This window comes from Myxocyprinus asiaticus, chromosome 24, assembly GCF_019703515.2.
Source record: "Myxocyprinus asiaticus isolate MX2 ecotype Aquarium Trade chromosome 24, UBuf_Myxa_2, whole genome shotgun sequence".
Classification (NCBI taxonomy): Eukaryota; Metazoa; Chordata; class Actinopteri; order Cypriniformes; family Catostomidae; genus Myxocyprinus; species Myxocyprinus asiaticus.
In genome coordinates, this window is record NC_059367.1 from 34,850,798 (window position 1) to 34,922,886 (window position 72,089).

Below are 72,089 nucleotides of genomic sequence, written 5' to 3' on the forward strand. Positions count from 1 at the left end.
TGCTGTCCCCAAACCTGTCAGAACAGACCTCCAATCCATTTTTGGGTCACGATATGCGGCACAACGGTCAAAGACATCTGTCTAAGGCATGTTTACATAGGAAAAAACAATGGAAAGGCAGCGCAGAAGGATGCAAAAATGTGCTTGATATGAACTGCAATTTACTCTTTCTTCATTACTTAGAGCAATTACTCCACATTAAATTCCAGACATGCATGTTTACATTTACTTGCATTGAATGTGTAGGAAGCTGTGTTAGTCTCAAGCATTACAGTACTCACTACCAAGAACCTGACTATGCTGCAGATAAGTTTGACCTGTAAGGAGAAAGTGTGGGAGGTGAATATTGTCACCGTCTGCTGGCTTTACCCTCTCATTAGTTGAGTGGGTGTGTTGTCGGTACAGAGGTGATCTGTTGTAATAACACTGCCAGTGATTTGACTACTGCCTTGCTCCTAAACAACAACTCGCCAGTACTTCCACTCACTGGTTGTTGAGTGAGATATTAGATGAAAATGCTCCAATGTTACAGTCATATGTGCTGCAGGATAAATGTCTTAATTGTTAATAAAAGAACTAACACAATCAGTCAGTCTCTAATTTTGAAAAGATTTCCTCTTATAAAGCGATCATACCCCTTGATTTAATACAACCCCAATTCCGAAAAAGTTGGGACAGTATGAAAAATGCTAATAAAAACAAAAATGAGTGATTTGTAAATTATATTCACCCTTTGCTATATTGAAAGCACTACAACTACACATTATATTATGTTTCACCTCTTTTTTTCAATTTTTAATTTTTTTATGTACAGTAATTTCAAATCACATGTTTGCAACACGCTACAAAAAGGTTGAGACAGTCGAGTGTTTACCACTGTGAAACATCACCATTTCTTCTAATAACACTTATTAAGCATTTAGGCACTGAAGACACAAATTTGTTAAGTTTAGAAAGTGGAATTTTCACCCATTCATCCATTACTTAGGTCTTCAGGTGCACAATTGTACGGGGTCTTCATTTCCATATAATGCACCACACATTCTCAATTGGAGTCAGGTCAGGACTGCAGGCAGGCCAATCTAGCACCTGCACTCTCTGCTCACACAGCCATGCACTTGTAATCCGGGCAGTATGTGGTTTGAAGTTGTCCTGCTGGAAAATGCAGGGAAGTCCCTGGAAAAGACGTGCTGGATGGCAGTATATGCTGCTCCAATATTTGTACATATCTGTCTGCATTCATGGTGTTCTCACAGATGTGCAAGTTACCCATGCCATGGGCACTGACACACACCTGGCCCATACAGACACTGGCTTTTGGACCTGATGCTGATAACAGCTTGGATGTCCCTTTTCCTCTTTGGCCCGGATAACACGATGGCTGTGTTTTTCAAAAACTTTTCCTTAAATGTGTACTACTTTCCATCTAAGATGAGACCGAGCCGAGAGAAGTTGGCAGAGCTTCTGGACAGTGTTGATGTAGGGCTTCTGCTTTGCACAGTAAAGTCTTATCTTGCATCTGTGGATGCAGCGGCGAGTGATAAAGGTTACTAATAAAGGTTTACTAAAGTTATCCCAAGCCCATGTTCATGATATCCATTACAAATGAATGATGTTTAAGACCGTGATGTCTGAGGGATCAGAGATCATGCGCATTCAGAAATGGTTTTCGTTTTGCCCTTTATGCACCGAGATTTGACCAGATTCCTTGACTCTTTTAACTATATTGTGCACTGTAGAGGGTGAAATGCCCAAAATCCTTCCAATTTGTCTTTGGGGAACATTGTTCTTAATGTGCTGGATTATTTGCTGAAGCATCTGTTGGCAAATTGACAAGTCTTGAACGATCCTTGCTCTTGAAGGTCTAGGCTGTTTTTGGATGCTCCTTATATACTATGACACGATTGCCTCACCTGTTTAACATCTCCAGTTTCACATCGCCTTATTTCAACTCGTCAGATTGTTATTAGTCTTAAATTTCCCATCTCAACTGTTGTGTTGCAATCATCTAATTTGAAATTACTGTACATTTTCAAAAAAAAAAAAAAAAAATGAAATTCACAAGGTAAAACATAATATAATGTGTAGTTGTAGTGCTTTCAATATAGCAAAAGGTGAATATAATTTACAAATCACTCATTTTTGTTTTTATTAGCATTTTTCATACTGTCCCAACTTTTTCGGAATTGGGGTTGTAAGTATTATTAATCATTTTCATCTACTGACACACAAATCATGGCTAGTAACAGTGATTGAATCGGCACGCACTTCACTTCTACTGGTCGACATCGATTACATTTTTTTTAATTCATTTATTGAAACATGAAAATATTAAACAAAAATGTTTTTAAATTCAAATTTCAACTTCAAACAAAACGAAAATATGATCAAAGTAAGAAAGTGGTAAAAAAAAAATAAAAAAATCATACCAAATCCAAACATTTTACTCTCCTTCCAACGGCCCCTTTTGCAGTGATATAAACATAGCAATAAAAATAATAAAAAAAATAATTGAAAAAATAAACCATGACCTGTAAATGTAACACAAATCTCATATTTTTTTGCTTCAATAAATGGCTTCAACAGCGATCGTCAAGGACAATATTTGATGTTATTTACGTCCAGAATTTGGACATGAACTTTATTACCACCTGCTGGTGAAATCTTTAAACTGCAAATGCAGGAACTGAATTTGGACTTTGTGCTGAGTTAAGACGTGTTATTGAAACATCTTAGCACAATGACTAAATTCTTAGGAAAATAGCAAATTGCACTTTGCGCCACTTCATTTACATACAACACACCCATAGTTTGCGCGCCTACACCCACAGTAGCGCAAACACTCCCACCCATGCCCATTTGAGCTTTGTGCTGGCACGAATATTGCGCTTAGAATTAGCACTCTCATGAAAACTGGATAAGACATGGTCATAGTGCAAAATAAAACCCAAGGTCTTAGGGGTTTAGATCGACATGAGGGCGAGTAAGCGATGACAGAATTCTCATTTGATGGTGAACTATCCCTATAACTCTTCACATGTGTGTCCTTTTAGTTTTTTGCTTTCCCTCAAAGAAGCATCAATGTTTTACCACTGTTGCGCTGTTATTGACCGCAATGTAAATAAATAGAAGGATAATAATACCAGAATTTAGTGATATAAGTTTATAAACTATCACAAAACCACAGGATGTACAGCAGAATGATGGCCTAGTGTCGGATCATATTCTAACTTCAGCATTTATATTAAAAGAGTAAGTAAATCACTCACTTGTTGCTGTGTGTTGTATTGAAGAGACGATGATAAAATCTGCTTCTTATTTTACAGAGATCGTGATGATGCAGTGTTTCTTGTCTCCATTTAAACCTCCATTTATATGTACCTGCATAACCGCCAATGATGCCTTTATTTACACTACCGTTCAAAAGTTTAGGGTCACTTACTCATTCTTTATTTTTATTATAATTATTATTATAATTATTTTTTTTTTTTTCACATTTTAGAATAATAGTAAAGTCATCACAACTATGGAATAATAGAAATGGAAATATGGGAATTATGTTGTGATTAAAAAAATCCAAAATAAATCAAAACTGTGTTATATTTTAGCATCTTCAATGTGGCCACCCTTTGCCTAGATTTTGCAGACATGTACTCTTGACATTTTCTCAACTTCTTGAGGTATCACCCTGGGATGCTTTTTAAACAGTATTGAAGGAGTTCCCATCTATATGCTGGGCACTTAGTGGCTGCTTTTTTTCAAAATTTCAAAAACCTTTTTCTTTCTTTTTTTTTTTTAAATAAATTTTAGTTTTATAATGAAATAAAGTAATATGGTGGCACAATTATATTTTTGTCTACAAAACTAATTTCAAACATTTAAGAATATGCCTTCAGATCAAAAGATTTTTAAAATCATGAGAAACATTTCAGGCAAGTGACACCAAACTGTTGAACAATAGTGTATTTCCAAAGGCGATGTTTCATAAGCCATACTGAATGCGAGATCTGCGTGTTTGTTTACTATACAGCGCTAAGAAAGAGAGGATGCTCTTTGACAAGAACGGAGGGTAAAATGCGTTCATTATTTATTATAAAGATGAAACAAGATTTGGTTCAAAGAAAGTTAAAGCAGCATTTGCCCAGCGGCTTTCTGCTCTATGCTGGTTGTGTAAAGTTTGTGGAGGCATGTCAGACAGCTGTTAGTGTCTGATACCAGTAGTGGTACACATTCAAGGTTGATAATTGCGGTGCCCTAGTTTCGCTAGATTACATTTCCTAGCGCCATCTAGTGCTCTGCGCATGCGTCAAGCTTGAAATCATGATCGTGCCTAGCAGTGGTGTAGTCAGGGCCATACTATGGAGATAGAATTGTTGCATATTAACATACAAATGGAAAGAGATTCACAATTAGAAAGTTGGTTCACAAATAAATTGAATGAGATCCACAAATAAATGTAAGGAGTTTCACAAAAATTAAATGAATTCAAAAATAAAAAGAATGAGATTTATAAATATATGTTAGGAGTTTCACAAAAATAAAGTGAATTCACAAATAAATAAAATGAGATTTGCAAATAAAAAAATTAATTACAAATATATTTTTTAACTCAAAAACACAACTCTGTCCAGAATTTATTTGTGGATCGCTTCCTGTACATTTGCGGATCGTTATATGCATTTGTCGATTTTGAAACAAATCTAGCATCAAGACGTGCACACAAATCTACAACGGGTGGACTCCATCCATCGTCTACTCAAGCCAATCAGAGAACCGCCACATTACTCAGACCAATCGTAGCACGTTCTATCTTTAACCAGTCACACTTCGTTTTACTATCAGGGCGGGACCAGAGTCACAGCTCTCATGAGCATGGAATCAAGCACTTACAGATGAGTTCCAAGGCCGCAAACTTTTAAAGAAATGGACGCCATCAGAGGAATACTGTGACTTAAGGTTTGTATAATTTTCTCTCAGTTACAAATATGTGTAGTGTCTTGTTAAATGTCGACAGCTGAAAATTGCCCATTTGTAGAGTGTCCTGATCATTAGCTTTATAGCTAACCTGGATGACTGTATGAGTCTGCTATTTTAATTTTAACCAAGTTTCTTGACTGAAACTCCTAGCTGCATGATGGAAATGTATGTACGTGTCATCAAAACCTTTACTCTTAATGTTACATGGCAGATCCAAACAGACACACTACTAGACACTACAAAAGATCAGTAGTACAGATAGTGCCTTTATAAAACATGAATCATATTAGATGATCTTAGGAGCACAAACCATAAATTAATACCATATATTACACAGTGTACAAAATCTGCTATGCCAATAATTTGGTTTCACATTATGTTAATGTATTCATTGATAAATTTCATTGAAGTAATATTTCAAAGGATTTATCTTTATAGCACTTAGTGTTATGGCAGACCAGTCTAAACTGGAAATCGAGCGAGCTCACAGAGTCCCGGCTCGCAGATCTGCTGAGGAAGACAGGCCCCGATCAATTCTGGCCAAATTTCTGAGATCATCTGATAAAGATCTCATGTTGCGCCAGGCGATGAGCAAAGGAAAGCTTTCTTGGAAGAATCACAATATTTTCTTGTTTTCGGACTTTGCGAATTCGACAAAGAAACACTTACATCAACGGAAGATCGCTTTTGCACTGATGTTTCCGGCCAGACTGAGAATAGAAACGAAGGATGGTCATAGGGCATTTATGTGTCCCAAGCAAGCACTGTCTTTTATAAAAACAATGGGTGAGTAAGCCATTTGGGGTTTTTCATGTAGCTCCAGAGTGGATTAACTCGCTGTACTTACTCTGGCTGTCTGAGGAAGCTGGGCTCCATTTTTGTTTCTTTTTGCATTGGCTCCGCCTAGCGGCTGGAGTGTATTTTGTGGAATGACTCCTTCAAGAAACTTTTGCATGGATGGATGATCGCTTTTACACTGAAGTTCCCAGCCAGATTGAGAATGGATACTAAGAATGACTGCAAAATATCTTCATGCCTACACAAAGGATGTCTTTTATAAAGTTGATGGACTGAGTAAGTCATGGTGTGTTTTTTTTAATGCAGCCTCCAAGTGAATTTGACTCGCTCAATACACACGACCATTCGAGAAACCGGGATGCCTGTTTTGTTTCTTTTTGTGTTGGTTCCGCCTAGCGGCTGGAGCTTGTTTTGTGGAAAAACACTGCTTTGGGACAGTTGTGGATGAATCTGTTCATTCTTCGTGCTTATGCTTCCTGTTAGCTGGAGTTTGTTTTTGTGGAGTATTTTTAAGGGACATTAGAATGATTACGTCATCTGCTGAACTCATAACAGCTGGCTCACTGAACATTTTTGACACTTGTTTGTCTGTCCGAGGAAACTGAACGGCTTAATATCAGCTGGAATTTGTTTTTGTGGAGGAACAGACCTTCGAGACAGTTCTGTGAATGAATCTACATGTTCTTTGTGTTTATCCTGCCTATTGCCTGAGGTCTGTTTTACAAAGTATTTTCTATTATGTAATTTTGCCTTACAAAATTTGTGCAGAGGCACTGGACTTGAATTATCCAAAGGCAAAGTTGTCTCGGGGGTTCTCGTAGGTGTTAATATGAGTGGATTGTCTCTCTCCACATGTAATGTTAATGGGTTGGGGCACCCCATAAAAAGGAGGAAAGTTATTTCTTTTCTTAAGCGTAAGCAATATGATATAGTGTTTCTTCAAGAAACGCATCTTTCCCAGCAGGAAGCTGAGAAATTTGGGAGGATATGGGGTGGACATGTTTTCTTTAGTGCTGGCTCAAGTAAGAGCAGGGGAGTCATTACACTGATAAGTAAACATCTACAATTCAAATGTCTCAAACAGATTAAAGATAAATTAGGAAGAGTCGTTATTGTTTTAGCAGAAATTCAGGGGCAAAGTCTGATTTTGGCTAATATTTACGCACCTAACGCTGATGATCAGGGCTTTTTTATAGATCTTGAAGGGATGTTGCAAACCGCTGGCACACCTCATGATATAATATTGGGAGGAGACTTTAATTTATTGATGGACTCAGTCCTTGATCATTGTGAAGCAAAAGTGTGCAAGCCCCCTTGAGCAACACTGACGCTTTACAGGATGTGTAAAAATCTTGGTCTTGCAGATATTTGGCGACTTTTGAACCCATCTGGTAGAGACTATACATTTTTTTCATCAGTCCATAAGATTTATTCTAGAATAGATTTTTTAAATTTTTTATATCTAAGTCCCTCATTTCATCTGTTGTGGATTGCTCAATTGGAAACATCTTAGTCTCAGATCACGCCCTGGTGAGTTTAGAGGTGCTGCCACATTCTGAGAATAAGAGATCATATAGTTGGTGCTTTAATGTATTCCTTTTGCAAAATCCTGATTTCCAACAAATGTTACTGAAATCAATGTTTATATGGAGACCAACTGGTCCTCAGTTTCCTATTTGCAGATTTGTGTGCACGTCTTGACGCTAGATTTGTTTCAAAATCGATAAATGCGTGTAACGATTCGCAAATGCACAGGAAGCGATCCACAAATAAATGCGCATGATTCACAAATGAATGCTGGACAGAGTTGTGTTTGTGAGTTAAAAAATATATTTGTAAATAATTTATTTATTTGCAAATCTCATTTTATTTATACATTACATTTATTTTTGTGAAACTCCTAACGTATATTTGTAAATCTCATTCTTTTATTTGTGAATTAATTAAATTTTCATGAAACTCCTTACATTTATTTGTGAACCATCTTTCTATTTGTGAATCTCTTTCCATTTGAATGTTAATATGCAACAATTCTATCTACATACCATACGCACACATATGCTGTATGCTTACTTTTTTCCCAGGGCTGTTTGTATATCAGTCACCCTCACACTGAGGCAGTATCAGGTAAAATTAACAAAATATGACAAATGTCCTGTAGCTAAAATAAGGAATCTTCCCGTAATTAAGGGAAAAAATTGCATTCTGAATTATATCTATAAGTGATGCCATTTGTCCCTTATTTTAGTGTCACACACCCAAACTGCTGAGAATGTTTCACAATTGGAGAGAAATGGACCTGAAACACACACACCTTTCGCGTGAGTTGTGTGAGATATCAGCTGTTGCTTTACACGGACGCTACACTTGACAGAAACGGCTGGGGGGAAAGATCAGTGACAATCAGTGGACGTCTTCTGTCCTGTTTTCTGTCAAAAGCAAGATAATTTTGTCAAAATCATGCAGCATTCGAGTGCGTGTTAATTGTTTCCCACCATTGGGATGTTAAAACAACAGTAAATGCACCTATTCATGAGAGAGGGGTAAGAAAAACTGGATTACTGCATTAATTCAAAATAAAAGTACAGTAGTACAGGTTTTGATAAACATTATTTACTGGCAAAACAGCAACACTAATCCAAGGAGAAATACACTATTTTCATGTTAAACTTTTCCTTTCTCTCCTCTTCCTGGTCGTTGTATTAAAGCGTTTTTCATTTTAAGTTTATTAGGGGACTTTCACACTGAACACATTTTTGTGTCCGTCCGAGCTGTTTTTCAATGTAAAGCACAGGGAACGCCTGTAAATTTGGGTCATTCCTACAATTCTGTGTCATTTAAGTCCCCATTACAAGTGCGTGTGGTATTTATATTGTTTAATTTCACCTGATTACAATTGTGATAGGCTTGTTAAAAAGAATAAAAACTTTTTATAATGTTACACACTTCTGTGGGCTTAAAAGTTACATTTTAAATAACTGAAATCCTTTCCTATTGCACTGTGTCATTTTCTCATGTCCCAAAAACTGCACGTCAAACATATTTGACAAAAATAAATGCTAAATCATTGGATTTCTACTTTCCCCCAACATACAGTTAAGAGTTAAGTGTTACATTCTCTCACTAACATGTATTCATTTGTGGTAAATGTGTAATTTTAACACTAATAGCACCCTGTTATGTCATGATACCATGACCTTTCATTGAAGATGACATCACACACTGGAGGTGGACATCAGCCATTCTGCAAAATTACTTTGAGTTATTTGAAGTTTATAACTCTATTGCTTAATTATGTTTTTCTTTATTTTGTGGTGTTAGTCATATGTGGTCAAGCATACATGTTCACCCTGTTATGGGAAGGTATACGGGAAATTATTATAATTTTAAAATTTCAATATACAGTATTTATGTTAACAGAAATAAAATCTTAAATATTAGTTTACAAATATGTTTCCTAGATAGCAATCACAGTCCATGTAGTGGCTCATTTATCCACTGAATGTCCACCCTGTTATTGTCCACCCTGATGCTGCCCATTTAACTGGATGGACATCTGAATTTTTTTAGTAATTTAGCTTGCCCAGTATGATCCAATCTTTAATCTCTAATACAATCTTTAATATGTCCCTGTAATGATGAAACATGAAGAAACTTGTAAAAGTATGTTTTATTTTTTTTTAAGTTTCAAAGCCGGAATGTCACCGAATTGTAGGAATGACCCATTTACGATATGTACAGAGTTGCAGTTCCGCAGCTCTCTATACGCAGATTACGCAGTCTACAATAACAGTAAAGCACAGTCTACAGTGACAGACAACACCCAATATTTAAATTTTTGGGTGAACTATCCCTTTAATAGACAAATTGAATGATACTTAAAATAAATACTTAAAATACTTCTATCTCAGCTTAGTATGCAGAGACATCTATAAGAAAGCCATTAGTTGTTGTCATGCTGGAACAGAAAAGGGCCCTCCCCAAACTCCCTTCCAGCTTTTACCTGCTACCTAAGGAGAATTCTCTAGCTAGTAACAGCCGATCATGATTTTAGGCTTGATTACACTTCATAGAGCTTGATGCATGCACAGAGCGCTAGATGGTGCTATAAGAAGTGTAATTGAGCTTGAAATCATGATCGCCAAAGAGACTGCTGATGTCAAGATTTATAGTGCAAAAGGAGTTACTCTTTGGTTTGTTCTCACCCAAAACCGATAGAATCGCTTTAGAAGACATGGATTTAACCTCTGGAGTTTTATTGAATACTTTTATGCTGCCTTTATGTGCTTTTTGGAACTTCAACGTTTTGGTCACCATTCACTTACATAGTATGGATCTACAGAGCTGAAATATTCTTCTAAAAATCTTTGTTTGTGTTCTGCAGAAGAAAGTCATACACATCTGGTTTGACATGAGGGTGAGTAAATGATGAGAGCATTTTCATTTTTTGGTGAACTATCCCTTCAAGTTCTGGTGTATCTTAAAGAGGACATTCTCTGTTTTTCTACAGTATATGGTACCAACTGTTTGTAAGGTATGGCCAATACACTTTACACATAAAATTTTAGCAAGCGATTTTATCACACCAAAATCATGTTAACGCGCATACTGTTTACGTCTTGTGGATATACCTTCGAAACAAATAGTTTTCTAACGTTTACGGATTGGCCACTTTAGTTTGGGGACAAGTTTGAACCCAGAATTGAGCTAAATTGGACAAAACCTCACTTTGGGAACATTCCTCATTTGTAAAAACGATTCATACATAAATTTGATAAATTAGCTTTCTGTTAGGGTGTATATAAAAACAATAAATGTCTATCTATGGCATGTCCCCATTAAATAGCTGAGTAAACGTGTGTGTTTGTAGCCTACACATATGCTATCACACATGAGGGTATACCCTTTGCCTGATTGCTTAACTGACTGACACACGGAAACTTTCGCGCCTCATCACTGTACAGTCGCTCACTCACTGTACATGTACAGGGCGGAGCTTCACATGTCGTGAACAAAACATTGGCAGCGCAACAAGTTTGGTTCAGTTCAAACTCAAAGGCTACTCATGCTTTGACGCTGGGTTAATACATCTTAGAAACCCATTCCAATTACTATGGAGACCGGAGGAGAAATCTCTCAGTCACCAGCGCTGACAAACTGAAGAAAAATAGCTGAATGTGAATGTTTCCTCGTGAACAGGGAGTCTGACAGTATGAACAGAGATGCGCGCGACGCACTTGTGGGATCTGTCTTCAGCGCGAGATAGACTTTTCTAATCTAATCTTTAAGCCGTTTGTTATTCCTCCACCAAAAGGCTGCGACTGGGATTTTCTTGGTCAGATTAGACTTTTCTCGGACTATCCTTTGCAGCTCGGTTCTTATCATGGAGACGTACACGGACGTCTTGCTAGTCACTGCAAACGTTGGATCACTGTTTGACAATGTAAGTAGCCACTATGTTTAAATTCCTTATTACTTTCACAGTGCAGCTGAAACTATGCGCATCATAAATTAGTAAAACAGCGAATTGTTTTGTGTTTCATCATTTCAAAACGGGCACTTTTGCAATTTCACGCAGCTGAAAAGTCGCCCGCCGCTGAGCGCTACCTGTGTTTGAGGTTATCTTAAAAATAATCGTAGTATTAATATGTAGGCCAAAAACTCCGAAATCAATTTCGACCCATAAATTTCCCATACTATAACCGATGTTTACTGTAACCATTTAATGGAACATTAAGCGAATGGAACGTCACATGAAACGGTGCCGCTCTCTAATTTGAAACACGAACATGCACGCGCGGCTGTTCCTCCGTATGGAACGTCCTACAGCGAACACACTTCAGGTTTGCTTCGCTCCACTGGGCCTTTTAAGTACTAGAGTCCCCAGTCTAGAGTAATATCCTCTCCCATTCACAGTGAGCTGTCTGACTGCACCTCCCCACAGGTCTGACGACCTATCGCCACCGAGCAACCGGCCTGTGTATGTATTCAAATAAAACAGGAAACTGTCAGCGAGTTGTGAGATATTTAAAAGCGCTGCCGCGAATCTGAGGGGTTGAACTGCGACACGTATTACACAGCAATAACTGTACTTACTACACACTCTGTTTTGTAGTTATAGACGCAAAGAATGAGATATTAGAATAATCATTTATATTAAAGGAGTAGTTCACCCAAAAATGAAAATTCTCTCATCATCAGTGTTGCGTGAGTTACTCTAAAAAAAAGTAATTAATTACTAACTACTAATTACATCTTCTACAGTGTAATTCGATTACTGTACTAATTACTATGTCTGAAAAGTAATTGCATTACATATTACTAATTACTTTGTAAAACCCTTATCAATCTCGACCAGGTGAAAAATACAAGGATAGACATGAAACTGTACTTTTAATTCTTTAAAATAAATCATATAAAATTAAATAAATTATTCATGAACTGGTCAAAGAATTTAAGGGGGCAGCGTTTAATTCGAAAACATATATTTTAACATTAGATGTTAAATCTCGATTTTAAATTCACTATTGTTTTATATAGAATTGGTCTATAGTCTATACAGTATTTACCGCAGTTGCATCAGAAGTAATTGTAATTAAATTACTAAAAATTAAGACTAATCCCCTACTTTTTCAAATGTAATTTAATTACAATAATTAATTACTTAGTAATGCATTACACCCAACACTGATCATCATTTACTCACCCTCATGCCATTCCAGATGTGTATGACTTTTCTAAAGATTTTTAGAAGAATATCTCAGCTCTGTAGGTCCATACAATTCAAGAGAAAACTTTGAAGCTACAAAAAGCACATAAAGGCAGCATAAGAGCAATGATAAGACTGCAGTGGTTTAATCCATGTCTTCTGAAGCAATCCAATTGGTTTTGGGCAAGAAAAGACCCAAAATATAACTCCTTTTTCACTATAAATCTTGACATCTGCTGTCTTCTTGGCGATCCTGATTTCAAGCTCGATTACAGAGCTGAGGCATTCTTCTAAAAATCTTTGTTTGTGTTCTGCTGAAGAAAGAAAGTCATACACATCTGGGATGGTATGAGGGTGAGTAAATTATTAGAGAATTTCATTTTTGGGTGAACTATTCCTTTAAGGAGAAAAACAAATATGGTCTGTTGTAATACAATCTGCTTATTATTATTATGCAGGAAACACAGAAAATGTCCTCAAATTATTTATTAATTATTTTGTTGTATGTAGTAATACAAGTTCATCTGATAATGAAAAGTCTGTCATCATTTACTCCCCCTCATGTTGTTCCAAATCTGGATGACTTTCTTCCGCAGAACCCAAAAAGCTGAAAGCCTCAGTCACTATTCACTTTCACTGCATCTTTTTTCCATACTATAAAAGTAAATTGGAATCGAGACTGAACACTCTCTTAACATCAGTCCTAGCATCTCCTTTTGTATTCCACGGAAGAAAGAAAGTCAAATGGGTTTTGCAACAACATGAGCGTGAGTAAATTATGATAGAAAGACATCTTTGGGTGATCACTTTAAAACCTAAATCACCAACTTCTAAATGTTTTTATTTTGGTTATGTTTTTTAATAGAATGTCTTGAAACATTGAAACATTTTCACAGTTGTTATCTGCCTAGACCAGTGTGTTAGCTCAATTTCTCCCTCAGGTGGATTATTCAAAAACATTTCTTTACATTTGTGGTCACAACAGTCTTGGTAATGTAAATCTTGTAAAGCTATAGAATTGTATTTTTTCCATTTGTGTTCAGTCCAGACTCTCCGGAGTTGCGTTCTAGTTGTATTTGTTGGCGCGTTAGTTTCATTGTGCATGTGGAGGACTGAAACTAAGTACACACAAGTGGAAATTTGGCCTCGTACCCAGTTTCCTCAGGCCATTTTTGGCAGAGAAAGAGAGAGAGCACATGTCACAGCTCATTGTGACTATAAACAGATGAGTATCTTTTCCCAAAGGACTTCAACCTCTCTTGGAATCTTTTTTTGAATAGGTCAATACAAATGTTTCAGCGAACTTCCAAAAATGGTGAAATTTTGCTTGTCCACAAGAAGGGTTTACCAGACCTGTCAAGTTCAGCAACAATGAGTTCAGTGTGTTATCTGCATTTTATCATATTTACTGGGGTGAAAAAGGTTCAAGGGTAAATATCACAATGAAATGTACATATATATATATATATATATTTATTTTGCAATACAAAAATTATGATTATTTAAAAACGTTTTTTTGACATTATTATACCATTGTGTCATTATTGTAACATTAAATTGACAATTCAGCACATTTCCCATTCCAGATTTGCAATACTGTAACGCTAAAATGTAAATTACATTCAGTACAACAAATACTTCCATAATGTTTACTAAAAAGTTTATTTTAAACATTCAAATGCTTTACAACTTTCAGATGTAAAGCATAGACTATATATTTAAGCAAAAAGGCAAATGAGGCAGTGCTATATTGTAGGGCTGCACGATTATAGCAAAAATCATAATTGTCGATTATTGCCCTTGATATTGTAATTGCGATTATTAATGTCGATTAAAATATTAAATTACCGTGACATCACAAATTAAGCAACTGTATGGTTCTTCAGAGCAGCAGATTTCAATGGTGGATATGAACTGCGCTCCAGTTTCTTTTAAGCATCTTTTAAGCATTATATTGTATTGTATTTTATATTGTAATAATGTTTGTTAAGGTAAGGCAAATAACATTTATTTTAAATTGATATTTATAGTATAGAATAAATTAAATTATTGCTAAATTACTGCTTAAATTATTAGTCCATGTACAGTAAATAATATGACATATTCAGTTTTCAAACTTATTAACAGCCGATTTAAATTGACCAAGTTACTGTGTTCAGTAGCCCTTTGGTTGCGAGACAGGGGATCATTCATCCCGTTAGATCTTCAGTGGTGATCTTGTTCATGTAAGATCATCGTTAGATCATTTTTGGCCTCAGTGGTGCACTTTGGAAATTAAAAACAGTCATTTGCGATTGGAGTTTGTGCAGTTCGTGAAAATGTTAAATCTACTAATACCAGCTGCGTGGCAAATGGGTGATTCCTGAAAAATGCTATTCATGCCATATTCTTTATGTTGGTTACACCTCCAAAACAAACTTTTAAAACAGTTCAGCTGAATTACTTTATTGCTATTTTGTACAAATTAAATTCACATTGGCCTACTTACTAACATGACAAAACAAAACTGTTATTACATTTTTAATAAATTGTACACAGAAATCAAGCAACGTGACAAACTCTCCCATTACAGTGATTGCTGTCACTCACTGCAGGTTTACACTGTTTGAGACCTGCATTTGGACGCGAGCTCAATGACGCTCCACACAATGTTCTGCACTCTCACGAATGCTCTCATTAAAAACAAAGCTCTCTAATCAGCATAATAAATCAAGTATTTATACCACGTCTGTGCCTTGATTAAAACGGGAGTGTTTTAGTTTTGTCGTGTTGCTTTTTTGCAGTGTATTTAACATCTACGTCCAAAATAATTCCAAAGTGCTTTTCGCTCTTGTTCTACAGCTTCTTTTTGAGTGTCAGGTAATGTTTCTTCAGTATTAATTTTCGTGTGCCACCACGAACAGAGCTGGAACATAAAGCAAGCATCTGGGCATTCAGAAGGTTTAAAACTTAGGGTCAGTTGTCATTACTGATAGGACGGAGGACTAATCTAAGTGGCTCTGATTAGCCATTGCCGTTTCATTGCTCAACGGACATGTTAGCGATTGGTTAGAATACTCAACCGCTGCAAAAACACGTTGTAAATAGAAACCATTGATGCACCAGGAGCAGACTTATATTGAATGCTGTAATCGTCAATTTTCACGATTACATAATCGTGGCAGCCGTAATCGTAATCACGATTAGTTTTTCGATTAATTGTGCAGCCGTACTATATTGTGAATATAGTCACGGCTGAAGGCCGTTATTTGGCAGGGCCCAAAGTGGAGGAACCCTTCAGCCGTGACTATATTCACAATATAGCACTGCCTCATTTGCCGTATTGCTTTTATAAAATGGTCACCACATAATAAAAATATTAAGGACACAATTGTTCATTAAAATGTTATGTTTTGTAATTAAAATCATTAAATTCCATCCTTTCGACAGAAAATACAGTCCCTGGCAATAAATAGTAAACAGAACGTTGCTAGGCAACAAAGATAATTATAACCCATGGGTGCTGCGGAGTGATACAAATAGAAGTTCCATGAAGAGGTCAGAGCTGTGATTTATCATGAAGAAAGCACAGCTGTCAAACAATCAGGATTTATTTTTATTTTTTTTTACAGTTTTTTTTTACATTTCTTGAACCCAAAATGCCAGTTTTGTTGTTTGAAGGGACAACCTTTTTTATGATTGGCTGAATAGAAGTGAAGGCTCGTGCGTCAACACCCTTTTGTTACGCAGGCTTTAGCAAGATTTTTTGTTTATTTAAAGACTGTTTCTAATGCATTGTAGAATTTAGTGCATGTTTTGACATGCCACATGCATTCCAGGTCAGATCATACAGTCATGCAGTCTGTGATGGAAAAACTAAATGCTGAAATATGATCATATCTGATTAACCCTTTACTAACACTTCATCAGAACTGGTTAAATTTTTTAAATACATTTTTTTTCTCAGATACCTCTTGAAAACCCGTGCAATGTTTACCTACCATCTAAAACCGATTTAAAAGTATTAAAATCAATAAACTTAGTTCGTCTGTGTTATTTTAGGTTGAATGTTACCACTTTGGACTGTAGCCAGGCTACAGGAAATGATGCATTGCAAATTTGGTAAATCCTCTTGAGAGAGGAGATAAAGGAAGTCTCCAATGGCCTCCCCACCCTTCAAATTTCAAGAAAACGAAGTTAGAATGTTAACGGAAGTCCAAAAAAGGTCTTTAAAAGATTAAAGTAAAATGCATCTATATTTAACTGATAATATTCGTAGTATTGTCAAAACATTATGCTCAAGAATAGATTATGGTCATGCAAGTCCGCAGCGCACCACCCTCTTTGGAGGCCCATTCTTGTCTTAATTTGGGTAGAAATAATTAGGAATTACATTGCAAATATGAGAAATGAGTATATAATTGCAAGATATAAAGTTACAACGTAACAATTACCAGAAAGAGCACACCATGTACATTAAACATTGTAAAAGAGACAACAATGTACCACAGCTTGTACACTGTACAACATAAAAAATGTTCAGAGACATCAAATTCAGTGCAAATTAGTGCAGGCTAATGCATCAGTTTATCCGTCCACCCATTGCCTTACCTGCAGCCAAATTCTCTTGACCTTGTATCACTGCATGCTTGACAGGTTATGGCAGGGAGTGGACAGGGTGCTTTCGTGTTTGGCACACAGTTGCACATTTCATTGGTCACTACATGAAAGAAATAGCAAACCATTAGTAACTGTGCAATAAAAATAAACATAGTTTTCAAGCAAGCCTACCATACATTTCACTCAACCTTCAGACAAATCAGTAGTGATCTAGCCTCAACCACAGTTCCCTTGTGCACTTTGGAATGCCATGTCCTTTGCATTCTATGTTGCTTCGAGTTTTCTTGAGTTTAGAGAAGTGAAATTAATGTAACGCTTGTGGTTACGTATAGTACAGCAGACCACAGGGGCAATTGTCTTTGACACTGATTAAACTGGTCTTTTTTGTTTTGTAGCACCCAGCATTATTAGGAAGTAAATATAGATATCTGTGGAATATATTGCTAAAAATTAGCCATTCTGTGGCTGGTGTGTTGTTGTGTTTTTATTCTCCATTTTTGCTCAATTACCTGTTTATTTTACTAAATGACTGAGGCTAACGCCTGTTTCACATCGCAAGCTTGAGCAAGACGTGAGCAGAGCGTCATAGTAACTACAGCTGCAGACTCACGAGGGCTTTCACACTGGAAGTGTTTTTACAGCATCACAGAAGCATCTCTTTGCAGAAAAATAAAGTAATTTCTGTGTTACTATGTTAAATATTTCCTTTATTAATGATCATAACTTATAAAATGGTTATCAGGAGTGGGAGATTGATAAGTCTTACAAAGTTGATCGTCATAAAATCGTATTTACATGATGCTGATGTAACCTAATAAAGTCTTGAAGAATTATTTCATTTAGTTGGAAGGGAACACAATAAGCTGTGATCCTTACAAACATAATTCAGTGGAGAAGCTAGTTTTGTACATGAGGGGAAAGGGACGAGCCTTTTAATGTTTGTACAACACAGGACACGATCACTCATTTGGATCGATCACTCACTGTTGAATAATTTCTTCATAAGAATAAGGTAAGTTCTGAATTTACCGACCACACGTGGCATCCCATTCATTGTTTACGTTTGGCAGCAGTTTTATTTTGTTTGTTTAAGCCTATAACTTGTAGTAAACTGTAGTTTTAAATGACAAAACCATACTTCTGCCTAAGCTATTTAATTAAAATAATTTAAGTTGTCATTTTACATCTAGCAAGTGTTTCTCTTTTTTTTTCTATGTGCTTTAATTCATATAAAACACACACTAGACTACAAATATATGCTTATTCTGTGCAATTTGTACTTTTTTGTGCCAAATTACATTCATGTTGTCCATCAACAGTGCGCTGTCACTTTAATTGAGCTTGAACAGCGCTACAAAAATAGACTTGGAGCCGAAACCCCTGCTGCACTGCAGCTCACGCAACGCTCACGTTACGCTCTGACATGTTGCTGACATTTCCGATGGGAATGCTGTAACCTGTTATAACATGGGTGCTGAAAAAAATATGCTCTGCTCACACGCTGCTCACGCTTGCGATGTGAAACAGCCATAACATTCTACCTTACATCTCCTTTTGTGTTCTGTGGAAGAAAGTAATATGGGATTCGAATAACATGAGGGTGATTAAATGATGACAGAATTTTCATTTTTAGTTGAAATATCCCTTTAAGGATTAGGTTCTCCACAGAATCAGAAAACAATTCTACACATTTCCCGCCTCTTGCGTGTTTGCTTGTTACATGTTTTGACTAGATTGATAATGCTTTTAGCTACCAATAAGAATGTAGTAATGTCAGCTCTGTTCAACATATTTTGCATTGTTTAAATCCATTCCGCAGATTCCCCCTCAAAAAAAATAAATAAAAAAAAATCAATGCAAAAAATGCAAAATAGAAAAAACACCTACAGGTTTCTGGTCCTGCTTATGACCTATGGATGTAAAATTCCAAAAGTTATCACAAGTCTTAAAGATATCACATATTCTTATTCTCATTCAGTCATTATTCATTCCACTACAATGTTTTAGTGCTACATGGTTACTGGGTTTGTCTAGTCATTGTTAATTCCTTTGCTCCCTTTCTCAAGGATTGCGATTGAAACAGTACTATATGCGTGAGAAAGATGCAGCATGTCCTTGAGAAAAAGAGTGAATGATGCAGGTTCAGTTTCAAACATTTTCTCATCTCATGGAAGCGGTTCTTACAGCCCTGAGAAATGCTGGTCTCTTTATTATTGAACTGTCAGACATAAAATGAATACACAAATTGATGAATAAAAATATAGATACTCGGACCTAATGTGTCGATGCAGTATTGTAAGAAGAAAAATCATAATATTTAGATATTTGATGGAAATAACCCACAAAAAGGGACTAGAATGTAAAGTGACCAACCAGGATATCTGGTTTACTCGCTACTAAATGTCACAAACAGAACTATCAAAAACTCTTTGAAAGAATCAGTTACGAACCTCACAAACCCCATGATTACTTTTTCATGTTTTTTATCATGGCTAACATTAGACGACTGAAAAGAGTAACGTATAGAAATTTTCAGCATTCATACTTTTTTTTTTTTTGCTATAATAACTTTAATTTGAACAGTATTCAAATAACAAGGTTTGAACTCCCAGTCCTACTTAGAATTTTGAAAGGATATACAATGGGCAGAACAGAAAATTAATTTGAAATCTAGTAAAAGCTTTAACTGTTGTGTATGAACTGAGGGGCCATGGCGGTCCTAGTGATTAGCTTGTGCTGAATGTGCCTAGGGGCCCTGGTGTTCAGCTTTCTTTGGTAGTCTACGTGGCTTTAAGCTTTGGAGGCCCCTGGCTGTCAGAGGCCCCGCGGCACTGGCCCAGTCCATGCAGCAGCCTGGAAACTTGCAAACACAACTTTGTTTCCAGTTGGGAAATTGGAAATTGTGTTGAAGATTTTTGTGTGCAATATGCATCAAAGCGTGAACAGTTTGTGGGCATATTTTTACGGTAAAAGCTGCACTATGTAAGATTTCTTTGGTTAATATTAACAAAAGTACATTATTGAGTGAGTACATTAAAAATCCATGTTCAAAACTGTCTTTGCCTTTCCCTTATTCACTACGGTAAGCCTACAATAAAGATTTTTCAGGTTGAATTTAGAGTGAAATAGCCGTCTTACATCATTCACCCTTGCATGTTTACATCATGTCTGTAAGTTCAGAAAAGAAGAACCGGCTGTGTCGCGTATTTGTTGGCTGGGGAAGCTATGACGGTTCAGTCAGTTGCTGTTCAGGACAGCAGCGGCAGGACATCAGTCTCCAGATGGATTTTTAATTGTTAACTGTTTGGCAAAGTTGTTTACTTGCTATAATGCTTTGATGTTTACTTGTAGGTTTGTTGAAGCTTCTTTTGGTTTTCATGCTTTAATGAATCAAACATTACTCATGTGTTTAACGATTGAGATAATAGGCTACTTTAATAGGCTACTTCTTCCGGTGAAGTTACTGTAACATGTTTACTAATATTCATGACTTCTGAGTACTTTATAACATTGAGCCAGTTTACATGCACATCAATACGCTGATAACTCCTAAAAATCAGCTTATTAAAAAATCAGCCAAAGCAAAAAAATAAATAAAATAAAAATAAAAATAAATTGTTTACATGAAATTTGAAATAAATGAAAGCCATTTAATTAGGGATGTGCTGAACGACTAATTTCACTGACGTTTAAACTGAAATTTTAAAGTCGACTAGTCTTAAAAATCTGTTTATGCGACCCATTTAAAATACTTAATCTATTTCAAATCCAAAGCTAAATTCCACTGAAAAGGGGCATTTATCTGCGACGTGCTCTCCTGCGTTATCATCATTGTACATTAAATATAGAACATGACACGCATTCACTGAATCAACGTTAGCGAATATTTAACAGACATATTTATTGAAAACAATTGAATTAATAGCATCAATGGAGCAACCTAGCCTACTCTAAACGGAATTCGCCATGTAAAAGTTACTTAATAAAACAGTCAGGACATTGTTGAAAATAATTAACAGGTAGACTAAGCCAAATCTACGAGAGAGAAAAAAAATGCGCTGAAAAGTTGGACGTATTTCACGACGTGCAGTCGTGCATTAGCTCTTGATCTAATATGACAGCTGTTCATTAAAGAACATTAACCAATAACAGTTCCGATGTAAAAAAAAAAAGTAGCTATAGGATAGAAAAAATAGGCCTGTGATGTAGCCTACAATAAACCTAATGTATTCTAAACATGACGTGCACACAGAATAAAAGAGAGTTTAACCTGTTGAAAATAAACAGTCATTTTCTAGGCTACTTACTCAAAAGCATACATGTTTTGATGAGCAAAATTAACACGTCGACATGGTCCGGTGAAAGACGGGAACGACCTGAGGTGGCTATCCTGCGCTTGAAAAAGCCTGCACAGCAGAAAAATAACGTACAAGCATGCACAGATTTAAAGAAGACTCAAATGTGAAAACATCCTTAGGGACTTTCAAACGTTTGGAAATCCGATTCCTGCACCACCACTGAAGTGATTTCATAACTTTGCTGAGTTTGCTTGTCTAGCGAGAGGACGTTTTTCTGCTGCGCCGCGAGTGAGAGAGGGAAGAAGCACACGCAGCCTGAGGTGAAATTAAACTCTGTATCTGCTCCAGATATCCTCTTTTTAAATAATATATGTATTATGAATTCTATTTAAAATATGTAACATTAATATGACAGTAAAGTGCAGCCTCTGCAAAAAATATAAAGCCAAACGTAAATGTGTAAAAATTGATGATCAGTTTAATGAGGGGAAATATTAACCGACTAGTAATTCTAGTGTCGACTAGCAGCATCAGAACCGTTTAGTCTACTAGTCTCGCACATCCCTACATTTAATGCGTTTACATGATCACAAAAACGTTGTTGGCTTATTAAGCATAATCGGTGTAAGAATATGCATGTAAATGCCTTCATTGCTGCAGTTTCGAGATTCCTTAAGTGTGTGTATACTGCTGTTTTTTTATTTCTTTTACCCCAGTCAAGTTGCTGTATCACTTTCCATTGCCCTCTTAGCGGATAGTGTGTTTAAACAGAGTGGACAATTTAAAATGAAATCTAAAAGCCACTTTAGGTACAAGATATTATCCTATGAATGTATGCTCATCTCAAGTTGTTGATAATGTACCGATTTTATGGCACAGGAATGTACATATTAATTTGTTTAGCATGTAACCATCTCTTTATTATAACTTTACTTCAAAAGAAATGACTTAGGAAACTGTTTATTATTGTAATTGTTATAATGCAAATTTCTGCATATTATTTTCATGTTTAATAAAGTGTATTTCATCCCCATCATTATTGAATACTGTTTTTGTTTTTAAATTACAGACTTATTGATGGCAGTGCATTGAACGACTATTGTAGTATTACAGTTCACTTGCATTGTCCACTGAGGACATAATGTGTAATATTACAAGATATGTAAACGAATAACATAATATCAACATGCAAATTGCACGAGATGACTCCATGCAGAACAGCAGTGCCGAAAACACAACTCGCATAAAATGTTCCTCTGCAAGTTGCTTGCAGTTTTAGGTTTCAACAACAGATGTCGCTAGAGAGCCCAAAGTTTAATAACATGGGTTGCGGTTTTAGCTAAACTTCTTCAGGTGGTAGCAGCTCTTTTATGCTGACCAGTAAACAGCTTATCATACCTAAATAATAACAATCATCATGACAATAGAATGTTAGTATTGTTAATGAAATTATTATATCTCTGGCATCTCCTTACTTTTTAAATAAAAAATTTGAAATGCAGTCATTAATAAAAAAAAATTATAATAAAAAGGAAAAAAGTGTTTTAAAACAGTCTAATGTTACAGAAAAATCGGTGACAGGAGGTTGAATGTTTTGTCTGAAAAAATTGGTCTGTGCTTTACGAATTTCGGACCTGCCCCTCAATGGCCGAAGCTGGAACTACAATTGTCCGCAGTACTGTGCAAGCACAAGGCATGAGCAAATGTTATACAAATTAAACATTTAAAACTTCATGTGACATGAAGGTACAGTGAGTCTGATGGGGGCGTAGCCCCTTATCTCTTCCAAACCTAGCAACACCCCTGATTCGCCGTATGGTGGCACTTGTCCGGAATTGTGCATGTTGGATCTGACATTAGGTGGACGAACATTCAGAACTTGCATGGTGATTTCCTGTTTGATCATTAGGCCTGTCGCGATTATTAAATACTTGTCTGATCGCTGTTATTTAAGGTAACTGTGGTTCGTTGAGATAACTTGCGATTATTGTGCACTTCAAATTCCAATCACATTTTACCGTCCAAATAAGGGAATTTTAAACCAATATATTAATTCCTTGACGGCACGTATGTGTGTCTTATTCAATTGAACCCTGACCGTCTCACTGAGCCGCACCGCGGACCACACTTGGAGCAGCTCCTGAAGGGCACATGAAGATGAACCGCTTCTGAAGCGCTGTGATACACGCGCCGTCTGTGGAGGTTCGAGCCAAACTCCTGCGAATATACTACGATTTTGATAATAAATACAAAACGCTTCAGTTTCACTTTATGTTAACGGTCGTGTAATGTCAAATGTTCTTTTGTCATTGGGGTTCATACACTCACAGGACACAGGAGGAGACGCCTATTTCTGTGGAGATGACAGAATGAAGAAAAGACACTTAAGTCCTTTGCACACCAAAGGCAATGCGATTATGAGAGGTGAATCACAGACTAATGGCCCTCTCCCATAGAAAGCGATGCGAATGTTCGGCATTAGCGCATTCACGCCGTTAGCACATTTACAACAGGTGGCGCTAATCAACAAGCAATCTTAACCCAGTTCGGTAGGTGGCTCAACACACCATTCACCTGGTCCACCCTTCGGCCATCACGGTGAGAAGAACTAACCACATGACATTTTTGCAAAACAAACAAGACAAGCAAGCAAGTTTTCTAGCGAGTAGCTCGGAAAAATTAAATGGATTTTTCTACAAGTCGCAGCAGCGATGACGACACTTACAAGTGTGGTACAAGCTTAGTTATTACATGTTGAGGTACATGCCTAGTTATTGGCTTGTATGCAAGCCTGCAGCATCTTTATTTGTGGTATTGTTTCAAAATGTTTATTCTATTTTTAGATATTTTTCTTAAGGTTTATTGTTACCTTGTCTACACATAGCTTAATATCGAAGATATCAGACATGACCATGAGTGAGTGTTGCTGCTCAAAGCCAGTACCACAGATAAATGTTGCACAAGGTTTGACAAACATTTCGTCACCATTTGATGAGACTCCAATTACAACCAGTCCACACCAGTATGCACAAACACACACTCTTTTAAAAGGCTTTTATTTCTTCAGTTCTTCACATACTGTATTACTCATGATGTTTGGAATTTTTAAAATGGTTGATGATTTTCTGTGTTCAGAATCTTTTTATTTGTTTTAAATGTGTTTAATATTTCATCCAGCATTGTGTCTAATTCACAGTAGCTTAATTATTTGAGTTTGGGGGTCTTATGGATGGTATCATTAGACATCTGTTGAACAGCATATGTTGACTGCACATCCAATTATTGTGGTAATATAGTGTACAATAAGACAGGATATGTTTCCTTTTTTTTTGGTAGTAGTGTAAGGGCAACATTTGTCTGATAACTTAAAGCTATCATGTGAAAGAGGAGTAAGGGATGTATTTTCACACCATGGGTGAATGGCTTACTGTACAGTATATCAGACTGTTTAGGAAATATAGCATCATGATAGAACAGCTAGTTGTTATTGGAAATTACAGTAACAGTGACCTAATGCCTCTAAATGGTTTGAAAAGTAATGGGACAATGGAAGGCCCATAATTTTTTCAATTATTGCATGCAGTAAATTGACCCTAATGAAATCCATTAGTAGTCAGTAAATCTAAGAGGCCAAATTGCAATTGAAAACTCTTTGTTAAAACAAAGCAGAGATTTAATCTCGCAATTTTAGTTCTATATTTATATAGAAGTGGCCTAACAAGGAAATCTGGTTTTTATCCTCAGGTGGGTGAGATTGAAAGAGACTGGCTGCGAGAGCTCTTCACGGTAAATTGTCTTTCATGCTTCACAAACACACACACACAGATTAACTGCCTTTAAAGATGGTGCTTAATGTAGGCTGGATGAATAACTAAACAACAGGAGCTTTATTAAGATGGTCTTTATTGTTGTAATAGTCAGACACAGTCATATCTCTGCCAGAGCTGTCCATCTGTTCTGCTGTAAACACACTCATATATTTGCCAACACCTGTAGAGAGTGAACTTTATACTGTTAAACGGCCTCTGTAAACCTAAAGGTGTTCAAAGGGTTTGTCACTTTTATATGACCTATCTTTTGTTCACCTTAAAATCATGTTTTATGCTTATCATGTTACCTGATTTTGAGTAAACGGAAGTTGAATCAAAGATTTGATGATTTTCCTGCTAATAGCATGTCCATCAATCTGTACATTTAAATTTGAAGTGTGTCATTTTTTAATGTTCTCCTATCCCAGCTTAATAATATTCTATTCTATTCTGTTCTATTCTAGGCAAGTGTTTGTATATAGCATATTTCATACACAATGATAAATCAAAGTGCTTTGCATTGGCTTAGTAAAGAAAAAAAATCACATAATTTCTTAAGTTTAAAATCATAAAACAAATTAAAGAATAGATAAAAATGAATAAGTAAGTAAGTAAGTAAGTGGTAATAAAGCACATAAACTATAGTAAAATAATACAGTGCAATCATTAGTCTATTCTATTCTGTTATGGGCAAGTTCATTTATATAGCACATTTCATACACAATGGTTATTCAAAGTGCTTTACATAGGCCTAATAAAGAAAATAAATGAAAGCATTAAAGTTACGTTTAAAATCATTTAAGAGCATGTAAATGAAAAAGGAAAGAAACAGAAAAAAAAAAAAAAAAGAACAACCCCAAATGCAAAAAAGTTGGGACAGTAAAATGCCAATAAAAAAAAGAAAAAAATAAGAGTGATTTGTAAATGTACTTTGACATGTATTCAAACCAAAACAGTATAAAGACAAGATACTTCATGTTTTACCTAATCAGCTGCATTGCATTTTCGAAGATCTGTGTTTTTTCTGAAATTGATGCCTGCAACACACTGCAAAAATTTGAGATGGGCAATTTAGGACTAATAACAATCTGACGAGTTGAAATAACAAGGCGATGTTAAACAGGTGGAGGTCCTCCAAAAAAAACTAGTCCCTTTAAGAGCAACGATGGGTTGATGTGTCACCAATTAATCCGGCACTTTGAGAACAATGTTCCCCAAAGACAAATTGGAAGGATTTTGGGCATTTCACCCTCTACAGTGCACAATATAGTTAAAAGATTCAAGGTTCGTAAAGAGCAAGGCCGAAAACCACTTCTGAATGCGCATGATCTCTGATCCCTCATACGTCACTGTCTTAAAAAACATAATTAATCTGTAATGGATATCATGAACATGGGCTTGGGATTACTTTGGTAAACCTTTGTCAGTCAACACCATTCGCCACTGCATCCACAGATACAAGTTAAGGCTTTAGTATGCAAAGCAGAAACTAAACATTAACACTGTCTACGTTTACATGTACACCAATACTCTGAAAATAGTAAAATAAGATTAAGGTGTTTACATGATTTGGGCCAACCACTTAAATTCTATTTACATGCTACTTGCCATTACTCTAATTATTTGCTGAGAAATGTGATGTTTTAATGCTTTTTTATAAATGAATATTTATTACAAAAAACATCTTGTTGCAAATATGTGTCTTTAAATGCTGCTTGGCTTAAGGAAAATTAGTCAGTTTGTGAGTCTTTTTGAACGATTTATTAAAAGAACCACTTTATACGAGTAATTTTCGACTACACTGGATGTCTGTTTTGATTCACTAAAAAGAATCGGTTCATAAGAGTCATTTGTTTGTCGGACTACACTGGTTGCTCTGACTATTTTGATTCAATAAAAAGAATCGGTTCATGAGAGTCATTTGTCTGTGAATCGGAATGCACGCGATGGATGTTATTGTGTTTCGCCCGCGAGCACAAACTCATTTCAAAGATGTGTTTCCTTCCCATTATTTTGCGGCATATGGTCTTTTTATCTCCCCAATATTCAATTCAGACTGCAAACGGACATTCACAACTCTGGAAAATATGTTTTCTTTTGCCGTGGGGTTGTTCATGGGGGAGCACCACCGCTGGAAAACAGTGCATGGAACTACCGTTTACATGAAGCTGAAAAGTAAGTGCAGCTTTTTCTTTTTTGTGATGTTTTTGAACCTGTGTTTAAGTCGAACATGATCCGTCTGCTGCATGGTGCAGGCGCACTTTGGTCAGAGTTTTAAAGTGATTAAAGCATTTATATGCTTGTATAAAGCTATTAAAATAGGAGTAATCCACATATCTTACTGTGATTATCATTACTCTGAGTATAAGCATAACGTCATGGTTACTTTCGTAACCTCTGTTCCCTGATGGAGGGAACGAGAAGTTGTGTCGATGTAGTGACACTAGGGGTCACTCTTGGGAGCCCCAAACACCTCTGCTTTTTTTAAAAAAGGCCAATGGGAATTTGCATACCACTCCCCCAGACATACGGGTATAAAAGGAGCTGGTATGCAACCACTCATTCAGGTTTTGTGCTGAGGAGCCGAGACCAGGTCCTGGCCATTTCAGCGGGTAGGTCAGCGTTGTGGCAAGGGGACACAACGTCTCGTTCCCTCCATCAGGGAACGGAGGCTATGAAAGTAGCCACTTCGCTCGATAACTCATCGTCTTCCCGGGCTCCGAACAAGAGGTCAAACTCGCCCTGAGACGAGCCGGCGGTCTCGTCCGAGCGCCCGACCGGGGCGAAAGCAAGCCACGACCACAACTCATTGCGAGAACATGACCCATCCACGAACGATGTCTCCGCGTGGGCAGCGCCGAGACATGTAAGACAGCGATCGTGGCCGTCAGAAGTGGAGAGATAACGACCGCAACACACACAGGATTAACACACAAACGGAAAGGCATCTTTAAAAAGACGTTCCATGTGTGCCACTCTTTTTGTGAATGAAAATATACTCTTTTAGAATATACTCTCTTTTTTCACTCTGCTGAAGCGCCCAGGGGCGTTCTCTGCACTCCACAGGTGCGGAGGGGGAGAAGCCGCTGAAATGCGCCGTAAATCCAGCAGTTTTGGGGTGTGTCTTTGGAGGGAATTGAATTCAGTGCACTGAATACAACCACTCGGCTCCGAAGAGAAAATCTGAATGAGTGGTTGCAGACCAGCTCCTTTTATACATCTTTTATACATCCAAGATTGACCCCTAGTGTCACTACATCGACACAACGTCGAGTGAGTGACAGATAGGGAATCACAGTATTCTGTTTACATGAGCTACAGTTTAATCGCAGTATTGCCTTAATCTCATTATAATCGCATTATGAGGGTGTAAATGTAGCCACAGTTCAGAAGTGTCGACTTCTCTGGGCTCGGTCTCATCTGAGATAGAAAGTAGAAAAGTGTTTTGTGATCAGACGAGTCTACATTACAAATAGTCTTTGGAAAAAACAGCCGTTGTGTTTTCCGGGACAAAGAAAAAAAGGACCATCCAAACTGTAATCAGCTTTAGATACAAAAGCCAGTGTCTGTCATGGTATAGGTTTGTTTCAGTGCCCATTGAATGGGTAACTTGAACAAATGTGAGAACACCAATATTGCAGAAAGATGTACAAATTTTGGAGCAACAGATGCTGCCATCCAGACACCCTCTTTTCCAGGAGCGTCTGGTTCTCTATCTGTCACTCACTTGAAGTTGTGTCAATGTAGTGACACTAGGGGTCACTCTTGGGAGCCCCAAACACCTCTGATTTTTAAAAAAAGGCCAGTGGGAACTGGCGAGTGGAATTTGCATGCCACTCCTCCGGACATATAGGTATAAAAGGAGCTGGCTCGCAACCACTCATTCAGATTTTCTCTTCGAAGCCGAGTGGTTGTGTTCAGCGAGCTGAATTACTCTGCCGATCCATTCACCTCGAAAAGCTGTTGGATTTACGATGTATTACAGCGGCTTCTCCCCCTCTTGCACTGGTGAAGTGCAGAGAACGCCCCTGGGCGCTTCAGCAGCTAAAAGAGTATATTCTTCCTACTGAAAGAGTATATTTTTTTTGTGGACGGGTCATGTTCTCACTGCGAGAGCGTGACCATGGCAATGTTGCGGTCGTGGTTTTTCCTTCGTTAGAGGGAAAGACCACCCCAGCGGCTCCCCGCCTCGGTCCTTCTACCTACAGGTTTGAGGCCGCATCGGTTAGCACTGGGGGCGATTTGGGGACCCCAATGGGAGCCACTCCGCCGGGTAACTCCCCACGGACCTCCCATTCCCCAGTACGCTCGTTTGCCCCGCTGGGATGAGACCGCCGACTCATCTCAGGGCGAGTTCACGATCTCATTTCGGCACTCGTGAAGTGGATGAGCTCTCGATTGCAGCATCGGAGAGCGGGCTGTCCAGTCTGACGCTGAGGACTCGACTGGGCTCCCACCTTCGGGTGTGGTCGCCCAGTCGCAGCCTGACGTGCAGCTGGCAGCCATGCTTACCCGGGCGGCTGCGTGTGTCGGGCTGGATTGGAACCCTCCACCACCCTGAACCCTCGCAGCCTGACGATTTGTTCCTGGGCCCAGAGCGCCGCTCACGGCCGCGCCCCGCCCTGGTCCCTATCTTCCCGGAGGTGCATGAGGAGCCCACGAGGTTGTGGCGGGCTCCTTTCACTGCCCAGACCCGGTCTCTGAGGTCCTCCGCTCTCGCTCGGAAAAGGAGCACTGCCTCCAAACAGAGGATTGGCCATTGGGTCATTGACGCCATCGTGATGGCATATCACACTCAGGACATGCCGCCCCCTATGGGGCTACAAGCTCACTCTACTAGGAGTGTGGCAGCCTCCTGGGCCCTGACCAATGGCGCCTCTTTGGTAGACATCTGCAGAGCAGCGGGTTGGGCAACACCCAACACCTTTGCGAGGTTCTGTAATCAGGTACGAGCAAGTAAGTTCCGGGACAGCTGGCCGGGTGTACCACTTGCGCATAGTGCCTATCCCCTCCCATGAGGTGAAGACGTGCGCTTTTGACTCCCAGTCGTTTTCACAAGTTGTGATCCCTGGATGATTTCCCTCCTTAGCCCTGTGGCAGGCGAGTTTGCGGAGAAACTCGCTGCTGGCCCAGTACATGTGCTAACTAAGCCCTACACTGGAGTAGGTGCTCCACATGCACTGGTTCCCCATAGGTGACCCCATGTGATATATCTTCCGCTAAATCGTTTCCCTGTCAGTAAACTGCGTCTTCCTTGGGCAGAGGTTCCTCTGCTCCTGGTCACCGTGTTTGTAGAAATCCTCCCCCGTTGGGTAGGACCTACCATGGGACTTCTCCACATGACATACTTCCGACAAGACTCGGTAAGACCATGTGATGTATTTCCACTCAAAATACCCCGCCCCCCCTCCGGGCGGGGTGTGGTCTCCGCGGTGTCTTCCCCTTGGGAGTGACATAAGCATTCAACTAGTTTTATTAAACAACAGTTTTATTAAAACATGCAAAAACCTTTCAGTTGACAGATGTAAAGGAATTTTACTACTGAGTATTGTGCAAGCAGCAGGATTATGTTTTTTGTAAAAAGGGGAGTTTATTATTTACTTCATATACTTTAGACATGTAACATCAATGTTTGTACATCAGTATCTGTATTAGGTGCTTTAGAAAACTTTAATGTCGGAAACTTATCCAAGATGTAATCAATAGTTGTCAGTCGTATTCGAGGTGCAGGATCACTGAATGAAACACTGATGAAAATGAACACCCTTGTTATTATAACTTAATAAGTTGAATAAAATGTAATAATCAGCAATATGCACTTACATATGGCTTTATTTGAATGTGTTTGAGCGTGTACTCCACGATGCCGGGTTGATAGCATTACGTGCTACTGATGTCATTACGCAATTTCGCAAAAGAACTGTTGAATCCGTTTTTTGAACAGGTTCATTGAAACAAACCGTCCATAAGAATCAGTTCGCGGAAAAGAATTGGACTTCACATCACTATAAGATTGAAATCACAATATGGTCTTGCACGATTACTTAAAGCTGGAGTATGTAATTTCTGCGACACTTGCGCCACCGAAAGGAATTGCAAAAATAAACGTTTTTAAATCAGCTTTCTGAATATGCCCCTTGCCTGCAGTTGTTCAAACAGTCAGATAGTCCCGCCCACATCTCACGCCATTGAGTGCACAGGCAGAGTGCGCGGAGGTAGGCAGGTACGTAGTTAGACAGGCTGGTAGGCCATCCAGTCATTTCATTTGGGCTGACTGCCACAGATAATGGATTTTTTTGTTTTTGTTTTTTGTATCAGAGCACTTGATTTATTGATTGCTGTCAGGATGCAAAGAGACTTTCAACCAGTATAACAAAACAATTTTGTGGTATAAATTGCATACTCTGGCTTTAACCTTGAAAACTTAAAAATAGACTGCAGTCATGCTTCAGTCAGCGCTTCGGTCAGCATTGTGTAAGCAAGCGGCGCCCTCTAGCGGTGTGTATGGCATTATCCATTATCCATTACACCACAATAGAACTTAATGACTTATTCTTAGAAAAGCTTTTGTACCTCTTTGTGCATTTTTAAAACATAATTTCTGATTAAAACAGTGATCTGATGACAAAATAAGGAAAGTGGCAAAATATTGGTATCGGCCAATAGTTTTTTGTTAAAATCTGTATCGTATCGGCCAAAAATTTTCATAAAGGTGCATCCCTAATGAATGGGGGAAAATTCTGTTTGCTAAACTTAAACTTGTGTCTCCAGTGCCCAAATGCTTATTGCTTAATGAGTGTACCAACTGATTTGAAAATTGTAAATAAAAAATAAAGCACAGGGTGAAGAGAATTTACAAATCACTAAGCATTTTCCATACTGTCCCAACTTTTTTGCTATTGGGGTTGTAAAAGTTTAATTTAAGAATGGAATTAAAATGAAGAATAAGGAACGAATTGGTAATAGAAGCACATCAGTTTAAATAGAATCATGTACTGCAATCAGTATTCTATACTATTATCAACCAGTCTAGTGTAGACTATTCAATTCTGACACAATATATTAATATATTCAGGGATGCAATAGCTAATAAACACACTTGTGAATTAAAATGTTTTTATTATGTTAATGATGTCTTCTCAGATGGTGCACATGTACAAGCCACGCTTCGTCGCCCTACACTTTCAGGAAGTCGGTGGAAAGGACTATATGCTTAACATGGGCCACGCAGAAAACTTCTTCAGGTAGGAATCCAACAAATGTTCTACAAAGTAGTATTGTCCTAAAAAATGTTTTCAAAAAAGTACTGTGGCAGTACGGTGGTATAATGATGGTATCAGATACCATGGTACCTTGATAAATACTATAATACTGAATGATTACCATATTACAATATCATGGTATTTACAAGGTACTTCAAAGAATTATATGGGACAATCACATCATAGGTAGAAAAAAACATTGTATTACCATGGTGATATGTCCAAAACAGGGTGGTAGTATAATGCTACTTTTTAGTACTTTTTTGTCAGTGTGGCATATACTGTAGCCATGCAGTATACAAAACGTAAACAAATTCCAAGATGCTTTTGATGTTTACATTTTGATGTCTATGCATTAACTCTATTATTTTATCCTTTGTTCTCTTTCCATTACAGGACCATAGAGTCCAGCTTTGAGATGAAAGACTTTGACAGAGTTTGCGTCTATGTAGACAGTCATTTCAAGGCTGTTGACAGTTTCACAGTGAGTTATATGACTGTTGCAATATTGTTATCTGACAGGATGACTTCACTTTGTTGCTTAGTGACCTTGTTTAAGTGAAACGCATCTAACTGCTGTGCAATCACTAGCTGTGTCACCTTGGCACTCTCTGTGCTGTGGTGTCTTTGTATATCCACTAGGTGGAGCTCTGCAACTATCTTGAGATTGCTCTACCCAGACTGACCTTCTTGTTAGATATAGCCTGTTAATGCTAATTTTAGCTATGTTTACAACAGTGCTTCAAAGTTAACATTATACAATTGCGTAATTAGTTAAAAAGACTCTCTATGCATACCTGTTATAATTATTACACATGTTACATCCCTACTGAAATGGTAAAACATTTCAATCTCAGAATACATATTATTCTAGTACTATACTAGTATACTAGAGCTAGTATTTAGTAGACACTTTTATTCAGATCAATTTATTATACACTTTTAACCAGGACAGTCCTAAAAATTGTATCCAGTGTGAAAAAAATCCTCTTTGGTGGCTAAATTAGTATTTAATCAATAATTAACTATTACAAATCAATTTGCAATATTTCTTTATGTAAGATACATTAATTATTATTATAATGGAACACAGTAGATTTAGGAGATTAGCCCCTGGACGTCAATGAGCTATGGACCAACCTATCCGTATTCTACTAGTATCTGTTAAGATACATATGATACAGTACCGGTATCTTATGTACATACGTGTTGTTGCATTGTACTTACATTTAAAGTACCTGCATTTAATTACATCTGTAGTTACACTGTTAACCTTACCCCTAATCTTGAATCTAACACTACCCCAACCTTTTCCCTAAACCCTAACCCATAACCCTAACCCTCCCCCTAAACCTACTCGCACCTCAACCTAAGTACAGTAGCAGCAAGTGTGAATCTTGTGAAGATTGTTGTGCAGAGCAACATGTAGCTACACAATAAATACATTGTATTGTATGTATTTTAATATTAGTACATAGTAGTTAAAGACACCTAATATAAAGTGGGACCAACTATTTTGGGCAGGAACTACAGTGTAGCGTAAGTATTACGATTATTTCATGCACACATTTTGCTTTAAGAGTATTTTCTGGATTTAAATATGTGCTTCTGAATGTTTTAAGCAACTACCCTTTGCTTTGAGTTTTAAAAGAACACAGTTTCATATTTAAAGCACTTTTAAAGTGCTTGTCCATTTGAGATGTTTGACTTCCCAGATTATAAGTAAGAGGTTGCTGTTACACAGGCTGTCCTGAAGGACAAAGCCAAGCTTAAATTTGATGTGGGCAGCTAGCTAACCAGTGGAGTGAAATCAAGAGTGGGGTGACGTGAGCCCTCTTGGCTGATTGAAGACTAGAAGCGCTGCTGCGTTCTGGATCATCTGCAGTGGCTTAATAGTGCTAACCTGGAGGCCGGCCAACAGAGCATTACAGTAGTCCAGTCTGGAGATGACCAGAGCTTGGATTAGGAGCTGTGCAGCATATTCATACAGGAAAGGTCTGATTTTCCTGATGTTGTAAAGTGTGAACCTGCAAGGTGGTTGATGAGATGTGGGCAGTGAAGTTAAGCTGGTCATCTACCACCACTCACAGGTTCCAGGTTCAATGCAGAAAGTGCCTTGCTTAAGAAGGCACAGTGTAGAATACCTACAACCTCAACTTTCAATTTCTAGCCCACTATGCCACACCAATTCACAGTAAACTTGTCATTTCACACCTGCTGAATTGATTTATGCTTGTCAAGAGCTACAATAGAACAATTAAATATGACTTACTGCAAAACTGAATATTTAAGGGAGAATCAACAGCTCTGCGTAAGGGTCCAGATCACCCTGTTAGGGTTTATTTTGCGAAAAAGACCAACTGACTGTAGATTATCCAGCTTATTACACAGCTACATACCAAAAAAATAAATAAAAATGGACATGAAATATTGTTTTGAGTTGAAATTATGTTATCATGTGAGAAGAAAGAGACCGTGTAGTCTCCTGAAATAGCAGAATTCCATCTCCGGTTTGCCCAGGGGTATCCCTCTCATTACTCAAAGTAACATAGTAAAATACATGAACATTTTCACCAGCAAAGAGAGAAGTTGCTATTATGTGAGAGAGTGGCAGGGTACTAACCCTCAGCCCATCCAGGTTAGGGGTGGTTTGTGTGTGTGTAGACGGTGTGTGTGGACGGTACGTGTTTGTTCTGTACCTTGATGGACTGGGTTAATGTGCGGGAGTGGCCAGGCAGCGGACCGAGTCAATACATTTAACTCCAGATTAAAACTATTGATTAGGCCCCTCTCGTCTAACCATGATAAATAAACTGAAGGTTTTCATGTGTGCATGAGTTTTTCTGTTGAAGAATGGGGGCTTTGCCAGCCCTACAACAATTCCTGTTACCAAAAAATATAATAATTTGTACTTTCTATATGTACAAATCACATCATAAACAAATGCATTGCCAACTCGCGGTCCAGGTGATCATACATAGGTGCATTCTTGCATTACTGTGGCGGTAACAAACCTCAGTTCTCAAGGAGGCATTAGAATTTTGCTATTAAATTGGATTTGTTATTATTGAGTTAAATTGGTATAAATATATTGACTTTAACGTAGCTGCTCAACAATATTCTCTTCAAACTGTTGCTTTGCCATGACAGTTTACTCGAAAGAGAAAACTTACTCTAGAAGCGGACCCTAGCACCAAAGCGGCCCTTGTAGCAACGTTGAAATTGCAAGGCATACTTGCGTTTTCTTATAAAAATATTTCTTATGGAAATAAGAAGTGTCTGTGTTCACAAATTTGCTTAGAGTATGTTTCGGCCTTAATCCTACCCCTAAACCTAACCTTCTCAGAACCCTTTTAGCAATTTTTTATTTTAATTAAATCATTATTTATTAGGTTTTTTACGACATTTTAATTGTTGAGACAGTTTGAATGTCCTCAAAGTGTAGGTGAAACAGAAACACACTCACACATACACACTTAAACCGAGATCAGCACACTCTCAGCTTCACACCTATCTTCATCAATCAGGCCAGTGCAGCGTTTATTAAAAATGTATTGACTTGAAAGGGATTTTTTATCAAAACACCATTTGTTCGGTGAGTGTGCCAGACACTCTCTGCATTTACACACATACACACTCTTCCCAGCAAAGTGATGATTCACAACCATCTGAAAACTAATTGCAAATCAATACAGATGATGTGAGAGAAATGAGAATGAAGATGGATTTTAACACAGCCGATGTGTGTGTGTGTGTGTGAGAGAGAGAGAGAGAGAGAGAGAGAGAGAGGGAGGGTGAGAGAGAGAGATTGTGTGTATGTGCACACCAATGATGTCCTTCGTTATGAAAAGATGGAGAATTTGAGCAAGATTAGATTGTTTATGCCATCACACAGTTACTTTTTTTGTGAGCCTTATCAAAAAGACTAATTTGTCCCATGCCCAAATGGTCTTTCAAAAACAATAAATTCTTGTCAAAGGTATTTAACATTATGGCGATCATGAGGAGGTTACCCCATGTGACTCTACCCTCCCTAGCAACCGGGCCAATTTGGTTGCTTAGGAGACCTGGCTGGAGTCACTCAGCACGCCCTGGTATTTGAACTAGTGAGCTAGCGAACTCCAGGGGTGGTAGCCTGCGTCTTTACCACTGAGCTACCCATGTGGTATTCTTAAACTTTCTGTAGCCCCCATAAAGTGCTTTTCTTTTTCCTGTGTTAATGCATTTCCTATTAAAACAGAAAGTTTTTTTTTAAATAGAGTGACATTCTCAATTTAGAGAGCATTTCATTGGAAAATTTTGAATATACGTGTGCAAACAACACAAAATGTTTTTGTTTTAAAGGAATATTCTGGATTCAGTATGTTCTAATAGTTAAGTTAAGAAATAAGTTAAGCTTAATCAACAGCATTTATGGCATAATATTCATTACCACAGAAATTTCAAGAGCTCAAAGCTAACACACATGGACCAAAAGCCACAAAACTCCAGATTTGATTTCATTAGGTCTTTAAAACAAGTCTTGGATGTGAAGAACTGAAGATGAAATAGCTGTCTTTTTGGCGGAGCTGTGGCCTAGTAGTAAGCCCATGTGTTCCAGTTCCAGATATGCTGAGCTGTGGTGTTCATGCAGGAGATGCATGTTCAAATTCAGTCTGCATCATGTACTTTTGTCCTAGAGCCATGGCACAGTTGATGCATGTGCTTGCGACACAAAAAGCTGTTGTGCGTATGGGAACACAGGTTCCTGCGCTAATGTCCTCTGTCAGGATTGGACATCTTGAATACAATGTCATTTTAAACAGTCATAATTTCGCTCACAAGATTTGTATCTTTCTCTTGGGGTGGATTTTTCAAAATCCAAGAAAGCATGTATGTGTATGGGGCTGGTATCTTCTTTGCTCCACGTCCAAATATCCCAAAACGGCAGGTGATTTTTTTCTCTGGACCTCTGTGTTTAACCCCTGTGTGATTGTTTTAATTTTCTGTCTGTATTGATCTCTGTGGGGCTGGATTGATGTGCGCTCACTGGAGCAGGAACATAGTACATTAAAACCATTTACAGTCCTGTCAGAAAAGATGCGGACACACCACGTGTGTGAGGATTGGGTGTGACACCAAAGAGATTGTATGGTCATTTAGAGAAATGATCCATTTGCCAAAGCTTTGCTTGTATTTATCCTGCAAAGTATCATTTTCATATTCAGTCTTTTTATCTTGTTTTCCAGTAAAAATATCTAAACATCCTTAAAAAAAATAAAAATAATAAAAAATCATTTAGAAGCAACATTTCAAGATGGTTTATTTTGTTGTTTTCAGCTAATATATCTGTTTATTTTTCTTATCCAATGGCAAATAGTTTTTTCTTGTTTTAAGCATAAATATAACAAAAAGTAGTGTGTTTTTAATTATGCTTAAAGGGATAGTTCACTCAAAATTGAAAATTCTGTCATCATTTACTTTCCTCTAATTTGTCCCAAACCCCTATGACTTCTTTCTTCTGTGAACACAAAGTCACCACAAAGGAACCTCAGTCACCATTCACTTTCACTGTATGGAAAAAAGAAGGAAAGTGAATGGTGACTGAGGCTAACATTGTGCCTAACATCTCCCTTTGTGTTCCATGAAAGAACCCTATCTCTAACAAACCTGAACAATCCCTTTAAAACAAGAAAAAACTATTTGCCAATTGGGTAAGATAAACTCAATTAAAAAAGTTATGTTTAGAAAAAACCTAAAATTAAAAAAAAAAATTTAAATAAAAAAGTCTTTTTAACTTTTTCTTAAGGATGTTTAGATATTTTTCTGGAAAACAAGACAAAAATACTTGATTAAGAAAAGGATTTTTGTCTGAGAGTTGTCTTTTTGTTTGGGTTCTAAAACAATGGACTAGTCTGTGATCAGCTGGTTTTGTCTCAGAGACAGAAGAATATCGACTGTAGCAGAGTGTTGAAAGTCTAGGTTTAATGATTGTGATGTGAGTACATCATTATTATCTAAAATCAAAGCAGCTCTTTAGACAGTAGAGATCTCCATGAGCATGACTTTTAAACAGGCAGGTCACAAGGCCGGTATCAACTCGGCACATGAGTAGGGCTTCCATCAAATGTTTATGTCAAATGTTTGTGTATTTGACTGCCTGACTGATTTATTTATTTGATTTTAGGCTCTGGGAAGCATGTATTTCATCCACAAGTCACTGAAAAATATCCAACAATATGACTTCAATGGTAAGAAATGAATTATACATATTTTCAAAGTATATAAAGATATATCAGTCATTTGAGAAATTTACATTTAGACAATTGCTCTGTAAAACGGCAGATAAACACATGATTACAGTGGATATTATTGTGTTTAATATCCATGGGTTTGTTCACTCTGACCTCCAACATGCTCAGAGGTTGCTCTTTCATAGTTCAGGAGAATTAATTCTCAGAGTTCTCAGTGATGTTTTGTTTAAATGTTAACTTAATTGTTTTACCTGAAATTAAAAAAAAAAAAAAAAATAGACACAAATTACAAAATTGTTGACACTGTGTATAGAGCTATAAAATGAATGTGCATGGAATAGCTCAAATTATTAGGTTTTGTATGAAAGTTGTAGGATATTTTAATGTTCAGAGTTTGAGACATTGTTGAGACCTCTTCTGAAACTCTATAGAAGATTACTAGCATCTTCGTTTTTTAAAGTAAGCATGAAATGGAATTCGCAACCCATTTTACTCACATAATATGATGTATTTTCAATTGTAAGAGGATATTCAACAAGAATTCATCAACAGGAAAGGAAAGAAAGGTAATTTCAGAGGTGAAGCACGTAAAAAGATGAAATGATGAAAGATAACAAAAGATGCTTTTCCACCATCGGGCCGAACAGTTCTGAGCACTGTGAGGAATGGTTCCAGTAGTATTTCCACTTGAGCACGGTCTATGTTTGGTGTGTCTTCATGAACTAGTATAGTACATTATTTTTCTACATGCCTTTTTCATCAGGGAGTTAGATTATGCTAGCTAGCTCATTAAAACTTTATTAGGAACAATATGGCCATGTGGTATTCTTTTTTTTTTTTTTTTTTTTTTTTTGGGGGGGGGGGGGAATTTTTCCCCTTTTTCTCCCAATTTGGAATGGCCAATTCCCAATGTGCTTTTAAGTCCTCGTGGTCACGTAGTGATTCGCCTCAGTCCGGGTGGCGGAGGACGAATCCCAGCTGCCTCCACGTCTGAGATCGTCAACAAGCTCATCTTATAACGTGGCTTGTTGAGCGCGTTGCCACAGAGACATAGCACGTGTGGAGGCTTCACGCCATCCACTGCGGCATCCACGCTCAACTCGCCACGCGGCCCACCGAGAACGAACCACATGGCGATCACGAGGAGGTTACCCCATGTGACTCTACCCTCCCTAGCAACCAAGCCAATTTGGTTGCTTAGGAGACCTGGCTGGAGTCACTCAGCACACCCTGGTATTCGAACTAGCGAGCTAGCGAACTCCAGGAGTGGTAGCCTGCGTCTTTACTACTGAGCTACCCATGTGGTATTCTTAAACTTTTTGTAGCCCATCCGCCTCAAGGTTCTACATGTTGTGCATTCTGAGATGCTATTCTGCTCACTACAATTGTAAATCCCCATTTTGAGTAAACTCTAGAGACTGTTGTGCGTGAAAATCCCAGGAGATCAGCAGTTACAGAAATACTCAAACCAGCCCATCTGGCACCAACAATCATGCCACGGTTGAAATCACTGAGATAAATCACTGAGATTTTTCCCCATTCTGATGGTTGATGTGAACATTAACTGAAGCTACTGACCCGTATCTGCATTATTTTATGCTTTGCACTGCTGCCACATGATTGGCTGATTAGATAATCACATGAATAAGTAGGTGTACAGGTAAAAGCAGGTGTACAATAAAGTGCTCAGTGAGTGTATATAAGGGCAAATTCACTAAACAAAATTTTATAGATTGCGCTTAATTTAGAAAAATTGCCCGGCTCAATTTACATCACGCTATTACCACTATTTTAATTTTATTTAAAAGAGATGTTTGTGTACATTTTCTATTGATCATATCAGCAGTAATTCATAAAAAAATTATGATGCAGCGTGGCCACGTGCGTCTCTCTCTCCCGAACTGGTGTCTCCATCTCCCCTTTATCTCGCTCTCCCACTGATTCAGCGCCGGCCATGCACCCTCACGGCCCGGCCACGCCCTCCTCCTCGTCACAAGGATTTAACCAGATAAGCTTTTCTCACTAGCGTACATCCATTCTAGTAACAGCAGGTCATAAATAAGCTCTCTAGAAGATGACTAATAGAAGAGCCATTAAGATCAGTGGACCAATGATTATGGTGCACCACCAAACCAATGTTGCATAGATCCTCCTCTCAGAGCCTACAGCAACAGGACAAGTCCAACATTAATGTATTGATTTTGCATTTGCATGTTTTCCTTTCAATATATCTTGTTTGTTTATTCCACCTCTTTTGCGTGATTTCTTCCTGTAGCGAAGGAGTTTAAAGTCGTATCAGGCCACAACTTGTACGTGGGCTCCCTGGAGGGAGTGACTACGGTGGAAAAAGAGAAATTCCCGAAGAGTTTCTGGCCTGATGTGAGTGTTTGTAGTGTATTTGGACAGATTTTTCAGTAGTGTTGAATGTTCACATACATGCTCTGACACAATGAGCTGTGGTGCTCTTGCAACATTTCCAGATCCCATTCTCCCCTCTCTTTATTTATAAAAAAAAAAAAAAAAAAAAAGAAAAATTCTCCCCTTTTCTCCCCAATTTGGCATGCCCAATTCCCAATGCACACTAGGTCCTCATGGTGGCATACTGACTTGACTCAATCTGGGTGGCGGAGGACAAATCTCAGTTGCCTCCGTGTCTGAGACCGTCAATCCGCACATCTTATCACGTGGCTTGTTGAGCACATTACCACGGAGATATAGCGTGTGTGAAGGCTTCACGCTCTTCTCCTTGGCATCCACACACATCTCACCACACGCCCCACCGAGAGCGAACCACATTATAGCGACCATGAGGAGGTTACCCCATGTGACTCTACCCTCCCTAGCAACCGGGCCAGTTGGTTGCTTAGGAGACCTGGCTGGAGTCACTCAGCACGCCCTGGATTCGAACTTGCGACTCCAGGTGTGGTAGTCAGCGTCTTTACTCGCTGAGCTACCCAGGCCCACCTCCCGTCTCTTTCTTCATCATTTCCTGTCTCTACTCTCTAAATAAAAGTTTAAATGTCACAGGGGTGATTCTCATGAAACCTGTCAAGAAAATGTCCTGATCCTGACAGTTACACACATTTTACTGCATAATTATTATTACCGCAATGCAAAAAATATTGTGATATTATGATATTGTCATTACCGCAATGTGAAAAAAAATTATATATATAAATCTTTGTACTATACTTTGTACTATAATACAGTAAAAAAAAAATTATAAAAATAATATAAAATTATTAATGTGTAACAGTAATACAAATTTATAATTGAAAACAATGTGAATAGTAAAAGTGAAATGTCTAGATGCGTTATGGTAATGAGACACTTAATTGTCCTGAAACTAATGTCACAATCACTGAGATATATATATATATATTTATTAATGGTCCCAAAATGTAGGCCTCATTTTCTTTATGCAAAATATAATTTAATTTTCTTTTTTGTATTGATTTGCATTTAAATATGACAAGGACATTTTTTTGATGGGTTTCATAAGAATCACCCACTAGAGTAGGCTCTATTTTGCCTTTGTTTTTATATACATGTGTTTTTTTTTTTATTTCAGTTCAAGTGGTCCAGAAAAGGCTATATGATGACACGATGGATCATTCACAACCAGTATGTTCATACACATGCATGCACTTATGCACACACACACACAAACATTTGGTCCCCTCAATGTAAGCAAAATCTGACCTTCTTTGTCAGGTGACCTAAAAAATGCACTTCATGCGCTAATAAATAACTGTATTTAAACTAGAAAATATTATCTAATTTTACTGCATAAACACACTGCATGTTCAGTGTCTGTATCAGTAACTGTCAGATCAGGTAGCAATAAAATAAAAATTAAAGCCTAAGTGACATTATTTTAACATCAGAATACTTGTATTCCAGCTGAATATACAGAGACAGTTAAAAGAGAGCCATCTGTCAAAAACATGAATAACCAATACTCCTGGAAACATAATAAACAATTTGATAAAAAAAAAATCTGACTCTATATAGCTTGGTATTATCTAAAATTTTACAATTTAGTCCCGCTGTCCACATATGTGGACATCAATTTTTAGGAAAACGATTTGGTCTAAAAAAAAGTTTTTTGTTTTTTGCATGTTTCTTAGGAGCTACTAGTTAAAAATCAAAAAGGGGAATAGAAAAAGCACACAGCAGTCATGCAGGGGTCTCAGGAGGTTAAGGCAACAACTAGATAATTCCACTTTAAACACTGTAGCAAGCTCAGACCTTTTTAAGATGTCCCTCATCATTTTATTTACAGTCTGGCCTGTGCATGTTAGTGTTTGTTTTTGGCCTCAACTCAAATAAAAAATTATGTGTTAGCCGTGTTTTAGTTGAGTCGTGTGTGGCCATCACAAGTGCATTAATAGCTGGTGTGTGGCAGCAGTAGAAAAGAAGAGAACATGAAACTGTACGCAGAGTGATAAATGATTGGAACCTGTGAAATAGATGAGATTTAGCAGAGCAGCACTCCCTCCTATCAGGGATGTCCCACATCATTCATACACTGACAGTACTAAGAGAACCACACACAGTATATAAATAAATATATACAGTACACTCTTACACAAATGTACATTGATGTTGCGCAAAGTGCAGATATACAGATATAGCATGTCTCTGCCTCACAATTATTTAGACACTGTAAGGCTTTGTTCACACTGTACATTAAATGATTTTTAGGATGGACTGTATGCACTGTCATTCTGCAAGTTAGGAAATAATATAAGTTTGCTCAGACAGTGTAGTCAGTATTCAGCATATCTACAAAGGTTTCCATATTAATGTCTCAGGTGTAAGTGTGATGTCAAAAAAATAAAAAATCAAGAGTCACTGTAGAAAGAAAGGATGAAAAACTGAAAATTTTGCCTTGGCCTTCATGACATCTGACCATGGTGCTTACCTCACGAGGTGCATCAGACAACATAAATGTCATATGCATTACTGTATTTACACATTCATATGCTGCTGTGTCCAAAACCACTCACTCGTTCAATCATTCACCATTCATTACATAGTGAAATTCAGAAATCACATCTGTAGACACTACTGTGCTTTGTGTATGTTGTTACAGTCATGTCACTTCCCGAATGACAAAATAAAACCTACCTGAAATCTGACGGTTCAGACTGAAAGCATTAACAAAAATTAAAATATAAAAATTTAGTTTCATATGGATGTGCTTTGGATCGGGTTTGGATCTCATGTGATTTTTATGCTGTTCAGATTACAAACAACTAAACAGATTTAAGTTGGATATACACAAAAATGTAGATTTTTGTTGCTTGAACTATGCTTTATTATATACCCTAAGGGGCCATTCAGACAAAAGCTAAATGCAGTGCAATGACTGGAACAGAATGCAGATGTTTCGAGAAACATTTTTATGTTGGCTCAATTACCCATGCCCTCTCTTTCCAAAACCCCACTCATCAAAGGTACCATTGGCCGACACCGAGCAGAAGAGCAGAATTAGTGGATGTTCCCATGGTTGTTAAACACAACAGTAGCAAAATAGCACCCTCAACTTAAAATTATTCTGAATCTGAATATGGCATTAGGCCTCACGACACTATGAGAATGCACAAAATGATTGACAGGCAGAAAGTTTTGAATACCATTCCATAAAAAAATCGCTTACAACACCTTTAATTTCCAGACATGGTTTAGGGATTTTCCAAAATCCATCAATCAAAACCAAAATTATCAATTGTAACTCCTCCTAGAGCTTTTAAACTACATCCAGCAAGCTTGGTACAGACCTTCAAACTGTTCTGACTAGCATTGCTTTGACTTTTCTTACTGATCGGACTCATAGTTTTTAAACACCGGACAATCAAAACTCCCATAGACGTACATTGACGCAATATTCAAATGGGCCAAGACTATTTAAACTCCAACTGTCAAAAAATTCAAATGTAAACAAACACGCAGCAGGGCGTTTAATCTGCTTTAAGTTGCTGTTTGTTGTAAGGGGTCCGTCTCAAACTGCACACTTCTGCACTATTCTATTTTGATATGTATGTAGTGTGAGTAGTATGTTAACACTAAAAATGCAACAACAAAAAAAGTGTACTCCGAGTATCCGGATGATGCACTTCTTCAACCATCAAAACAGAGTGTGAAATGCTGGACACTTCAATCACTCAGTGCTCGCGGCTTTCCGTACGTAGCGGATGAGTTGCTGGTCTGACAAAACAATTGTAAATAATGGAGAATGTAGCAACTAGAGAAACTTCAGTGAAGACAGCACCTTACGAATGTGAGTTGAATGCTTTAGCATCACCCCACACTGTGTCAGTATGTACGTTGTTTGAGATACAAGTGTTGAACTGAGGTCGGCTAACGCACTAAAGTTAGTGGCAACACATCGCATGCATTTGAAACGTCACTTCCGTCAGCTGTTAAACAGCGAATGCTTTTGTGTAGTAAAAAAAACCGTTAAGTGTTCCATTTGGGGCGATACTATATTTTAGAAATTCAAACACTACACGGCTGAGTGCATAGTGAATATTGTAATTGCATAGTGGATAGTGTGTCATTTGGGACACAGCTCTAATGTCTGTAAAACTTTTTAAACTTTTTTAAACTTTCAGGGCAGGCTTTGTCAAGCCAACATCAACATTTGTTTTGACTACTTTACTTATTTAGTTAAAAGTGACAGTTCTTTTTAACCATTGTGTCTTAAAAACGTGGCATTCCTGCATGAGATGCTGAAAAAAGCAAGATGCGATGTAACAGCTAAAGATGTCCGTCTAGCGCATGTTTACATTGAAACAATTTAAAAACAGTGCAGACACACGCATGGTTCTGTGTGAACAGCTCCTAATATGTATTTTTTGTTCTCTGTGTGTGCAGGGGTTTAGACCTGGTGAATGTTCACCTGTTTCACGATGCCTCCAACCTCATAGCCTGCAACTCTAGTCCGTCAGTGTATTCTGCAAACCGCGAGAAAGCTTTCAGATACATCATCAACAGGTTTGTCTTTGTCTTTCTCATTCACTTCAGATGGTCTTTGTGCTTCATTTTTTAAGTTGTGGGAGTAAATTAAAATCATTAACATTCACCATTTTTTAAAGACAATATGAACTTGTCAGAGATGTTTCCCTGGACGGTTGTGCGGGCGGCCCAAGTTCAAATCTGTTTTGAGTCATTTCTGATTCTTCTAAACTGTCCTATTAAAAACTACTGTGCTTGTCTTCCAGACTATCAGAGAGCAGCTACTGTCCTCTCCCCTTCTTCCTGTTTGGAGATTTTAATTTCCGGCTTGACACACTCAGTCTAGTACAGGTAAACCTGACTGACTTATTCCACACAGAACAGTGTCTTACTTGTAGTAAAATCTAAATGAACTGGTTTCAAAAATATTATTTAATCAACCTGACTACATTAGGTTACTCCAATTAAAGTCATTTTTAAGGGTTAGACCAAGTAGAAATACATCCTTAAAGGAATATTCCGGGTTCAATACAAGTTAATCTCAATCGACAGCATTTGTGGCATGATGTTGATTATCACAAAAAAAATGTTTGACTCGTCCCTCCTTTTCTTTAAAAAAAACAAAAATTGAAGTTACAGGGAGGCACTTTCAATGGAAGTGAATGGGGCCAATTTTTGGAGGGTTTAAAGGCAGAAATGTGAAGCTTATAATTCTATAAAAGCACTTACATTAATTCTTCTGTTAAAATTCATGTATTATTTGAGCAGTAAAGTTAAATTGTTGTTTTTACAGTCATTTTAGTGTTTTAGGGTTTGTTGACATTACATCGTCATGGAAACGAAGTTGTAAAATTGGCTATAACTTTACACAGAAAAGGTTAGAAACGATTTGATCGCACTAAAATCATGTTTACACTCATATTGTTTATGTCTTGTGGCTATACATTTGAAACAGTGAGTATTTTAACGTTTATGGATTGGCCCCTTTCATTGTAAGTGTCTCACTGTAACCCAGATTTTAGCTTTTTTTTAAAGAAAAGGAGGGGCAAGTCAGAATGAATTTGTGTGATAATCAGCATTATGCCACAAATGCTGTCGATTGAGATTAACTTGTATTGAACCCGGAATATTCCTTTAAAAATGGCATATTACCACTGTTACAGTGTACATGTGATTCATTCAACATTAATGTCTGTTTTCATTTGTGCACAGAACCTCTCCATGTCTGCTGATATCCAGACAGTAAAAAAAGACAGTACCAATGAGGTGGAAAAGATCATTTGTGAAGAGAAAGACAATGACCACAAGGTGATGCTCAACCAATGAAATGTGTTCTCTTTAATTACACGTGTGTTTAAGTTATTTACTTATATTTTATTAGTGTTTATTACCATAGAGACTTTGGGGGTGGGATCTTTTGACAACCACCTGTAGCAACCCCCCCAGAACGCCTTAGCAACCGAACTTACTTCTTTAAATATCTACAATCCCAACACACAAAAACCATTCATGGAGAAAGTGGCCAAATTACAGGGCAAATGTACCATGACACGGACATTATGGAGATTTGTTTAGGTGTTTAGATGACTGACTCTGTGTAGCTCCAGGTGATGATGATTTTTTTTTCTCTTTGTGTGCACTCAGACATATCCAGTACAGTGTCTTGCCAGATTAATGCTTCTTGGAGGGTTGATATTGACTTTTTGCCAGCCCAGAAAATACGTGCTTGCATTTATATTGTTCCTGCTGACATGTGATTCATTTTTTTGTGCCAGCAAAGTTGGAGTTGCTCTCCGTTCTTTGCCAGTTTTTATCTGCCCTGCATTAACCTCTTGTCTCTTTTGTCTTTTCTTTTCCTTATTTTTCTTTTTATTCATCTTTTGTTCCATTTCTTTCTCTATCTGCTTTTTCTTTCATACTTCTTTCTTTCTGTCTTCCTGGGAATCACTCTATCAATAGGTCCTCCTTCAGATAGAGACAAAGTTATTTGCTTACTTGCACGAGGCCGTGTTCAGAGAAAATGACGGAAAAGAGGTCTGAACTTTGTTTAATGACATGCAGTTTTTATTCAAATTGACAGGTTTTGATCAGTATGTTTTAGGAGAATTACAACAGATCCTGGTGATATTGAAGAGTTTGTGTTTATGTCTCTTTCTGTCTTTAAGCTTCTGAAGTATGATAAGGAAATCTCTGCATTCCACGATGTCATCGCAGAGGAGGATATTCAGTTTCCTCCTAGGTGAGCAGCTTTAAAAATCTTGATGTTGTAACGGGGATGTTAATGGGCACATTACAGAACTTAAATGTATTGTGATGTTGTTTTTAAATATTGATATTCTAAATCAACTGATATTCTATATTTTGTATGTTTTAATGTTGTGATTTAGTTACCCATACAGTGAAGACTACACTAAACCTACACAATACATGAACACACGATGCCCAGCATGGTGTGATCGCATCCTTATGTCCCACAGCGCGAGAGACATCATCCATCGGGTTGGTTTATCTTTATAACACTATTGTAAGCTTAATAATGTCTTAATATAATGCCATAACTGTATATTTTCTTATGTAATAGACATTGCATCCTTGTGAATAATTGATTTCAGAAGGCTATATTTTTTCAAGAGTATGCAGTATGTATATTTTTGCGATATGGATGTTTGAGTTGAATAGACAGAAACTTGTTTGGTTATGGATTTATCGTTTATTTGTTTGTTTATTGATTGTTGTCTGCAGAGAGAGGAAGGCGAGAGTGTTGTGTATAACACACTGGGCTCCAATGTCTGCATGGGGGACCACAAGGTGATCAGATTTCTCAAATATCCCACATATCTCCTCCTTAATAAAACAGATTTAATGCAATATTCCTCAATAAGTGATGATACCTGTTTGCCATGTTATTTATTATCTTTTTATATATTTATTTCCAGCCTGTTTTTCTGTTTTTTACACTGAAGACAATTGTAAATTGACACAATTGGGTGAATCAAAGGGTGAGACTTTCATTTATTCATAAATGTTTATTTTTTTCAAAGAAGTCAAATGTGGAAATTGTGACTGCATTAATCATGAACTGTGATATACAGAAATAAAAAAGAAACGATATGGATAGAATAACAATTAAAAGAATTTACATGAAATTACATTATGTATTTTATACAATATTATATATTAACTTTAACATTTTTTGTCACCAGTTATTGAGATGTCTTTAGTGATTCACATAGTATATTTTTAAACTGCCATTGTCTTTGTCTTTGGACCCTAACAGAGAGTGAAGAAGACATTTGTGAAGTTCATGTGAAACTGCTTCCATGTTATAATTGCATGCAGTCTTTTTTATTATTCACATTAGTTGAGAAACTATATACTATAGGTCTATGCATACACACACACACACACACACACACGCACACACACGCACACACACACACACATAATATTTGTACTTTTACAATGAACTCTGAAGGATAATATAAAGAAATATATCAGGTTCAATACAAGTTAAGATCAATTGACAGCATTTGTGGCATAATGTTGATTACCACATACATTTATTTTGACTCTTCTTTAAAAAAGCAAACATTGAGGTTACAGTGAGACATTTACAATGGAAGTGAATGAGGCCAATTTTTTAAAGGCAGAAATGTGAAACTTATAATTTTATAAATCACTTACATTTATTCTTCTGTTAAAACTCATGCATTATTTGAGCTGTAAAAGTCATTTTTACGGATGTTTTAGGGTTTACAGCAGTACGCTGTCATGGCAACAAAGTTGTAAAACTGGATAGAACTTTACACAGAAAAGGTTGGTTAGCGATTTTATCACACTAAAATCATGTTAACAGGCATATTGTTTACATCGTGCAGTTATAATTTTGGCCCCATTTAATTCTATTGTCAGTGTGTCACTGTAACCCGTTTGAGCTTAACTTGGATTGAACATGGAATATTCCTTTAAGTGAACTAGTGAAGACATAAAGTTCGAATAAAAAATGGTGGGAGAAAAAATATGTAAAATGGTGAAACACTTTTTTGTTTTGTTTTTGTTACACATATTTTACTTTAAAATCTTACCCTCAATCATAAAGTTCATGTCCCTGTTATTTGTCAACTACCCAAGTACAGAACTCCTACTCCTGTATGGATTAAGTTGGTCTCAGAATAAGACAGTTGAACACTCTTCTCACGGGTTTTGTTCCACCATCCCCAAGATGAGTCAAGATGAAGCACCACAGTAATACGTGATATAAGATTACTCCGCTCATCCCCTGATCTATGTCTGTTGGAGTCTCCTTAGCTGATGCAAGCAATTCTTAGCACTGCACCATAAATACACCAGTGTTCATTAATTACAGATACACTAAACACAGATCTGTCCTGCATTGTTGTCCCATATTGGCATTTTTAGGGCTGTTATGTTGTTTTGCTGCCAGTTTTATATGTGTTCTATACAGGTTACGCTTGTCAAGGGTTAAGATAAGTGTTTACTTCTGCCACTGGTTTGTCATTTAGTCAGCAGGCGTTGGTGTGTTCATATAGGACATTTTTTATTCCAAAGTATTCCATAGAAATTCTCCTCTTAATAGTTTAGTTATGAAATGGTAACCTTTTAAGGAGTTAATTTGACCTGATCTGACCTTTAAAATTAGTTTTATTGGTGTAACCTAATATATTCAGGTTGATTCAGTATTCAGAGATGTTAAATAATATTTTTGACTTTTAGATGTTACCAAATAAAGCACATTTTTAGGTTAACATTTGTTTGTTTTTTCAGTAGAGTCAGGATTTGCCATTTAGGTGGGTCTTCCCAAATTGATGGTCCTATAGGCAAATAAAAAATAGTTTTCTCAGTTATACTTAATAAAAAAGTAGTTTCAATTCTAATACAATCATAAAACCATGACTTTCCCCTCCATTTATTATGCTATTTTATTAAGATATTAAGTTTACAGTGATCTAACAAAAATGTAATTTTGACACATAAATTTACTGAAACATATTTTAGCTGAAATGTGCAGTAAATGTAAGTGCATGAAAATATGCGGTAAATTAACGGTTGCCCCATAGATTTCCATTGTAGGTACATTTGTCAAAAAGTTTTTGACAGCAGGCCACAGATGCTGTTTATAGAGGTCCTTATGTTCAGGTCATTTTTGACCTGTTTCAGTGTTATAAAATAGTAGAAAAACTCATCTTAATCTTGTATTTGTACAAAATGCCTTTGGATTCTCCACGACAATTAATAAATTAATATGTGAAAAATCTAAATAAAGGGTTTACTTTATATGTACTGTAAAATAATAGTGCCACCATTGATATAAAGATTGCACTCTTTTCAGATAAAATGCTATTTTAAAAAGCTTGTGTTTAGTGTGAAAAACAAGCCTATGGCAATGTTCATATTTATGCTCTTGAGACTCGAGAGTGACCGCTGTGTGAATTTTCAATTTCCCTTTTTGATTTGTAACTTGTAGTACCTAACAAACAGCAAACAGAGCAAATATTTTTCCTAAAATTTGATGGCAACATATGTGGACAGCGGGACTAAGTTGTGAAATTTTTAATAATTCCAAGTCATTTTTTTTTTTTTTTTTATCAAATTGTTTATTATGTTTCCAGGAGTGTTGGTTATTCATGTTTTTGAGAGATTACAGACATTATATCAGACATTAACATAATTAATTCTGATTCAAAGTAATGGCCAGCACCGTCCAATCACTGCCAACCATGTTCAAAAATGTTTATACATCATATATTCTGAATCTATATACTGATGACCATTGTCTCATGTCTACCAAACAGGTTAAGTGGTTCAAACATCATCTGCAGCCTGTAACTGAACATTTGGCTATATTTTAGGAGTGAATGCACTTATAGGAGAAGTTATAGGATGCTCCCTATTTAGGAATGACTCAACCTCCAGTGTACTGTCTGTTGGCACTGGTCTCAGAACAGTTCAGAATGCACCTTATTTTCATCCTAACTCCATATAAAGTCTATTAAAGCAACATTTTTCAGGATTTCTAAGGAAAAATGTCAGTGTGACATATCAGTGTACTTTGTGTTTAGCAGCTTGGCGTTTCACGATAAATTGCTCATATTTTAAAAATGGTATATCGGATGAAACTAGAGACTCTAATCTTATAACTCAATCAGGTTTCAATGTAAATACTTAATTAGGTTTCTTACCAGATGTAGTTTTGTTGACCTTATTCCCAAAGACAAACTCTGCTGTGATAGGCACCATGTTGTTTTGTCACATGACACATGATTCATCAAAAGTTTAACCATTTACTGACAGCCCAGAGTCTTCTGAACCGAGATCAGTCGATTTAAATGAATTTAAATTATGCAATGCATATAGCGAAGCCAAAATACAATGTCCACAGATGTGGACGCGGGATCGCATACCAGGTCTTTTTTGACCCAAACAAAATGGTTATTTGAATTTTTTTCCAAAACAGAAAGGTTAAAACATAATAATATACTAAAATAATGAAACAAATAAGTCAAACAAAATTGTCCTCTAACAGTTGTCATGTGCATGTTTGATACTATAAATATACCATTATGTTAAATTGTTTTTTAAAAGATTTTAAATGCTCTTTTTCTCTTCATCAGGTTTCTGTGTTGTTGACATAAACCCAGAGTTTAATCCATGGACAGCTGTACCAGTCATGCCAGGGCTCTACAGAGGCACACACTCTTTGCCCATTCACACAGACCTCTGCACAACCCATTCAGGTGCAACACACCACAAAGTACCCTGAAATCTCCTGCCACACACCATAGAACCTGTTCATATTCCGACAGCTTTCCAGTACATATCCTCATGTTGTGGATTTCAAAACTTTCAAAACACAAATGCACAATGTGACATCAGGAATCTCTGAACAAGGATAAATACTCCTGCATGTAGAAAACAGTTCTCAAGTCACGTCTTGAAGCTCTTAACTTCTCACTTTTTACAAGCATCTAAGCTTTAGACTTTGCATATGTAACCTTGAGCAAATTACAGCTGCATGCTTTTTTTTTACAGCACAATTAGTTTTCTTTTATTCGTTGTTTTTGTAAGGATGTGAATACAAGTATGTTGAAAATACCTGTAGGACACCATATCCAAACGCAAGCTGCTGTGACGCACAAGCTTTGGCTTCTGTCTTATTCATCATCTTTTTCATTGACAGTCATATTCAGTTTCTTATGTGTGCTGAGTGTATGAGTGTGGGTTGACGCAGTAGTCTTTAATAGGGAACGTTCTGGTAAAACACTTTATACCCTAAATCTAAATTCTGTCATTAATTACTCACCCTCAAGTTGTTCCACACCTGTATGACTTGCTTACTTCCATGGAACACAAATGGAGATGTAATGGTGACACCATTCTGTCTGTCTAACATCTCCTCTTGTGTTCAACAAAAGAAAACAGGTCATACTGGTTTGGAGCAATATGTGGGTGAGTGAATGATGACAGAATTTTCATTTTTGGGTGAAATATTCCTTTAAGCGTGTATTTTTGCAATTACATTTGCCTCAGCAGTTGTAGCTGTCATCTTCTCTTAAAGTTCAGTCATTGTCTCTGTGGGGTTGTTAGTCAGACTCTCGGATCAATAGAATATGTACAGGACAGCAAGGGATAAGTTAAAAAGCCATTAGCACTTGTGAATTATGGAAATCCCCCCCAGAGTGCCCTGGCCTGGAAGCGCAGCTGACTTTTAATTAGAGCAGTAGTGCAATGTGAATGATAATGTGGAGTGTAACATTCTGAAATTGTTTTTTTACTATATCTAATACATGATGGGCGTGTTTTAGTTTAGGTTGAATTTCTATGTTGGGTATTTGGTAATACTAAAGAATTACAGAATAGAGTGCATCTTTAGTGCTTAAATAGTCAAAATGTTCCATTATTTCCTTTAACAAAGAGACATGAGGTCATATAGAGATGATTCAGTGCAGTCTGTTGAAGCAGTTGTCTTGGTGATATGCTGTCCATCACCTCTAAATTTCAGATTTTTTCCCAGGGCTAATAAGCTTCAAATAAGCTTGTTTGAATATCGATGCTGATGTCAATTAATGGCTTAGAAACCAAACCACTTAAAGGTGAAGTGTGTAATTTCTGCGCCACTAGGTGTCACCAAACGGAATCGCAAACAAATATTGTTTTCAAACATTTTCTCAAATAGTCCAACCATCTGCTATTGGTCGAACAAAAATTTGTCGCCTCTGGGGTTTGGGAACTGATAACCGGTTCTTATTTAGAATGGGATCCATTTAAAAAAAACAAAAAAAAAAACAACTGTATGATTTTCATAACTTTCATTTCCGTTAACGGTTCTTGTATGTGTATTTTTCTACCGATGTGAATGGAACACCATACGAACATACTCTGACACTGCTTCTTGTTGCCTTATTTAGGGCCCTATGAAATCCGTTTGTTTGTTTGTTTGTTTGTTTGTTTGTTTTCCAAATTCCGTTTAATTTATTCCCAAATTCCTGTTTTCTGTTTTATTTAGTTTAATTACATTTTATCATAAAAAAACTTAGCAAATTAATTTATAGCATTTTAATCAAATGAGAACAGAACAATTACTTTTCAACATACCATTGAATTATTTTTATCAAATGAAGAGCTTCTATACTGATCCTAACAGCACAATCAAAAAATTTGAGTTTTTAGGGTTTATTTTATTTTACTTTTCTTAATTTTTAATTTTTTGGTCAAATACAGTGCTGCTGTGCTTAAATATGATGGAATTATTTATATAAATAAATATATTATTGTTATCATTATGACTACTACTACAGAATATTACATTTTACTATACAGAAGTAATAGATTTCTGTCGCATTTTTTCAATTTCACGAATCTAGTTAAATGGAGCTTTTATTTTGGCACGTTAGCGGAAAACCAGATGTTATTGAAGACTCCACTTCTCACTTCTCACCTAGCAGTTCGCTAAATGGGCTAATGTGCTTACTAAACTGCAAAAGGCTATGATTTAATTATATAAATATATAGTCTGCATGTGCTGCACTTCACAGTGAATAAAGTGCTTTGCTCTTTGTCATTTATACACACACAGAACGCATTTGATGTTAATGATGCGGTTAGTGTATAAGCAGCGGCTTCTCACATTCACTTACTGTTGAAGCGCACAGTTCATACAGACCGTAAAGGCTATTTGTTTAATTAAACCTCAGCCTTTTGTGGTTTAGGCATCACACTAGGACATATCATGATTTTAATTGGATTAATTGTGCATTTATACATTCATTTTATCCTAAATATATCTGTGACATTACGCATTTTATAGGTAATTATTTTTTTAGGACTGGATTCCACGATTCCGTCTGTGTTTTCGGTATCGTAGAAATCGTAGTGCCTTACTTATTAACCCTATAATGGCGTATCAAATATGAAACACAGCGTTTGACGGCTCCTGTTTCACTCTCTGTTAAAGCTGACAAGCCAAACAACCTATGGTATGTAAGTTACAACATGTTTATGGCACCATCTAGTAGTTATTTGGGGGGGTGGGGGTTTCAGTGTTATAAAAAATGGTGGCGGACTTGCGCAATGTTGTGATAAATAACAGCTTATTTTTCAAGGTAACATTATAATTAAAGTTATTGACATTTTTTACAATAAATGTTTGCTTTATAAAGCTAGCCTATCGTTGTTTTAAAGCACTATATTTAAGTTAATAAATTACTATGTTGAAACTATTCACACTGCGATCAGTGTAATGCGCTTCTTGAATGAATGGCTCATGTGTTCCAGTTCTTTTTAGAGAACCAAAAACACTTTGAGATTAACGACTTCCATCATGTCCAACAACAAAAAATGTATGAAATATGTTTTTGTTTACAATCTTTATTTAATAAAGTAACAATAGGACAAATTATTGGATTTTATGGATGCTTCTAAAAATATTTGAAAAGTAATTAAAAGGTCTGTGTAAACATACCTTTTTCAATAATTTTATTAAATTAATCTCTGATTTGTTATGTCTGCACTGTTGAAATAAGAACAGACTGTTGAAGGCAGTAAATGCAATCAAAATGTATTGATTTTAATATTTCTTAGTCAAAAGTAAAAAAAACATCGTCCATGTAACCGTTAAGGAATCAGAATAGTTAAGAGGAATTGAACAGATTGATCTCACAGTGAAATCGGAAACAGTAGGTTGACTTTTCTTTAGTTAAAATCGGTCTGTGCTTACTCAAGTGCGAAACACTGCCCCCAGTGGCCAAAGCAGTAAGTGTTGTTGGCCGTATGGGGGTGCCAAAAGCGAGTTGTGAAGCGAGTTGTTTTCAGCTGTACAGGAGGAATACATATATTATAAACTGTACCCCCCAACCCAAACCCCAAACCTAAACCTAACCATCAGTGGATTAAAAATGTAAGGTTTCAACATGGTATTCGAACTCGGGTCTCCCATGCTGCTGACGCAACGCACTTCCGGTCGCACCATAGGAGAAGGTAAACACACTTGAGCCATTGCAAAAATGTCTGATGGGAGATGCCGCTTGTCAGTGAGTCTGCATAATGTGGCCGATCCTAGGGTACCGAAACTCTCTGAAAAAACATGCCGAATTCCCGGTGATCATTTTGGAATTGAAACTGTTAAATTCCTTATGATTTCCATTTTTAGTCACCCCTAACTCACTTCATTGGTTTAGTCAATCAACAGTAGCAACAGTGTGCTGGGCTGCTCAAACAGAGCAATATATTATTGATAGCGCCACAGAGATACATTGTTTACCGTTTTCAGGGAAATCAACCTGTAAATAGCTTACTTATAGTTGTCTCTATTAAGAAGGAATAAGAGAGTATTTTAACATAAAAAATTACACACTTGACCTTTAACTTGATATTGTTCTAACAAGAGGATTATGCAGTCTGAAATAATTTGGTCTTCACTGAAAACTGGTAGCTGGGTGTTTTAATATTGATGTAATTAAATATGTTTAGTTGGTTTTCATCGGTTTAGAAAAATCAGGCATACTCATTTCAAGCTTGTTGACCACGTTCATATTGTTGGATATTGTGTGCTAATATACTAGTGTGTACATTGTTTTAAATATATCTCATATGTTTGGTTTGGAATTTTAGTTTTGAACAACTTAAGGACAGTAAATACTTGATAGTGTGCATACTCTTAATGGTTGTTCAGTAAAATTGTAGGGGAGATGTTTGGAGTGTATCTTCAAGTCCTGTTTGTTTATATTCACAGATGCTCTGAAATGTCATGAATAATCAAACAGAGATATGTTCAGAATGTAGATGGACACAGTTTTGTGGTAAAATATCCCTTTAAATGACCCAAGAAACTCTATAGTTCCTTATTTCAAAACCAAATCAGGCTACTAGCTATCAACGTTCATTTACTACAAGCGATTGCCGTCATTTCTTAAAAATCAACAAGAATTTATTGATTAAGTCAAAATAATCTGAACATCTCCACAGGCCCTCCCCATGCATAATTTATGTGTGAGGGTTAAATTGTACGGCCCACCTGTCAATAATGGACTTGTTGTAGTTGATTCATGGTATGGGCGACACAATTTACTGTTCTCGAGGGCATCACTTCAGACTGTGCTTTAATAGGAAGCCATGGAGTCAGAATAAGAATGGCATTGATGTAATTTAGCATTTGCAATTATACAAAGAAACACTACAGTCTTCTGAAATGTAATATATATGTCTTTTAGTGCACTGTTATTAGCATGATAAGTACAATGTGTATGTAGCCATTCATGTTTGCACTTGTTTGGGGAATTAGTTTGTGATGTTTTCAAGATGTGAGCACATTTTCTTTAATAGCAGTTAACATCGCTGTCTTTTTGTCTTGTTTATATATATATTTAATTTATATATATATATAAATTAAACTTTTTGACAAAAATTAGGCATTGTCATGGGGTTGACCCAGAACCAATGAAAAAAATAATAATAATATATATTATATAATGTCTATCCATGCATTTGGAAAATGGCTTATGGTGTGGTGTAAAAGTTTAAAATAAATGCTAACTGCCGGACCAGGGTGTCTGTACAGGATCAGGACATTTGGCATTAGAAAATTCTGAAATTCCAGGAGAAGTCCTGTACACGCATGAAGACAATTTACATGGGCAGTCATAGTCATACCACAGCCTGCAAAATATAAAAATTGTTGATTTGCAAGCATCAGATTCTCCCAATTCTGATTTTATGATATAATGTACCAATGTTTTGTTACTCACATATATTTAATGCAAACATAAACCGTTTCTTAAATTAATGGTACACAATGTTTGATACGGTGCCAAATATGACCATCTCTTTCTTTTGTTCCATTTTTCCTCCTTGACATTTTGTTTGATCAGTTGTAATGCATAGCACATTGACATAAGATGCAGTAAGATTGTTGCAATGTGTTTTCTCTAGCTGTACCTCAGGTGCTGCTGAAAGTTGGAATAGCCTAAAACAGTCTTGTGACCCCCTTATTATTACTTTCTGCAGCACAAATTAATGTTTTTCTAAAAGATGTTATGTTAATGTTTTGTTTCCTAATAAAATGTATATATTACACAACTGAAGTGTGCACTGGCAAGTATTTCTGATTCAAAGTCATTTTGTCACACATGATGTAAGGCAGTTCATTGATTCAGATGGTTTTGTAATTTGATAAGTTAAAAATGCTGTCAACCTAATGGATACATCAGTAACTTAAATCATAAAATGTAACTATATAAAATAAAAAAGGAAACTTGAACCAAACGAATGCTGCTAACGAGGTGGTAATTAAAGGGATAGTTCACCCAAAAATGAAAATTCTCTCATCATTTACTCACCCTCATGCCATCCCAGATGTGTATGCCATTCCAGTTGTGTATGAAGTGAATGGTGACTAGAACTTAAGGTCTAAAATGCACATAAAGGCAGCATAAAAGTAATCCATCAGACTCCAGTGGTTAAATCCATGTCTTCAGAAGCGATATGATCAATATTAAGTCCTTTTTTACTATCAGTCTCCACTTTCACATTCTTCTTCTTTTGTTTTTGGTGATTCACATTCTTCATGCATATCGCTACCTCCTGGGCATAGAGGTGAATTTATGGTAAAAAAAAAAAAGCACTTAAATATTGATCTGTTTCTCACCCACACTTATCATATTACTTCTGAAGACATGGATTTAACCACTGGACTGGAGTCATATGCATTACTTCTGCCTTTATGTGATTTTGGAGCTTCAAAGTTCTGTCAACAATTCACTTGCATTGTATAGACCTACAGAGCTGAGAAATTCTTCTATGAATCTTCATTTGTGTTCAGCTGAAGAAAGAAAGACATTCACATCTGGGATGGCATGAGTGTGAGTAAATGATGAGAGAATTTTCATTTTTGGGTGAACTTTCTCTTTGATAAAAAAAAAAGTTTAATCTTGTCAATAAAGCATTCTTTCCAAATCTATTAATATTTATATTTGGTATAGTTTTATTGCTCAAATTATTGAGGGCAGTGAATAATCCAGCTATACTGAGTTTCACTTAAGATTTGAAAGTATTGCGGCTAGATTGAATGGTACTGTAGATGTTTGAAATTAGCATCACTGAGGACATCTGATGATGACCAGTTTGAATGTTACACATTGACTCCGTACACATTAACCGATCAATCCAAAGTCATTATTATCATGAATTTACTGCATAATGAGACCCTTTAATTAAGATCTGCAGTTAAGATGTCATAACAAAAACAGCTGTTGCATCACACACATGACACACAAACTCCTCCCACTATCTGCTATAACCCATTCATATTAAAGGGTCTGGACTAATCAGACTAATGTCTCCCTGTGGATGACTGATCTCAAAGGGATCATTAGTTAAATCAGATTAATCAAACGGACAATGTCACATTCAGTTTAACCACTTTATATTGAGTTCATGCTGATTTACTTGAAAATGATTAGAGTGGGCTTCTACATTCATTTGCACAAGTTAAAGACATGTAGGTTTTTTGCTGAGAATTTCTTCAACAGGTTAGGCATGAATTTACAGTACATTGTTGTGATCCTTCATATTGTATTCCTTTAAATATTTTATAAACATATCCCAAAGTAGTGTGCTTGAAGTATGCACAACAGTTTATCTCTTTAATTTTGATGTTATTCACTCGGCCAAAATCAACAGTCAATCCAATTGCTGTCATTTATTATACATTTGCATCATCATAATTCAATTAAGATCACATACATTAGATGAATTTTGGATGTATACAGTACATATGAATGGAGTCGGTTTGTTATTTTAAATTTGGAGGACGTTTACCCTGTCTAAAAAACCTGATCTTTTAAATTCAATGAACAATCTCTTTACTGTGCATAAATGGCATAATGCAGATATTGTAGACTATTGTATGACAAATTGCTTTTGATGTTCCTTATTTGTAAGTAATTTGGATAAAAGTGTCTGATAAGTGACTAAATGTAAATAATAACTAAACTTACATAGTCATTGCAATGACATTGGGGTGGGGGCATATATCTACAGTGACATTAACAGAATTTTTCCAAAAAGTACTGAAAGAGAGACACTGTATGTTGCAGCTCATTGTTAAATACATTTATTAATTGATGTGTCTGTTTGCTGATACATTGTTATCCTTGCACTCTTTTGAGCATTGGAATACTATACCTACTGTATATGTACTTATTAAATATGTAAAATTCTCATAAGTTTGATCTATGTTACAGTAGACTTAAAAAAACAACAACTGGGTTACACTTTCTGTAAAGCCTTTATATAATGCATTATAAATGCATTATAATGCCTTATAATAAACCTTGTAGTCATTTGTATATTCTTATAAATAAATGTAACCACAATAATAATGCACTTTAATAGTTACCCATGGTTATAACTTTAAAGAATATAATGTACACTATTAAATTAAACATGATCAATATTAAATGTGCTGTATCATCTGTTACAGGCTAAAACATATAGTTATACCCTTTAAAGGTGTAACCATGATATAAATGAGTATAATAAAGTATTTTAATTGTGCTTATTAATGACATTTTATTTTTACTAATTTTCTTTTTAATTAAAATGAATAAAATGGACATCACAGATTACATAGGTTACGAAACAGAAGTGTAGGCTATTATAAGGCTTACAGGGATAGTTCACCCAAAAATGAAAATTTCTCTCATCATTTACTCACCTTCATGCCATTCCAGATGTGTATGACTTTATTTCTTTTGCAGAACACAAACAAAGATTTTAAGAAGAATATCTTAACTCTGTAGGTCCATACAATGAAAGTGAATGGTGGCTAGAACTTTGAAGGTCCAAAAAGCACATAAGGGCATCATTAAAATAATCCATATAACTCCAGTGGTTTAATCCATATCTTCAGAAGTGATATGACAGATGTGGGTGAGAGTAAAAATGTTCTCAATATTGTTAATATTTAAGTCCTTTTTTACTTCACATTCTTCTTCCTGCCCAGAAGGTGGTGATATGCAAAAAAAATTGTGAATCGCCACAAGTGTTGGGTAAGTTACTCTAAAAAAGTAATTAATTACTAACTACTAATTACATCTTCTACAGTGTAATTCGATTACTGTACTAATTACTATGTCTGAAAAGTAATTGCATTACTTATAACTAATTACTTTGTAAAACCCTTATCAATCTCGACCAGGTGAAAAATACAAGAATAGACATGAAACTGTACTTTTAATTCTTTCAAATAAATCATATAAAATCAAATAAATTATTCATGAACTGGTCAAAGAATTTAAGGGGGCAGCGTTTAATTAGAAAACATATATTTTAACATTAGATGTTAAATATCGATTTTAAATTCACTATTGTTTATATAGAATTGGTCTATAGTCTATACAGTATTTAACACAGTTGCATCAGAAGTAACTGTAATTAAATTACTGAAAAATTAGGAGTAATCCCTTACTTTACTTTTTCAACGAAAAAGTAATTTACAGTAATGAATTACTTAGTAATGCATTAAACCAACACTGATCAAAAGAAGAATGTGGAAGTGATAGTGGAGATTTATAGTAAAAAAAAGACTTAAATGTTGATCTGTTTCTCACCCACACCTATCATATCACTTCAGAAGACATGGATTAAACCACTGGAGGCATATGATTACTTTTAAGCTGTCTTTTTGTGGTTTTTTCAGCTTTAAAGTTCTGGCCACCATTCACTTGCATTGTATGGACCTACATAGCAGAGACATTTTTATAAAAATCTTTGTGTTCAGCAGAAGAAAGAAAGTCATACACATCTGGAATGGCATGAGGGTAAGAAAATGGTGAAATAAGTTTTTTTTTTTTTTTTTTGGGTGAGCTATCCCTTTAAGAATAATTTAATAATGAATTATATGCATAATTCATAAAAACTGTTACCAAAAACAGTACACATTTGTGCATATTTATATGATGTGGATGATCTAAATATTATTGCCAGTGTGTTTTGTTGGCACAACGTACTATTATACTATTTAAGGAACAACGACCACTGGAGTGGTACCCTCAAGGGGACTTTTTCGGTAACTCATTTTTAGGTACATAATTGTCCCATAAGAACCTATTGTTTTCATTTAAAGCTACATTTATGTTTCATTCCCCTCAAATAAAAAAAAAAACCTTACCCCCCTAAAACAAGGATATCACACCAGTGATGGCCTTGAACCTTAAACAGCCCTGCTGAAAAGACAAGCATTGCTGGTCACCAGCTTATGTTGTGTTTTGGGTGCTGGTTCCCCGGCATGGGATGCTGGTGTGCTGGTGTCCCCAGCAGGCTTTTAAACTGGCTTAACCAGCTTCATCAGAAAGACCATGCTGGTTAAGCTTCACCAGCATGGTTTAACTGGTGAAAAGCATGGATATGCTGGTCAGCCAGCTAGACCAGCACCAAATCAGCACTAGCCAGCATAAACCAGCCTAGACCAGCATAGGAATTGCATGCTGGTTAAGCTGGTCTTTTCAGCAGGAAGTCCCTTTTTTCTGAGAGTTTATAGGTGTGTACAGTATCAGACATGGTGAGGTCCCAGGCGCAGTACTGAGAAAGCTCTGCGGTGTTTACGCAGTAGCTGTCGAATCTTCTCATCGTCCGTGTTGGGGTCCAGCGGCTTGTTGTACTCCTCATCCTCCACCTCATTCTCTGATCCGTCTCCTCCGCTCTCCCCCCGAGAGGCCTGTGTGGAGCTGGGCTCCAGCGCGCTCTTCTTACGCCATTTTGTGCGCCGGTTCTGGAACCACACCTGGGATGAATTAAATTATTTGACAGATTTAAACACAAGTGCTATAAAAGCCCAACTTGTGAGTTTGCCAATCATTTATTTTTATGTGTTAATTATGTTTCAGCCTGCAACTTACAATTTATAACAGTTTTCAAGATAAAATATAAGATTTTAAATATGTTAAGCTTTCTGTAATGCAGTACAGTGTTGAGTTGAGTTTACTTTATTGTCCCGTGGGAAATTTGTTTTGGACTACTTACACCACAGCCATAACACACACACAACTTAAGACACACCCACAAATATTAAGTAGTAACAATGTCCCAATACAATACAAATAAATTATAAAAAACACTGAAAACCATTCAAATATAAATTTCAAATGCACTGTGAGCATATTTGTGACATTGACTATGTTAATTCCTTTGTACAAAAGGTCAGATTTTCTTCCATTGAAACACACGTTACTCTTTGCATCATACTGGGATAACAGAACATCAGGTTTGGCAAATTGTGGAGTCCATGCCACCTCGAGTATACATGCTTTTTAGCTTGAAAAAGTCTGGAAAGTGTGAAGTGTGGCCCAAAGGTCTGTGACTAAATGTCTGTGTCTGTGACTAAATACTCAAAATACTCAGAATACTCCGAAATTTTTTCTATTTTACATTTTGTCTAATAAAAATAAATAAATAAAAATGTATACAAATTATATTATTAGCTTAATTTACAATTTGAGGAAAAAGTTGAACTGTAAACATGACATGTATTTAATTTTTTTATTATCTTTTTTAAATTTATTTTTATTTTATTTTATTTAGTATGCTTCCCTTTTGGATTTCAAGCTAAAAAGCATGTATACTCAAGGTGGCATGGACCACACAATTTGCAAAGTTATCCCAGTATGATGCAAAGAGTTACGTGTGTGTTTCAATGGAAGAAAATCTGACCTTTTGTACAAAGGAATTAACATAGTCAATGTCACAAATATGCTCACAGTGCATTTGATTAGTGATATAGAAATAGTGCAGAATCTTGTAAATATTATTTCATAATTTTTTGTCATAACTTTTAAAAATGACTTTCTGTTTATTTCCAGGTTTAATAAAAAATAAAAAAATAAATAAAATGTTGTCTGGACTCCACTATTTGACTTGGAAAAGTATCACTTTTTCCACATTACATGGTTTACTGAGTAATGAAAAACATGGTATGAGTGATAAAAATGCCATTAAATAATAAATAAACTTTTGCAAAAAGTAATTTATTATTTAATAGCATTTGAAACTGAACAATAACTGCTCTCAGATTCATTTTGAACAATGATGTTGAACATCTAAATTCATTTTTTGTTTATTGTTTTACTTTAACTTGCGATTCAGTCATGCCCAGTGAGTATGCCAGTCTGGCTCTTTCCGTTCCAGCCAGGTACTTGGTCTGTTCAAAGGTTTTCTCCAGAGCGAAGATCTGGTGTCCACTGAAGGTGGGTCTTGTGTGCTTCTTTTTTCCTGCAGCCTCAATGGAATGCCCACTATCTACAGAGAAAATATCATATTCTGTATCATCACTCTGAAAGCATGTACTGTATCTAAAATATAGTGACTAAAACTGCATTTGTAAACACTTTTTGTGACCTCATTTGTGTCCTTTATTTTATCTCCCCTTGAGACCTCAACGAAATTAATTTAAAAATAAATAATCATATAAATAAAGGTAAATTAAATTAGGATAAAAAATTGGGCACAGAAACATTTTGATTTTATGTTAGAAAATGTATTATAATTTATAAAGGTAACTAATATGGAAAAATATTGAATTATATGAACTCATTTTATAGAAAAGTGAAAGGAACCGCTTTTTTATGGGACAGTTTTAATGTGAAAGTTTTACTTTTGATTCAAATCTAGTCAACAAATATCAAGTCAATGAAAGTTTTATCATAATAACTTAATATGTAATCATTCATTTTTCAAACATTTCCTCTTAAGACTTAAAAATATGACAGTTTTGTTGTTTGTTTGTTTGTTTTACAAAAAATTTGAAATATCACCCACAACTATTAAAGTTCATTGACATCATATACAGTCAAATATAAATTATAAATTATTTATATCAAATTGGATTAATATTGCCATTTTAAAGTCACATACTCAAATACAAAAATCTCATCTGGAGATTTATAACAAAAATAAATCTATAAAACATTTACTAAATAGCACATTTAATGTGACGTGCATGAGAATGAGCATGGTAAATGTTGTATTCTGTTGCTGTAATTTAAGTATGTTACCTTTACACATTGAACTCCATTAACTGAACACTTATTGAAAGGACTTACTGTTGCCACACTGCTGTCTCGCTCCTCTCCACTCGTACCCTCCATCCACCCAGCAGCTTGTGCCTTTACTCTTCATACCTTGACATTCTACACTGGATTTAGGAAAACTGCTCAGTCCTGAAGGGGCATAATCCCGATTGTAATACACCCCGGGACTAGGCACAGTTGTCCCAAAACCACCCATAGAGGGGTACCCTGATAATAGGGTAGAGGTTCCCGGGCCGCCCAACATTGATCGACTCAGGATGTCACTGATGCCATGCGGAGTGCCAGCCTGGAGCTGGGCACTGATATTGGCAGGGCCAAGCTTGTAGAAGGAGTTGGAGATGGAGTACTGGCACACAGGGGCCTTGAGATCTGATGGGAACTGGTTCAAGCCATTGTTGAAAAGGAAGGACCCTGAAATGTTGGACTCCATGGAAATCAGTGTATGTGTCTCCTCTGTTTCCAATGGCGATGATTCCTGTGTGATTTGTTACCAAGGTTCTGACATCAAATACTCCAAAGGGTCTAGTTCAGTTCTAGTCCTAGTTCAAAAGTGACCTGACAACTTTCTTTTCGAGAATTTCTTATTTCCAGGCCTCTTGAGTGCTTGAAGTCTTGCTGTGGTCCGCACATCACCCCACGTTAAAATAAAATGTCTTAAAAGTCAGCTGAGAGTCTATTCTTTTCACTATGTCTTCTCTTTAACCAACTAACCTCCTCTTCATGAACTCTTTAACTATTCCATAGTGGCTGATGGAACTCCAAAGTCAACCCAGTGCCAGTCTCACTACTACAGACAAATGTCCTCTGACTACTTCTCTGCTTGCAGGTGATAAATAAGAGCTACCTTACACTGGTGTGGCACTTTCTTGATAATGATGGGCAGAATTAGAATGTCTTGCCTTGACTGGCTGAGCCAACAACATACCTGATCTCCTCATTGGTCTGTTCACAGGAAGACAGCTTGTGATTGGCTGCCAACAGATTAATAGTTTTTTAAAACGTCTGTGTGAGAATAAGTTGCTTTTTGATGGGCTGCTTGACAGTGGCTGCAGGAGCAGCAGTTGGAAAGCATAACACAATGAAATGGGGTTTTTTGTCATCATTTATGGCCTTTCGGAACATTCCTTCATTTGAATGGTACTGTAGAACATTTATATTGACCTTTACCTTTCCTTCATTTTGATTGTGGATTTTTGGAAGATAATTAAGAATAATTTATATGTTTAATATAAAAACAATGATCTGTATGTTATTGTGTCTGATTTTTTTCTACTTTGCCAATACCAGCTGATTTATTTGCTATACTTAAAAAAATTATATTAAGATTTATTCATTTCAATTTGATAAAAAAATTCCATCAAATTCAACTGAGAAATCTTTAATAAAGTACGATTAAAAAAAACTAAATATTTTAATTTGTAATAATGTAATGTTGTTATACATCACAAAATTAAATTTGATGCAATTTTGTTATCAAACTGAAATGTGTAAATCTTAAAAATAGGTACAAATATTTTTGGGAGTGTGTAATACCAGCTGGTATGTAAAGTTTACACATTTTTTTTTAATTTATTTTTTTATGTATAAATACAAATATTACACTCAAGAAATATGTTAGCCTGTTTTTAAGATTTATGCATTTCAATTTCAGAACAAAATTCCATCAAATTGAATTGTGTAATTACTAAATTAGACTAATTATAAATTAGATTAATAAAACTTGAAATATTTAGTTTTTTTTAAATTATTATTTAATTTTGTTTTGTTGGTGATTACTCAAATCCGTTTTATGAAATTTTGTTCAGAAATTGAAATAAATCTTTAAATTAATTTTCTGAGTGCATGAACTGAAATGGTCCATTTTTAGTTGTTAGGATTTATATAAAACACTTTATTACCCTGAAGTTCTTTATTAATTTACAATTCATAATTCATGGTATGTATATTATTCAAGGACTACTCAAATCAATTTGATGGAAATTTGTTATGAAATTGAAATGCATAAATCTTGAAATAGGCTTAATTATTTTTTTTAATACTTTTTATAAATATGTATTGTATATATATATATATATATATATACTGTATATACAGTAAATATATACAGCGATCAGCCACAACATTAAAACCACCTGCCTAATATCATGTAGGTCCCCTTCGTGCCACCAAAACAGCTCTAACCCATCAAGGCACGGACTCCACGGGTCAGAGCTGTTTTGGCAGCACGAGGGGGACCTACACGATATTAGGCAGGTGGTTTTAATGTTGTGGCTGAAGGTGTCCTCTGGTATCTGGCACCAAGAAGTTAGCAGCAGATCCTTTAAGTCCTGTAAGTTGCGAGGTAGGGGCTCCATGGATCGGACTTGTTGGTCCAGCACATCCCATCGATACTCAATCAGATTGAGATCTGGGGAATTTGGAGGCCAAGTTAACACCTTGAACTCTTTGTCATGTTCCTCAAACCATTCTTGAAAATTTTTTGCAGTGTGGCAGGGCGCATTATCCTGCTGAAAGAGGCCACTGCCATCAGGGAATTCCGTTGCCATGAAGGGATGTACGTGGACTGCAACAATCTTTAGGTAGGTGATACGTGTCAAAATAACATCCATATGAGTGCCTGGAAGGTTTCCCAGCAGAACACTGCCTCCCATGGTGCATCCTGCTGCCATCTCTTCCCCAGGTAAATGATGCACCAGCACCCGGCCGTCCACATGATCTAAAAGAAAAAGTGATTCATCAGACCAGGCCACATTCTTCCATTGCTCCATGGTCCAGTTCTGATGCTCACGTGCCTGTTGTAGGCACTTTCGGCAGTGGACAGGGGTCAGCATGGCCACTCTGACCAGTCTGCTCCTACGCAGCCCCACATGCAGTAAGCTGTGACACACTGTGTGTTCTGACACATTTCTATCATGGCCAGCATTAAGTTTTTCAGCAGTATGTGCTACAGTAGCTCTGTGGGATCGGATCAGATGGGCTAGCCTTCGCTCCCCACGCACATCAATGAGCCTTGGGCACCCATGACCCTGTCGCTGGTTCACCGGTTGTCCTTCCTTGGACCACTTTTGGTAGGTACTAACCACTGCATACCGGGAACACCCCACAAGACCTGCTGTTTGAGATGCTCTGACCCAGTTGTCTTGCCATCACAATTTGGCCCTTGTCAAAGTCACTCAGATTCTTACACTTGCCCATTTTTCCTGCTTCCAACACATGAAATTCAAGAACTGACTGTTCACTTGCTGCCTAATATATCCCACCCCTTGACAGGTGCCATTGTAACGAGATAATAAATGTTATTCACTTCACCTGTCAGTGGTTTTAATGTTGTGGCTGATCAAATTATGTATATTAATACAGTGTATTTTTTTTATATATAACTAAATATATATATTACTTAGTTGTTTTATCCTTTACAATGCGTATACAGACATATAATTTCTATATACGTAATATAGTATAATATAATAATATTTTGTTAAAAAAATTACATAAAAAAAAAAAAAAACAGATGCTAAAAGAAAGCTTTTAAGGGGCATTTGATGGACTTCTTTTGACCAATAATCAATAATCAGGGACAGTGGAGGCTGCATCACACACACCATCCAGAGACTGTTAAGAACAGACCTTCCTCTACAACCCATTATCCAAGCTAGAAGTATTGTGAGAGAAGCCAAAGAGAGGGCTTCAAATGACACTTTAAAAAAAAGAAAAAATAAAAACCAGAGAGTGAAGGAACATAATCTCACAACAAACTCATGCCTCATGATAATTATTGTTAAAAATTGGAACATTTCATAACATTTTTCCATGTTTGGAGTCTGCCATACTGTATAAATATTATCCAGTTAAAAAATGGGAAACTGATTTGTTATGGAATGAGATGATCAAGATTAATCCTTTGGCTAGATTCAAAATTAATATAGCATGTATGCCGCATGTATGGCTGCCCAGGAAGTGCTTTGGCTTTAATTAAGTATGATGAAGTTAGGTCCATGCAGTGCCAATCACTTTTATCAGGTGGGATAAAAGTCATTGGGATAGGACAGTGACTCTATATGCAAAAGATCAAATTCAAAACTATGTGAACCAGGGGGCCTGGGTAGCTCAGTGAGTATTGACGCTAACTACCACCCCTGGAGTCGCGAGTTTGAATCCAGGGTGTGCTGAGTGACAGCCAGGTCTCTTAAGCAACCAAACTGGTCCGGTTGCTAGGGAGGGTAGAGTCACATGGGGTAACCTTCTTGTGGTCACGATTAGTGGTTCTCACTCTCAATGGGGCGCGTGGTAAATTGTGCGTGGATCACGGAGAGTAGCATGAGCCTCCACATGCTGTGAGTCTCCGCGGTGTCATGCACAACGAGCCACGTGATAAGATGTGCGGATTGACTGTCTCAGAAGTGGAGGCAGTAAGTAGTGGGAATTGGGTATTCCAAAATTGGGAGAAAAGGGGATAAAATAAAATAAAAAAAAACTAAACTAAACAACAACAACAACAACAACAACAACAACAACAAAAAACTATGTGAACCAAACAGCTCTTGGAAGCCATAAGCTTCTAAGGTGGACAAAATACTAGAAACTGCTCTTCATGCCATTTTTCTAGCCAGTTTTGTCAATGGTTTTGAGAATGTTCCCTTGACCTATAAAATAATTTTACAGTGTTTGTAACAAATAAACCTACAATTGAGGCACAAACTATTTACCCTCTGTGGAACTTCAAATAACAAAGTGCTAATTGTCAGACCTCTCTGAGAGATAAAATATATCTGAACACAGACCGGTTCTCCTTTTTGCACATTATAATTTTTTTACCACTCAGAAAGAATTAACAGAATGAACTGGTCTCAGACATGTAGAATAGGACAAGCTTTAAAACATTGTGTAAATTTTTATCTCCGACAGCAATCAATGATTACAGCGAGTCTAAAAGTTAGGCACGTCCCTTACTTGCGGGCCAGAAAACTAATTGATATTCTGTTCAACACAAGAAACGTTTTACAATTACTGTTTGCACGTAGCTATCGATTGTGTCTAGCATCATGCATAAATTCACTTGACACAGTTAAAGGAAAAGTTCACCCAAAAATGTTAATTCTCTCATCATTTACTCAACCTCATGCCATCCCAGATGTGTATGACTTACTTTCTTCTGCAGAACACAAACGAAGATTTTTAGAATAATATTTCAGCTCTGTAGGTCCATACCACGCAAGTGAATGAGTGCCAACATTTTGATGCTCCAAAAAGCACATAAAGGCAGCATTAAAGTAATCCATTTTTGCTAGAAATTCTTCTCCCTGCCCAGTAGGGGGCGTATGCATGAAGAATGTGAACCACCAAAAACACAAGAAGATGAATGTGAAAGTGAAAGTTAAAGTGGATTTTGACTGAGCAGGGAGGAGAATTTATAGTAAAAATTGACTAAAATATTGATCAGTTTCTCACCCACACCTATCATATCACTTCTGAAGACATGGATTTAACCACTGGAGTCTTTTTGGCACCCATTCACTTGCATTGTATGGACCTACAGAGCCGAAATATTCTTCCAAAAATCGTCATTTGTGTTCTGCTGAAAAAAGAAAGTCATACACATCTGGGATGGCATAAGGGTGAGTAAATGATGAGAGATGGATTTTCCACTACTCATGTTGTCAGGAGATTTTTGCCTACTGAATATTCTTGAAAAAAATATTTGGAATGATCCCAAAACACTTTAAATGGCAGTACAGCCCATTGAAGAGACTGTAGGTATTTTCCTCACAGCCTTGTTGTTATTGTCATAAATAAATCAAAGATGATGCTGCTGTGAAAAAGGTCTATAATTAAAAAAAAAAAAAAAAAAGTATTATACTATTTTACCCTGTAGATCCCACTGAGCATTAAAAAGCATTTATAAATAATGTTATATGATGTCAGTAAAGTTCTCGTCGTCAGTGTGTAATGGAAAACAGCGGTGTGGTTTAGGTGTGATATTGTAGGCAACTGACTATTTGTGAGGGCAATGTCTTCAGTAATATAGTGAAACATGTCAACAACAAAAAAATAATTGTAAGGACATTTTAGTAGCCCTCACTCTTTGAAAGTCTGATAAATCTGATATTGACAGTACTGTGTGAGGGTTAGTTTTAAGGTAGGGTATAGAAAATATAATTACCTCTGTATAAAACACATTGTTCTTATAAGATGTCCTCAATAATACAGTGAAGCTGAATGTTCTTTGGACTGCTACAACATTATTTTCTCTATAGAGGGCGATAGATAGTCATGAGTTCAAGAATCCCTGATTCAAGGATCAAGGTAAGAGGAGCAAAGAAGAGCACAGACAATACTGTCAGTTTGTCAATGCATTGAATAGAACTACCACATTATCTGTTATCACCAAACAAACACATTTAAGAACTTGTCCTGAATGTTTGTATTTAGACATTCAGTAGAATAAGCTGTGATCACATAAAATGAAACCACCCTTTCCATGCATTCACTTTGATGCTTCATATAATATTATAATGTAATGTCATCATATGTGAATACAGATCCCTGTTGAAAACCAATACATTTGATAAAAATAAGAAATAAATAAGAAATCAGATGATGAAATCTGATGCTTTAGTACAAACAAATACATTTATGGAATTCTTGTCTGCACTTGACATCACCTCATGTTTAATGATCTCCTCTGTGTAGAAACTGTAAAAACTGTTTCCCAGCTCTACTTGTTCATCTGGTCTTTCTAGAGGTATTATTAGGTTTGGAGACTTTTGGAGACAAATGGTCAGTATTTCATGTTACATTACTCTAAATGAGACCTAATTTACTCAATCTTTGCATCCTCACACT

The 72,089-nt window shown here is 36.6% G+C and overlaps 3 protein-coding genes across 5 annotated transcripts in view; 2 read left to right on the forward strand and 1 right to left on the reverse strand.

Annotated features, from left to right (window-relative positions):
• LOC127414690 (glycerol-3-phosphate acyltransferase 4-like) overlaps nucleotides 1-4,934 on the forward strand; it is a 32,026-nt gene extending 27,092 nt beyond the window's left edge. For both annotated transcript variants that reach the window (XM_051652873.1, XM_051652876.1), the window contains one exon: nucleotides 4,843-4,934. In XM_051652873.1, coding sequence (XP_051508833.1) covers nucleotides 4,843-4,919 — 77 coding nt within the window. In that variant the 3' untranslated portion in view covers nucleotides 4,920-4,934. The remainder of the gene's footprint in view (nucleotides 1-4,842) is intronic.
• Nucleotides 4,935-10,794: 5,860 nt separating this feature from the next.
• On the forward strand, nucleotides 10,795-58,266 carry LOC127414692 (inositol polyphosphate-5-phosphatase A-like). Of its 2 annotated transcripts, XM_051652877.1 has the most exons (16): nucleotides 10,795-11,218; nucleotides 25,126-25,167; nucleotides 32,334-32,434; nucleotides 32,849-32,936; nucleotides 38,619-38,682; nucleotides 40,961-41,064; nucleotides 42,257-42,309; nucleotides 45,568-45,687; nucleotides 45,915-45,999; nucleotides 46,861-46,956; nucleotides 47,608-47,682; nucleotides 47,814-47,887; nucleotides 48,036-48,147; nucleotides 48,391-48,456; nucleotides 48,585-48,647; nucleotides 52,281-58,266. In XM_051652877.1, the coding sequence occupies exons 1-15, from the start codon at nucleotides 11,159-11,161 to the stop codon at nucleotides 48,624-48,626; spliced, it is 1,182 nt and encodes a 393-aa protein (XP_051508837.1). In that variant the 5' UTR covers nucleotides 10,795-11,158; the 3' UTR covers nucleotides 48,627-48,647; nucleotides 52,281-58,266. The 2 variants fall into 2 exon arrangements, with proteins under 2 accessions (XP_051508837.1, XP_051508838.1); XM_051652878.1 differs by lacking the exon at nucleotides 25,126-25,167.
• Nucleotides 58,267-62,009: 3,743 nt separating this feature from the next.
• LOC127414982 (homeobox protein Nkx-6.3-like) lies at nucleotides 62,010-65,676 on the reverse strand. Its single transcript, XM_051653411.1, has 3 exons — nucleotides 65,259-65,676; nucleotides 64,286-64,455; nucleotides 62,010-62,944 (listed from the first exon to the last, which is right to left on the reverse strand). The coding sequence occupies exons 1-3, from the start codon at nucleotides 65,674-65,676 to the stop codon at nucleotides 62,714-62,716; spliced, it is 819 nt and encodes a 272-aa protein (XP_051509371.1). The 3' UTR covers nucleotides 62,010-62,713.
• Nucleotides 65,677-72,089: the final 6,413 nt, after the last annotated feature.

What these genes read in the sequence shown, in the direction of transcription:
- LOC127414692 (XM_051652877.1), top strand. Translation starts at nt 11,159, where the DNA reads ATGGAGACGTACACGGACGTCTTGCTAGTCACTGCAAACGTTGGATCA. An exon ending in AGAAAGACAATGACCACAAG is followed by an intron (nt 46,957 to 47,607) that starts GTGATGCTCAAC and finishes CTCTATCAATAG; the next exon opens with GTCCTCCTTCAGATAGAGAC. An exon ending in GATATTCAGTTTCCTCCTAG is followed by an intron (nt 47,888 to 48,035) that starts GTGAGCAGCTTT and finishes GTTGTGATTTAG; the next exon opens with TTACCCATACAGTGAAGACT.
- LOC127414982 (XM_051653411.1), bottom strand. Translation starts at nt 65,676, where the DNA reads ATGGAGTCCAACATTTCAGGGTCCTTCCTTTTCAACAATGGCTTGAAC. An exon ending in GAGACAGCAGTGTGGCAACA is followed by an intron (nt 64,456 to 65,258) that starts GTAAGTCCTTTC and finishes TTTTCTCTGTAG; the next exon opens with ATAGTGGGCATTCCATTGAG. An exon ending in TGACTGAATCGCAAGTTAAA is followed by an intron (nt 62,945 to 64,285) that starts GTAAAACAATAA and finishes AATTCATCCCAG; the next exon opens with GTGTGGTTCCAGAACCGGCG.